Source organism: Rhinopithecus roxellana, chromosome 2, assembly GCF_007565055.1.
Source record: "Rhinopithecus roxellana isolate Shanxi Qingling chromosome 2, ASM756505v1, whole genome shotgun sequence".
NCBI lineage: Eukaryota > Metazoa > Chordata > Mammalia > Primates > Cercopithecidae > Rhinopithecus > Rhinopithecus roxellana.
The window spans coordinates 107720461-107792549 of NC_044550.1; the positions used below are offsets into that span (position 1 = coordinate 107720461).

General features: G+C 42.7%; 1 protein-coding gene across 3 annotated transcripts; it reads right to left on the reverse strand.

Moving 5' to 3' along the window:
* Nucleotides 1-14902: 14902 nt before the first annotated feature.
* Nucleotides 14903-39722, reverse strand: TLR3 (toll like receptor 3). 3 transcript variants are annotated; one of them, XM_030926191.1, is made up of 6 exons: nt 39557-39722; nt 31537-31759; nt 24069-24207; nt 21429-21620; nt 15897-17749; nt 14903-15355 (listed from the first exon to the last, which is right to left on the reverse strand). In XM_030926191.1, exons 2-6 carry the CDS (start codon nt 31560-31562, stop codon nt 15127-15129), a joined length of 2439 nt encoding a protein of 812 aa, XP_030782051.1. In that variant the 5' UTR covers nt 31563-31759; nt 39557-39722; the 3' UTR covers nt 14903-15126. The 3 variants fall into 3 exon arrangements, with proteins under 3 accessions (XP_030782051.1, XP_030782039.1, XP_010376284.1); XM_030926179.1 differs by having other exon boundaries at nt 23760-24207; XM_010377982.2 differs by lacking the exon at nt 31537-31759 and having other exon boundaries at nt 23760-24207.
* Nucleotides 39723-72089: the final 32367 nt, after the last annotated feature.

Consider the following 72089-nt stretch of genomic DNA (forward strand, 5'->3'; position numbering starts at 1 on the left):
ATTATATGTGAAAGGTAGAGCGTATGGGTGCGAGCATCTAAAGGGGTGTGGGGTCTGTGTTGAACAGAGTAAAAAATAAGATACTGCAGCCAGGCGAGGTGGCTCATACTGTAATCCCAGCACGGGGATTGGGAGGTGGGAGGATCGCTTGAGCCCAGGAGTTCCAGACCAGCCTGGGCAACAGTATAGGGAGACCCCATCTCTACAAATATTAAAAAAAAAAAAAAAAAAAAAAAAAAAAAAAAAAAAGCCGGGCGTAGTGGCGCATGCCTGTAGTCCCAGATACTCGGGAGGCTGAGTGATCGCTTGGACCTGGAGTGAGCCGTGATCGCACCACTGCATTCCAGCCTGGGCGGTAGAGTGAGACCCTGTGTCAAAAAAAAATAGTAATGAGATATTGACGGAGTTTGTCCCTTAATATTCAGGGGAGAATCTCAGGAGATACATTTCCTGATTTGGGGTAGGGAAAAGAGATGAATTAAGTCTGGCAGTGAATAAACTGACATTCATCCTTATATACTTGAATCTTTCGTAAGCTATCACACTGGAGTCTGAGCCACGGTAAACTTCCGTGGTAATGCTAAGTTTTGCGTTATTTGGAGGCAGTTAACCAGTCTTCTGCTCATGACGTCCGGTCATGTTCCCTTTTCTGCATCTAACTGCCACCAACAAACATGTACTGGGCACTTGTCTGCTTCAAGATTGCATTAAGCACAGACACGCAAAGAAAGAGCGGTTTTCTTCCCAGAGCATGGAATAATCCGCTTCACGTCATATGCCGAGTGTCGGGTGAGTGCCCTAGAAAACAAGCACAGGTGATGGCAGCCATCGTGGTCAACATTCGCTTGGGGACAGCAGAGCATTTGTATGCCTAAGGGAAGTAAGAGAAATGGGTGACTAGGGTCAGGTTTTAAAGGGCCTTGGATGTTCAAAGAGGGGAGAGCACGCAGTCGTCAGCGTGTGAAGCACCAGCACACAGTGGAGAATCAAAATGAGAGAAAGAGGGAATTAAGAACGGACATCTCTGAGAGCAGCAATGGTAACAAGAGGGAGAGGGCTGGGGGCAAACCAGGGAAGCAGTGCCAGCTCCGTCACAATGCAGAGACACCAGCAACAGGCTGCTGTTGAACCATGAACTTTTCTCATGCTCTCTTGTTCCTCTTATGCAGCAACTCACCAGGTAGCCTCGGAAGGTCTGGAGGTTCCATCCAAACACTGGACTGTTTTCATACAGCACTTACTGAGGACTGCAAAGCAGTTTCCCCCAGATTTTTTGTTTATCTTATAAGGCTCTTATTCTGATTCATGGAGTAGTTAAATCCTTATTATATCAGGTCACTTTCAATGCAAATAGAAGTCATTTCTAGAGTATGTGCTTTCAGTGAGTAAGCTGCTAGTCACTCCATTGAATCTGAATATATGTAACTTGAAATAACAGCCAGGGAGGGTCACTGTGAAGCAAAGCTTGAGTCAGCTCACCTAGATCCTTGGGGGTAGCACTTGTTTGCTGCCAGAACTCAGGATTCCTGATATTTCAGACTCAGAAATCTGATTGGCCCAGCACCTTCACAGCTGACCAGTGTCTCTCAGTGTGGAGCCCCACTAACCTGACTCATAAAGCACTGATGCCATGTTGCATCCTCTGCTCTTTCCCTGTAAGAGGAATCCCTTTAGGACCAAATTAATTCCAATGATTGTTAGGTGAGCGTGGAATCAAAGCAAAGGGAAGGAATCATATGGTTCACATACTGGGAGCATTAACCATTAGAGCCAAGCACCCTTCTCCTTCAGGAACAACGGTTCCTGAACAGTGGTGCATTCATGCCGCCTTCTTGGGCTCTCTGATTCTAGATCTTTCCATGTTTCCCTTAATAACCACTTCTGTGGACATACTTTTTTTTTTTTTAAGTATACAGACAGACGCTGTTAGTAAGGCTAGAGAGACTGGGTGCAGTGGCTCACGCCTGTAATCCCAGCACTTTGGGAGGCTGAGGCAGGCAGATCACTTGAAGTCAGGAGTTCAAGACCAGCCTGACCAACATGGAGAAACCCTGTCTCTACTAAAAATACAAAAATTAGCTGGGTGTGGTGCCGGGTGCCTGTTATCCCAGCTACTTAGGAGGCTGAGGCAGGAGAATCGCTTGAACCCAGGAGGCAGACATTGTGGTGAGCCAAGATCGCACCATTGCACTACAGCCTGGGCAACAAGAGCGAAACTTCGTCTCAAACAATAATAATAATAATATAAAAAATAAAGCTAGAGAACAGCTGCATACCCTTCCAGATCCCAGCCTTGAAAGCATTCTGTGTCTAAGGTGTGTTTGCTTGTGTCCCAGCTGTGGGTACATTTGAGTTGTGGGCCCCCAGAAGATGTGTTGAAGTCCCACCCCCAGTTCATGTGAATTTGATCTTATTTGGAAATAGGATCTTTACAGATGTAATCAAGTTAAGCTGAGGTCATTAGGATGGGCCCTTGTCCACTACGACAGGTATACTGTTAAGAAGAGGGAGATGTGGGCACAGACACACGGGGGAGCACCGTGACACAGGCAGAGGCTGGAGTGAAGTGGCTGCAAGCCGAAGGGTGCTACAGGCTGACGGCCACGACCAGACGCTAAGAAGACGCAGGGATGACTCCTCGCCTACAGGTCCCCGCAAACACCTCAGTTAGGACTTCCCATTTCCAGAATTGTGAGAAAAAAATTTTTGTTGTTTTAAGCCACCCAGCTTATGGCACTTTGTTATGGCAGTCCTAGGAAAGATCCATGATTGGGGTATTAATTAATTTTGGGTTACTTCAAGATCATAGTGTCTTGCTTGTACCTCTGTGAGAGTCTTTAGTGGGTAAATTCACTCTAAAAAGCTGGCTACAAATTGAAATGGTAATCGTAATTGTTTTAAATCTATAGGGAGAATGACAAGAATCATAAAAAGGAGATGGTGGTGGTGGGGAAGAAGTATCATCCTTGGTTACGGTAGTAGACGTAGCATTCTGACCAGCCAGCCCCATGAAGAAGGCACACTGAAGGAATAGTGGATCCTTTCCTTTGGAGGGCCTTCCTTTGAAAATGACCTATAATTGCAAACACAATAAGCCATTCTTAGCAAGCTGTCCACTCTTTTGTACCCATTGTTCATCCATCAACAGCCTTTCATAGACACAGCCAGGCTTCTCTGTTAATTACCAGCAGCATGTCATTCTCAGAACATGAGCCTCAGGTGATGTGGTCTGGCTCAAGCAGGATCAGGCAATGAAAGTAAATACAGTAAATAGTTAATCTTTCTTTCTACTGATTTTATATAGACTATTAGAAATGTCAGGGTAAGGCCTGGCGTGGTGGCTCATGCCTGTAATCCCAGCACTTTGGGAGGCTGAGGCGGGCAGATCACCTGAGGTTGGGAGCGCAAGACCAGCCTGACCAACATGGAGAAACCCCGTCTGTACTAAAAATACAAAATTAGTAGGGCGTGGTGGCACATGCCGGTAATCCCAGCTACTTGGGAGGCTGAGGCTGGAGAATTATTTGAACCTGGGAGGTGGAGGTTGCAGTGAGCCGAGATCATGCCATTGCACTCCAACCTGGGCAACAAGAGTGAAACTCCATCTCAAAAAAAAAAAAAAAGAAAAGAAATGTCAGAGTAGTGCTTTATGTAATAAAATAATTCTGCTTATATTGATTAACAATTTCATTAATTGTCTTCCTGATGTGTATAATAACGCTTGGCTACATCACGGAGAAAGTATTAGGAAATTACGACCATGTTGCTATAAAGAAAAGTGTTTTGGAAACCTGAGAGTTAAAACAACCTAAGTAATTTATCTGTTTAAGACGTTAAATCTCCTCACTTAGCATGACACCAGTATTTTACAAAGAAAAATACTGTCGATTTTTATTATAAAAATGTCAGACTTCTGAACAATGAGAAACATTTGTTGATTCAACAAACATTTACTAAGCACTACAGGGAGGCATTGCAGACTGGTGGACTGTGGGTCTGAACTGTGTAGGCTCATGGTCTGTTTTTGCCACTAAACAACACTAAGACTTCTCTCTGTTCTTTAGTTTCCTCGGCTATACTTATCTGAACGGTGCCTTGTAAGAGTTATATTAACTAATACATGTGAGGTCACTGGAACAGAGCATAGCACTTGGCAAATTCTCGGTAGATGTTAGTTTTTATTATCTGTGACCCCAGGTTACATTGAATAACTAGAGAAAAAGATCTAGAAGGAAATTATAGCTACATTTGCTTCCAAGTTTATTCCTTTTTGTATAATGTGAACAAAAATTTGTTTGCAACAAATATGTATTATTTGTTTTCAGTGATAAACACGATAAATGAAAGCCTCTGTAAAGCCTTGGGCAAATTTTCTTGCTATTTGATTGAGGGCTCTGGATTCTACTGAGGGAAAACTATTAAAATAACAATAAGAACAATTTTAAGCCTGATGTGGTGGCAGACACCTGTAATCCCAGCTACTCGGAGGCTGAGGCAGGAGAAGCTTGAACCCGGGAGGCGGAGGTTGCAGTGAGCCGAGATCACGCGTTGCACTCCAGCCTGGGGGACAGGAGTGAAACTGTCTCAAAAAATAAAGTAAAATAAAATAACAATAAGAACAATTTTAAACTGATCAAAAGGCAGTTTACATCACAGTGATTCTTGATAGACCATGACCCCATTCCCCGAGTACCGTAGCAGATACAGTGTAGTGGGAAGGCGGAGGACCAGACCACAGAGGCAGGTAAGGTACATTTAGCTGCAGGGAACAGGGAAATCCCTCACTGGCCTTAGCTTGAGCATTCAAGATGCTTAAGTAGCTCACAATTCACTTCCTCTGGGATTGCTGCGGTAAGTTACCAATGTCAGAGAGACTCAAGCTCACTCTCTTTTGTTCACGCAGTCAGGGTGTATGGCTTGTTTCCTGGTGTTTCCGAGGTATCACCCTCAGCAGCATACATCTTTCTTTAAATAGCTACATCTGGTCAGGTGCGGTGGCTCACGCCTGTAATCCCAGCACTTTGGGAGGCCGAGGTGGGCAGATCACGAGGTCAGGAATTCGAGACCAGTGTAGACAACATGGTGAAACCCCATCTCTACTAAAAATACAAAAATTAGCTGGGCGTGGTGGCACATGCCTGTAATCCCAGCTACTCAGGAGGCTGAGGCAGGAGAATTGCTTGAACTTGGGAAGTGGAGGTTGCAGTGAGCCGAGATCTCGCCATTGCACGCCTGGGTGACAGAGCATGAGTCTGTCTCAAAAATAAATAAATAGCTACATCCAAGGTAATAAGAACGTTCAGGTCACCCTCTCTCATTAAAGAACGAACTACTTTCCAGAAGCCTCTCCAACTGAGTCCCATTGGCTATAACCAGCTCAAAAGTCCACAGCTTAACTAATCATCAGAAAGAGACATAGACCGAGCAGGGTGGCTCACGCCTTAATCCCAGCACTTTGGGAGGCAGAGGCTGACAGATAGGTTGAGCCCAGGAGTTTGAGACCAGCTAAAATATTAAAAAATTAGCTGGGCATGGTGGCTTATGCCTGTCTTCTCAGCTATTCCAGAGGCTGAGGTGGGAGGATCACTTGAGTCCAAGAGGTCGAGGCTGCAGTGAGCTAAGATCATGTCACTGCACTCTTCCAGCCTGGGTAACAGAGTGAGACCCTGTCTGAAAAAAAAAAGCAAGAAAAGAAAAAGAGGAAGAGAAAGAGAAATAATGCTATTTTTCTAGGGCTAGAAGGGATCCCCTTTCCTTGAATATGTTGCCCCCTGAACAGAATCCACATCCCTAAACTAAGAAAGAGTGCGAGGTGTGGGTGTCTGTTGGGCAGGTAGCTGGCAGTGTCTGCTGTAGTTGGGAGCTCCAATGATGAGTCTGACTGTCCATTGTTAGTAGACTAAAAGGGCAGCTACTGATTTACAGCACCTCTATGCTCTGTTAATGTAATGCATGCACAGAGCACTCCGCCATTTCAAATGCTATCATTCACGAGACAGCAAGATTCCTTCTCAAAGCCAGCCTTTGAATTTCTGGATGACATGCCAACGTCATATCATAGAGTGCTTTGGTAAGAGGCTCATAAAACACAAGAATAACAGCTATGCACACAGACTTTAGACATACCCATTCCCCCAGAGTCTGTGTTTTCCTGCTAAGCATGCCTCTAGACTGGGGCATGATCCAAGGAGAGCAGAAGAGGAGGGAAAGGAGATTGAAGGTAGATAAAAAGAGAGATAAGAGGAAGAAGAGGAAGATGAAGGAGAGAGCGTGGAACTGGGGAGACTCTCCTTAAAGATTGGAGTGCGCCTTATGACACCTCCTGCAAGTTATTTGAAAGTCCAATACTCAAAATCCACTGTGCCAAGATTAACAAGAAGGTCAATTTTCTAACCACAGTCCTGAGCCATCCCTTAAATACACCCTTCCACTTTATACACTCTACCATTATGCTCAGAAATCACCAGGGGCTCCCTAAGGAGGGAGGGCGAGGCGAGGGGCAGCCGTTCCCTCCCCTCTCTTCTAAGCTGGGATCTGATATTAGGACCACATACTCTAAGGCCAGACCATGACATGTGAGCCAGCAGAGATGGATGACATGGCAGGAAGCTGCAGAATCACTAAGCTGCCAGGAGTGGGGCTGAACTGTGATTGGGGGAGTCTAGAGGGACCTTCTGTTTCTCACCACTAGGTACGTAAAAGGGTTTCTCTGAGGAAGGATGAGCTCACTGGACCCAGTGCTCATCCCAGTGGAAACTGCTTGATACCAAAACAACCTGAAGAACAGCTCTTTAAACCCCCTTGCTCTGAAGAAGGGCGATTTTCAGCAAAGTAGTAGACTGGAAAAGAGGCCCCAACTGAGAACTCCCTTCAAAGTCACATGGTGGCCGAGGCAAAGCCCCGCCTCCCACCTAGGATTTGTGCAGATCCTTGCACCGGCACGGTGGATCTCCAGGTTCCACACTTACAGGCACTCACTCTGTTCACAAGGTTACCTCCTTTCTATCCAAGGCCCTTCGCACAGGGTGAAGGCCTGGCGAACAATCATCCCAAGGCGTGTTTAGGAAGGCTTCTAGAAGTGGACACCGAATCTGACCCTGAAACTGCAAGATGTAGCCAAGGAAAGGAGAGAACAGAGCAGTGAAAACAGAACCCCACAAATGGATAGAAATTTGAAAGGGCGAGGCACACTTGGAGAACTGAGAGGATTTCTCCCTGTTGTCATAGAGAACTACAGTGTTGTTCAGAGTGTATCTGCTCAATAATCCTTTAATTATTCCATCAGCAAACGTTTTGTGAATTCCTACTGTGTGTGAGGCACTATGTAAGTATAAGGGAATGGTCACACATGAAGCAGGAAAAAAGAGAACAAGATCACACAAAAAAAACTTAGAATATAAACTAAGGTTTTAAGTGGGGACCTAGAACCCCGCATCATTCTTCCTGGAGTGCTGGCATGTTCTTGGAATAGGGATCGCAGAGCTGGAGGAGGCCAGAGGGAATGCCGGAGCATCCTGGTTCTCTTGTTTGTTTTCATTCCCAGAAAAAGAGCTACTGGAGATGAAATTAGTTGATGGTAAAAGTGTATTTCCACACAATCTCATGTGCCTATTCCCTTTCTATGCCTCCTGCCACAACTTCAATCTAACATTTCCTTTTCCAACAGCTTCTTCTTTGACAAATTACAATGTTCCAGTCACCCTTCTAGATAGTGGGGATACCAAGACGAGTAGGACAGGGCTCTCTGTGTTCAAAGTGCTGTCCTATTGCAAGGGCTCAGGACAGAGTCAGATACTATAACGGTGTCTGCCACACCGTATGCTGTTAGACTAAGGGCATGGATAAAGTATGATGGACACCTAAGTAATGAAGCGATTCATCCTGCAAGGCAGAAAGAGCAACGCTACGAAGGATGGATTCTCACAGAGTGGGCTCCGTCCAGCTGGAGAGGAGAGGAGAGGCTGCTGCTTGCAGAGGGAGGAGCACAGAGACACGACTGTGACAGGCGCGGGGACAGAGTGGTCACAGTCAGAGGTGATGGCACCAAGCATAGGAGACGTGGTAAAACAAAACCAAACAAAATCAAGCAAGGAGATAAACTCGACCCAGTTGCGAAAGGTCTTGAAGGCCACACCAGGTCAATATGTTAACGGTGGAGAGTGTCCAGGTTCTTGGCATCTTGAACAAAGAATTGGACAAAACACACAAAGCAAGGAAGGAATGAAGGGTTTTATTGAAAATGAAGGTACAGAGCTGGGTGCGGTGCCTCATGCCTGTAATCCCAGCACTTTGGGAGGCTGAGGTGGGTGGATCGCCTGAGGTCAGGAGTTCGCGACCAGCCTGGTCAACATAGTGAAACCCCATCTCTACTAAAAATACAAAAAATTAGCTGGGCCTGGTGGCGTGTGCCTGTAATCCCAGCTACTCAGGAGGCTGAGGCAGGAGAATCGCTTGAACCCGGGAGGCGGAGGTTGCAGTGAGCCGAGATTGCGCCACTGCACTGCAGCCTGGGAACAAGAGTGAAACTCCAGCTCAAAAAAAAAGAAAAGAAGAAAGAGAGAGAGAGAGATAGAGAGAGAGAGAGAGAGAGAGAGAGAGAGAGAGAGAGAGAAAGAAAGAAAGAAAGAAAGAAAGAAAGAAAGAAAGAAAGAAAGAAAGAAAGAAAGAAAGAAAGAAAGAAAGAAGGAAAGAAAGAAAGATCCCTCCACAGTGTGGGAGCAGGCCTGAGCATGGGAGCTCAAAGGCCCTATTCCATGATTTTGGGGAGTTTAAATACCCCCTAGAGGATTCCATTGGTTACTTGGGGTATGCCCTATGTAAATGGAGAATTTGAAGTAAAGTTACAAAGTCATTTACAGCATAGGTTCTGTGGAGAGGATATTTCCTGTCACAACAGAAGTCTGAATTGGGCTTATATTCCCTGCCTCCAGACCCTATTTTCCTGCCTCAATCTGAACTTGCCCTATGTAAATAGGGGCATCTCAAGAACCTCAGTCTGTTCCCAGTCGATCCCAGTATCTCACTCTTCCTAAAACCCAGCTCTTCAATCCATACTGCTTCTACTATAAAAGCATCTTTATGGCTCCTCATTTCCACTAACTCACTTCCTTGGTCTGGTATTTGAGCTTCCCCACCTCATGCAAGGCTGGTTCAACATTCGCAAATCAATAAATGTAATCCAGCATATAAACAGAACCAAAGACAAGAACCACATGATTATCTCAATAGATGCAGAAAAGGCTTTTGACAAAATTCAACAGCCCTTCATGCTAAAAATGCTCAATAAATTCGGTATTGATGGAACGTACCTCAAAATAATAAGAGCTATCTATGACAAACCCACAGCTAATATCATACTGAATGGGCAAAAACTGGAAAAATTCCCTTTGAAAACTGGCACAAGACAGGGATGCCCTCTCTCACCACTCCTATTCAACATAGTGTTGGAAGTTCTGGCTAGGGCAATCAGGCAAGAGAAAGAAATCAAGGGTATTCAGTTAGGAAAAGAAGAAGTCAAATTGTCCCTGTTTGCAGATGACATGATTGTATATTTAGAAAACCCCATCGTCTCAGCCCAAAATCTCCTTAAGCTGATAAGCAACTTCAGCAAAGTCTCAGGATACAAAATTAATGTGCAAAAATCACAAGCATTCTTATACACCAGTGACAGACAAGCAGAGAGCCAAATCAGGAATGAACTTCCATTCACAATTGCTTCAAAGAGAATCAAATACCTAGGAATCCAGCTTACAAGGGATGTAAAGGACCTCTTCAAGGAGAACTACAAACCACTGCTCAGTGAAATAAAAGAGGACACAAACAAATGGAAGAACATACCATGCTCATGGATAGGAAGAATCAATATCGTGAAAATGGCCATACTCCCCAAGGTTATTTATAGATTCAATGCCATCCCCATCAAGCTGCCAATGAGTTTCTTCACAGAATTGGAAAAAACTGCTTTAAAGTTCATATGGAACCAAAAAAGAGCCCGCATTGCCAAGACAATCCTAAGTCAAAAGGACAAAGCTGGAGGCATCACGCTACCTGACTTCAAACTATACTACAAGGCTACAGTAACCAAAACAGCATGGTACTGGTACCAAAACAGAGATATAGACCAATGGAACAGAACAGAGTCCTCAGAAATAATACCGCACATCTACAGCCATCTGATCTTTGACAAACCTGAGAGAAACAAGAAATGGGGAAAGGATTCCCTATTTAATAAATGGTGCTGGGAAAATTGGCTAGCCATAAGTAGAAAGCTGAAACTGGATCCTTTCCTTACTCCTTATACGAAGATTAATTCAAGATGGATTAGAGACTTAAATGTTAGACCTAATACCATAAAAACCCTAGAAGAAAATCTAGGTAGTACCATTCAGGACATAGGCATGGGCAAGGACTTCATGTCTAAAACACCAAAAGCAATGGCAGCAAAAGCAAAAATTGACAAATGGGATCTAATTAAAGAGCTTTTGCACAGCAAAAGAAACTACCATCAGAGTGAACAGGCAACCTACAGAATGGGAGAAAATTTTTGCAACCTACTCATCTGACAAAGGGCTAATATCCAGAATCTACAAAGAACTCAAGCAAATATACGAAAAAAAAAACAAACAACCCCATCAAAAAGTGGGGAAAGGATATGAACAGACATTTCTCAAAAGAAGATATTCATACAGCCAACAGACACATGAAAAAATGCTCATCATCACTCGCCATCAGAGAAATGCAAATCAAAACCACAATGAGATACCATCTCACACCAGTTAGAATGGCAATCATTAAGAAGTCAGGAAACAACAGGTGTTGGAGAGGATGTGGAGAAATAGGAACACTTTTACACTGTTGGTGGGATTGTAAACTAGTTCAACCATTATGGAAAACAGTATGGCAATTCCTCAAGGATCTAGAACTAGATGTACCATATGACCCAGCCATCCCACTACTGGGTATATACCCAAAGGATTATAAATTATTCTACTACAAAGACACATGTACACGTATGTTTATTGCGGCACTATTCACAATAGCAAAGACTTGGAATCAACCCAAATGTCCATCTGTGACAGACTGGATTAAGAAAATATGGCACATATACACCATGGAATACTATGCAGCAATAAAAAAGGATGAGTTTGCGTCCTTTGTAGGGACATGGATGCAGCTGGAAACCATCATTCTTAGCAAACTATCACAAGAACAGAAAACCAAACACCGCATGTTCTCACTCATAGGTGGGAACTGAACAATGAGATCACTTGGACTCGGGAAGGGGAACATCACGCACTGGGGCCTATCATGGGGAGGGGGGAGGGGGGAGGAGGGAGGGATTGCATTGGGGAGTTATACAAGATATAAATGATGAATTGATGGGTGCTGACGAGTTGATGGGTGCAGCACACCAACATGGCACAAGTATACATATGTAACAAACCTGCACGTTATGCACATGTACCCTAGAACTTAAAGTATAATAAAAAGCATCTTTATGGCTCCTCGTTTCCACTAACTCACTTCCTTGGTCTGGTATTTGAGCTTCCCCACCTCATGCGTTGGCCCATCCAAAATCTGGGGCATCCACATCTAGGGCCTGAAAAGGAGGGGAAGAAAGTGCTGCTGAAATTCTGGCTAAAGCCATTGACTAGCAGGAATGGAATTTAGCTGAAGCTTTAAAGAAATGAGTGCAGGGTGGGTTGAGTGGCTCACACCTGTAATCCCAGCACTTTGGGAGGCTGAGGTGGGAAGATCGCTTGAGGCCAGGAGTTCAAGACCAGCCTGGGCAATATAGTGAGGACTCATCTCTACTAAAAATCAAAAAAATTAGCCAGGTGTGGTGGTGTACACCTGTAGTCCTGGCTACTGGGGAGGCTGAGGTGGGAGGATCACTTGAGTCCAGGAGGTCAAGGTTGCAGTGAGCTGAGATCATGCCATTGCACTCCAGCCTGGGCAACAGAGCAAGATGCTATCTCAAAAAAAAAAGGGTAGTCCTGAATGTCGCCAGGATTGGAGAATTTTTATGTCTAGCTCAGGGAGTGTAAATGCACCAATCAGCACCCTGTCAAAATGGTCCAATCAGCTCTCTGTAAAATGGACCAATCAGCTCTCTGTGAAATGGACCAATCAGGAGGATGTGGGTGGGGTCCAATAAGGGAATAAAAGCAGGCTGCCTGCGCTAACCAGCGGCCAGTTAGTTGGGTTTTCTTCCACGCTGTGGAATCCTCGTTCTTTGGTTCCTAGTAAATTTTGTTGCTGCTCCTTTGGGTTGAGGCCACCTTTAAGAGCTGTCACACGGTGAAGGTGTGGGGCTCCACACTTGAAGTCAGCGACACCGTGAACCTACTAAAAGGAAGACCTTGCTAACACGTCTGAACATCTGAAGGAACAAACTCCAGACACACCATCTTTAAGAACCATAACACTCATCGTGAGGGTCCGCGGCTTCATTCTTAAAGTCAGCGAGACCGTCTCCACTCCCTGAAATCTCACCCACCGTGGAAGGGGTTGTTTCCCCTCTGTGGAGTCACCTCTGCCCAGGTCCATCTTTGAAATCCTTTTTCACCCAGGTTCTATTGCTATGGCAGGAAATACCCTTTTCGTTTGCATAGGGTGCACACCAAGTAAATAACTTTGTAACTTCACTTTAGCCTCTTCGTTTACATAGGGTATACACCAAGTAACCAGTAGAAGCCTCGAGAGAGTATTCTGTAACCCGGTTTTTGAGCTGTTTGCTCGGGCTGCTCCCACCCTGCGTGGTGTGCTTTTGTTTTCAGTAAATCTCTGCTTTTGTTGCCTCCTTCTTTGTGCATTTTGTCCAATTCTTTGTTCAAAGCAGCAAGAACTTGGACACCCTCTACCAGTAACATATCAATATATTAAATATAGATATTATATATTAAATAGCATTGATATGTGATATTAAGCAACTTGATATATTAACTAATTCACAATAATGATTTATTTAGAATATGAATAGTTGAGAATATTGATAACACACAAAGCATATAAGAAAAGCAGAAGCTGTGATTTTTATTTTATAATGCCAAAATAAAACAGGATTATCGCACAGTTAAAAAGCAAATCTTAACTAAAATGCTGAAAAGCAGTGTCTCAGCTGTCAGGTTGGCAAATAACATGAAAGTGACAATTAGTCCTCCACACATTCACAGTGTTGGCCGACTAGAGACTCTTCAGAACCCGCGGCACAGTGGATGTGTCTCATTCAAGGGTCATGGAAATCAGCCTTGAGAATAATGACTTATTGGGGGCCGGGCGCGGTGGCTCAAGCCTGTAATCCCAGCACTTTGGGAGGCCGAGACAGGTGGATCACGAGGTCAGGCGATCGAGACCATCCTGGCTAACACGGTGAAACCCCGTCTCTACTAAAAAATGCAAAAAAAAAAAAAAAAAAAAAAAAAAAAAAAAAAAAAAAATAGCCGAGCGAGGTGGCGGCGCCTGTAGTCCCAGCTACTCGGGAGGCTGAGGCAGGAGAATGGCGGGAACCCAGGAGGCGGAGCTTGCAGTGAGCTGAGATCCGGCCACTGCACTCCAGCCTGGGCGACAGAGCGAGACTCCGTCTCAAAAAAAAAAAAAAGAGAATAATGACTTATTTTAATCAAAGTTCCAAAATGTGACATCTCAAATGCTCCCTGAATTCAGCGGACAAATGAACATTTCAGGTATAGAAATTAATTCAGCCTTATAATTTCAGGTTTCTCTTTAAATAATGGAACTATAAATGTTTCAAAAAGCTATTCCAGTCTATTTCCAATAATCAGACTCTCTTTTATTGTAAAACTAAAAACTTTTTTGTTGTATTGTAAAACAAATGTAAAAAGGCTGGGCGTGGTGGCTCAGGCCTGTAATCCCAGCACTCTGGGAGGCCAAGGCGGGTGGATCACCTGAGGTCAGGTGTTCGAGACCAGCCTGGCCAACATGGCAAAACCCCATCTCTACTAAAAATACAAAAATTAGCCAGGCATGGTGGCATGTGCCTGTAGTCCCAGCTACTCGGGGCTGAGGCAGGAGAATCGCTTGAACCCTGGAGGTGGAGGTTGGGGTGGGCCAAGATTGGGCCACTGCACTCCAGCCCAGGCGACAGAGCCAGACTCCATCTCGAAAACAAACCAACAAATAAAAAACAAACAAAAAAATAAAAATAAAAATAGTCTTTCTGGCTAAGGACTACCTTATACATGGCATATTATTTTATGGTAAAATAATACATTCCTGTGAATATATTATACAGTGATCATCATCACTAATTATACAGGAATATCTAAGATGCTATTTATTATCATAATTTTCAAGATCAGGAGTCAAAGAATCCCAGTGAGCCCAAGTGATTTCGCCAATGCCATCTCCTGAGTCTGTAACCATGGGAGGAAGGTTCTGTTTCCACAAAGCCAGTTACTGATTAGCCTTCAGAAAGCAAGCCTGCCCACAATACTTATAGTAAGAGAATTGTTTCTACCCTCCCACAGCAGAAACTCGTATCCCAGGAAAATACAAGTTAATATTCATTCAAATAATCATCTCATTAATAAAAATGAATTGCAAATGTTTTCTGCCCTTGGGTATGCATATTAAAAAATATTTAACATTTAACAAAATCAACACTGAGACAAGTACTTACTAAAATACAAAGTTTTTCCATTGAAAAAATACTGTAATTAAACTTGTTAAAAACATGGGTATATATTTTACTCTTTTACAAAGGAAATAGCATTATACCCATTGAAACAATTATCTTTCTTCTAAGTGTATCTAAAAAACAAAAAGATCATCACAAACCCTCATATAACTCTAACTTTTCTTAAAATGAGGAATGTTTTAAAACTCCTTAAGTTGTCATAGGCTCAGTGGCCAATTGTATATTTATCAGTAGAGAATGTTCTTATGTGCTTCTATGTTTATTTTGGGTAAAATTTAGTCAGTCGTCAAAAATAGGCCTGAAATAAGGAGATACATTTTCCTAGAAGAGATATAATTGTGATAGAATATAATCACTTACAAATATGAATAAACAAATTATAACACCTTTATGGAAAACTTAAATTTGCCATGGAACTTTCTAAATAGAGAAAGTTTCTCCTTTGCTAATTGAATATTTAAATAAATTTAATGTACTGAGTTTTTGGATCCAAGTGCTACTTGCAGTTTATGATGAAAGGCACCTATCCGTTCTTTCTGAACTGGCCAGTTCAAGATGCAGCGAGATTTAAACATTCCTCTTCGCAAACAGAGTGCATGGTTCAGTTTATAATCTGGAATCTCCTCAAGGAAAATCAATATAATGGAATCCAGATTTTGTTCAATAGCTTGTTGAACGGCATGATGTACCTTGAATCTAAGTAAAGAAATGTATCAAAGAATTAATACACAGTTTTGAGCAGCCAGAAGCACCTACTATTTAAAATAGTCTGTAACAGAGTTTAAGCGGTTACTGAAACTCAGGGGTTTTTTTTCTTAATTTTATTTTTAAAATTCTTTGAGTTGTGAGTAATATTGGTAATATTTAAAAGTTTAATTGAAGCTGGGTGTGGTGGCTCACGTCTGGAATCCCAGAACTTTGGGAGGCAGGTGGGCAGATCACCTGAGGCCAGGAGTTCAAGACCAGCCTGGCCAACATGGTGAAACCTCATCTCTATTAAAACTACAAAAATTTGCCAGGCGTGGGGGCACGTGCTTGTAATCCCAGCTACACGAGAAGCTGAGGCAGGAGAATTACTTGAACCCGGGAGGTGGAGGCTGCAGTGACCTGAGATCACACCACTGCACTCCAGCCTGGGCAACAGAGTGGGACTCCATCTAAAAAAAATTTTAAAAATTTTTTTAAAAGTTTAATTGAACAGCAAGTACACACTTAAAATTTCACAATGTTTACCTACCTTTTGCATAATGGGTCTTTTAATAGATGGTGTGTTATAACAAAAATAATTTTTCTGCTTCTTTTGATGCTGTTAACAATTGCTTCCAGTTCAAAAACACCTGCCTCAAAGTCCCTTTCTTCCAGACAGAATTTGAGAGATTGGTCTTCCTTTTCCATTGAAGAGAAATGTTCCCAGACCCAATCCTTATCTTTATGGGCGTGAATTATATATGCTGCATATTCAAACTGTTCTGTCTGTCTGTCTATTTCTTTGAAACCAAGAACTCGATGTACTGAAACATTCCAGTAAAAAGATATCCTCCAGCCCTCAAAGTGGATGAGAAGTACAACAAAGATAAAAATCAACAGGATACTGGTACTGATCATGAAAAAGAGTTCAAAGGGGGCACTGTCTTTGCAGGATGATGTATCAAAAAGTCTCACTGGGAACCCATGATAGTGAGGTGGAGTGTTGCAAAGGTAGTGGCTTGACAGCTCAGGGATGTTGGCATGGGTCTTGTTAATCCAATTAACAAACCAGGCAATACTTTCACATGTGCAATCAAAGGGATTAAAGCGCATATCTAAGTTACTCAGGTTCCTGAAAGCTGGCCCAAAAACCTTCTTCTCAACTGATGTTATGAGATTCTTCTGAAGGTTCAATGACCTTAGAGACACCTGATTATCAAAGACAGATGCTGGAAGTGTGTTTAAATTATTCAATCCTAAATCGACAATCTTTAGTTCATATAAATCCTTGAAGACCTCAACTGGGATCTCGTCAAAGCCATTAGACTCCAAGTTAAGGATGTGGAGGTGAGACAGACCCTTTAGGAAATAAACAGGACCACCAGGGTTTGCGTGTTTCCAGAGCCGTGCTAAGTTGTTATGCTGCAAATCCAGAATTTCTAGTTTCTCAAGACCTTCCAACATGTCATCATTTATGTTGGCTATGTTGTTGTTGCTTAGATCCAGAATGGTCAAGTTACGAAGACGCTGGAATGGTGAAGGAGAGCTGTCCACATTTTTAAGGGCCACCCTTCGGAGCATCAGTCGTTGAAGGCTTGGGACCAAGGCAAAGGAGTTCTTAGTCAGTTGCAGATACTTGTTGTAGGAAAGATAGATTTCGAAAATATTTTCAAGCCCTCTCCATTCCTGGCCTGTGAGTTCTTGCCCAATTTCATTAAGGCCCAGGTCAAGTACTTCTAAGTGGCCCAACCAAGAGAAGGCACCACTCTCTATTTTTGAGATTTTATTCTTGGTTAGGTTGAGTATGTGTAAGGGAGAATGAGCAAGTGAGACAAATGTTTCATTTGTCAAAGTTTGCAAACTTGTAAAGGAGTTGGATAGACTTAAGTATTTCAGGTTTATCAATCCTGTGAACATATTGCTTTTTATGCCTGAAATATCATTATCTTCCATGTTAAGGTGCTCCAAACGTGTTAGCCACTGAAAAGAAAAATCATCAATCTTGGGAAGCGAAGCAAGGGAAATACTTTGTTTAGTAAAAGACCGTTTCAAATTCAGGTACCGCACATTGAAAAGCCCGTGCAAAGAGTGAGAGAACAAACGCTGTATATTATTATACTCCAGGAAGAAATATTCTAGATGTGGAAGCCAAACAAAGGAATCGTTACCAACCACATTTAAGTTGTTGTGGGAAAGATCGAGCATAGTGAGATTCGTCCACTTTAGTCCCAAGAAAGTTGTATTGCTGGTGGTGGACAGCTGGCTGTTACTCAGAGACAGATTCCGGATGCTTGTGTGTGCTAATTCCAAACATAGCTTCTCTGTGAGGCTGGGACCCAGCTGGACATTGTTCAGAAAGAGGCCCAATAATCTTCCAATTGCGTGGAAACACCCTGGAGAAAACTAAAGGTAGAAAAAAAGAGGTTAACAATCAAAAGCACAGACCCTGTAAGGCTGTTGAAAAGCTTAGATGCAGTTCTGTTGTTTTGTTTTTGTTTTTGTTTTTGTTTTTCCTGAGATGGAGTCTCACTCTGTCGCCCAGGCTCGAGTGCAGTGGTGCGATCTTAGCTCACTGCAGCCTCCGCCTCCCGAGTTCAAGCAATTCTCCTTCCTCAGCCTCCTGAGTTGCTGGCATTACAGGCGCCTGCCACCACGCCCAGCTAATTTTGTATTTTTAGTAGAGACGGGATTTCACCATGATGGCCAGGCTGGTCTGGAACTCCTGACCTCATGATCCACCCGCCTCGGCCTCCCAAAGTGCTGGGATTATAGGCATGAGCCACTGTGCCTGGCTCGATGCAGTTCTTTACTCCATCTCCACTCACCCTTCACCACATCCTGTGGGCAGAGCATTTCTCCCCCTTCCTCTAATGCACGAGTCCTTCCTTACTCGCAGCGCCCACCTCTTGCTGCAGCCTCTGACTCCCCTGGCCACTGGCTAGCTTTGCTCAGCATTCACAGCCTCAGCTTAGATGCCACCTTGTCAGGGAGCCTTCTCTGACCTTCCAGTCCAGGATCAATCTCCTGGTACTTTTTCTATATCACCATGAGAACAATTGCAATGAATAAACTGCTCATGAAGTCACTCCTGGGGCAGTTCCTGGTTCTGTCTTGGTGCCGCTGTTCTCAGTGAGCCTCATGCAGGGAAGGAGTGGATGGCTTTTATGATGAGGCGGTGGCGGCACCCTTTCCTTTCTGGAACTCCGAGCTCCAGCTCTCCCTCTCATCTTTCCAGCCAGATTTTCTCCTGACTTTATTTTACTGTTGTGTTTTTCCAACTCCCTTGTGCTCCGTCCCACACCCTTACCCGTGCCTTGGCTGTTCTGGGACTCACATCAGTGACAAGAGAACAGCAGGTGGGAGAGAAGGAATCCAGGGAGGATGGGGGCCAGTCCTGATGGTCAAAGTGCCAAGGGAGTAAAGGGCTCTGATTTCTTTTTCTTTTCTTTTCTTTTTTTTTTTTTTTCTGAGACAGAGTTTCGCTCTGTCCCCCAGGCTGCAGTGCAGTGGTGCGATCTCAGCTCCCTGCAACCCCCGCCTCCTGGGTTCAAGTGATTCTCCTGCCTCAGCCTCCTAAGTAGCTAAGATTAGAGGCGACTGCCATCACGCCTGGCTAATTTTTTTGTATTCTTAATAAAGACGGGATTTCACCATGTTGGCCAGGCTGGTCTCGAACTCCTGACCTCATGATCCACCCCCATTTCGACCTCCCAAAGTGCTGGGATTACAAGCGTGAGCCACCACACCCAGCCTGGAGGGGGCTCTGATTTGTAATGTGTCACTTGGGGGACAGTAGGGCTAATGGGAAAAAAGAGAAGTGTAGAAGAAAGGGTGCTTTATCATAAACAAATGAGTTAAAATGCAAAGCTGAAAATTATGAAATTAAGTATGATAAATCTACATGATAGCACTATTTTACAGGCAGTAAAATTTAGCTTTGAAATGATTCTTAATTGTATGGGAGATGTTCATGATATCATATTAAATCTAAAGAGCAGGAGACATCATGATCTTCGGAGGGCGATATAGCATAACTGTTAGGAGCAGGGCCTCCGGTCCCAGCGAGCCAGAAACCCAGCTCTGTCCCAGGTGGATCCTGTGGGGCCTGAGATATGTCACGTTAACTTTCTTCATCTCAGTTTCTTTTGTGAAAATGACAATTAAGAATAAGTTGATTAGGCCAGATGCGGTGGCTCACGCCTGTAATTCCAGCAGTTTGGGAGGCCGAGGCAGGCGGATCGCCTGAGGTCAGGAGTTCGAGACAGCCTGGCCAACACAGTGAAGCCCTGTCTCTACTAAAAATACAAAAATCAGCCGGGCGTGGTGGCGGGCACCTGTAATCCCAGCTACTCGGGAGGCTGAGACAGGAGAATAGCTTGAACCTGGGAGTTGGAGGTTGCAGTGAGTCCAGATCGTGCCACTGCACTCCAGCCTGGGCAACAAAGAGTAAAACTCAGTCTCAGCAAAGAAAAGAAAAGAAAAGAAAAGAAAGGAAAAGAAAAGAAAAGAAAAGAAAAGAAAAGAAAAGAAGAGTAAGTTGATTAAAAATACTATATACATAAAATATTTGTAAAAATTTATCACAGTACTTGACACACAGTTAAGTGCCTTAAGGATTTAAAAAAACAGTATGAATTTCAGTACAGTAAGAATTTAAGCTGTTGTTTTTCCTTATAATTATTTGGAGAAAAGCCAGGGATAAATGTACCCAAATGCTAACAGTGGTTGTTTCTGACTACGGGCATTTAAGTGATTTTTTTTTAAAATCACCCCTTATTATTATTGTTTCTCATTTATTGATATATTTAATGCCATTACTATAATAAATGTCTTAATCATAGAAAAAGCTGTTTAAAAAAATGAATAGCTTGCACAAAACATCTTAATATCTCAGGATAAATTTGTACGCCATTTATTTTTATGTCTGAAAATGAATAGAGTTGTAAGTAAGGATTTCTAGTAGTCTTGTAGCCTGGAACAAAATGAGTGTAAAATACAGACAACCTGTATATGAAAATGCAGAATCCTATTTAGGGAAAAGGAGTCAGTCGACAGGACCGAGAGAAAGCAAAAGAGCAGGTAAGTTATTTCTTTCTTCATGATCCAGGACACATAGCTCTCCTGTGCAAATAACTGACAATCTTCCTGTGCCCAGCTATCCCCAGGCCCCTGAGAGTTAACCCACTGCAACCTGGGTGCTGTCAGTGCTGCACAAAGCCCTCTTTAGCATAAACATAATCCTGTAAAATCCCAGCAAGCCTTTGTTTCTTTGCAATTAGCTTCCCTTGCTGAAATGCCCATTGCCTTCTCGCAATGTAGTTTCCTACTTCCACCGATAAACGTGCCTTTCTCCACCTACAACTGTCTTGGTAAATTTTTTTACCCCTGTGCCACCGGTCCAGATAGTTGTTGCTCCCCCGTGACAGAAAATGGTAAGCCTGGAGATCATGATTCCAAAAAGAGACAGTCCTGTCAGTTATTTAAGCTGACTTCATTGTAGGAAGGTTTTTATAACAACATAGTGCTGCTTATCATTTCCTGAGCCCTGCCTATGCCAGACACGGTCCTAAATTCTTTACCACACAGTCCTGTGAGGTAGAGTCATTATCACGCCGGAGGTAGAGCTAGGAGGCTGGAGAGGGAGAACTTGAATAACTTGCCTGATAACAGGATGGTTAAAAGACAAAGCCCAGAGACCAGGCCAGCGAATCCAACTGTGAACCTGGGGCTCTTGACCATCGCACTCTTTTATTAATAATTCTTTCAGAGAGTTTGCGTGACAGAGAGCACTATTTCCACTTTGCAAGTGAGGACACAGACTCAGAGAGGTTAAGGATGTTCCCAAGGTCATGGCACGGGGGTTCCACCCAGTACTGCAGGACTGCAGAGTCCCGTCTCCCAACCTCTCCTGGGGCTGCCTGAGCTCTCATGAGGGTGGTACCAATGCCCCCAAGCAGTAGGTGTGAAGGAATGCTGGAAGACAGACAAAGGCTAGAGAACATCAGATTCCTGTGTCTGTGATACAGATAGGGACTACCCACCTTCAAGACAGAATGCAAAATGATTTGACCTTACTTCTTACCTCTTTAATTTGATTCGATGACAACTCTAATTTTTTTAAAGATGAATTGGCAAGGATATCAAGTTCTTCACTTTTTAGCGCTTGGATTTTATTGTTTGATAATAAGAGCTCTTGGAGATTTTCCAGCTGAACCTGAGTCCCTAATTTTGTAGATGACAAGCCATTATGAGACAGATCTAACGTGATTAAATTCTGAAGGGAAAAAATCATAAGCACATGTTAGAGTCTTGATGTCAAAAACAGTTCTTTTAAATGTAAGTACATCTTAAAAATATTTCAACAACAAAATCAACACTTCTATTATTCTGTAGAATACTAACAGTAAGCATAATAAAAAATCTTTGCTCTGATTAATCTTTGTTATGTTATAATCTTTGTGATGGTTACCCTTGAAACCATTGTAGGAAGGATTTTATTTCTTACTTCAAGAATCATTTTATTTCTCTTACCAAAATAAGAAGGATTTAAGTTTATTTATGATATAAGGAACATTGCTAATTTATAAACTTATTTTTTGTTTTTTGTTTTTTTTTTTTTTGAGACGGAGTCTGGCTCTGTCGCCCAGGCTGGAGTGCAGTGGCCGGATCTCAGCTCACTGCAAGCTCCGCCTCCCGGGTTCACGCCATTCTCCTGCCTCAGCCTCCCGAGTAGCTGGGACCACAGGCGCCCGCCACCTCGCCCGGCTAGTTTTCTTTGTATTTTTTTAGTAGAGACGGGGTTTCACCGTGTTAACCAGGATGGTCTCGATCTCCTGACCTCGTGATCCGCCCGTCTCGGCCTCCCAAAGTGCTGGGATTACAGGCTTGAGCCACCGCGCCCGGCCTATAAACTTATTTTTCATAACCATTTAGTTATGATGCAACGATTTTCACGTGGCTTATCAAACACAGCGTCAGGCATTAACCTTGAAAATAAGTATCAGAAAAAAGAACCGAATGTTTTCTTAAAAAACATGAGTAGAATTTTGTCATCTATGGAATTTTAAACAGATTTTTATACTGAGAAAGATTCATAGTTATATAAATTTTGGATCATGACTAGTACAGAATATTAACTTTTGTTTGCTTTGTCGGTACTGTGGGATGTTTTATCACCCTTTGCTACTTTTGAATATGTACGCTTCAAATTCAGGCAAAAGGTAAGGAAAAGCTGATGATACCAGTTAAGGCAAAATCTAATGTAATCTCTATTAACGAGAAGCAGGTTTTTTAATTTAAGTCTTTACAAAAATAACATTTTACAATGACTTCTCTAGCAAGATTTTGAGGCCTTTGTATTCGAAGGTATTTCATCCACATTAGACTCTAAGAAGACCCAAGAGAAGATTTAAAATAGCCGGGGAGCAAATCACTTTATGTTTCACAGCATATTTACATTTGTAGACTATTCTTGCCATCTGAGGAAGAGCAATGCTCAATTTTTTACAAGGCCATAAAATGAAGTAACTTGAAAATCACTTTGGTTAAAGAAAAGTACTTAATAATTGCCTCAGATTTAGAAACAATAGCATGCGTTTTTTTTGTTTTCTTTTTTTTTTTTTTTTTTTTCTGGTGCTCTAAAGCATTGTAGGGTGAATATGGTTAACTGTGATTTATTGTATATTTTTTTAGATCTAGAAGAGGGTATTTTGAATGTTCATAACGCAAATGAGAAATATTTGAGATGATGGATATGATAATCACCCTGATTTAATCATTACACATTTTATACACATATTGAAAGATCTGCATTCTGTATCTCATAAACATGTGCAATTACTAAACATCAACTAAAAAGAAAAGAAAAAAAAAAAAAACTAAAATTCAAGCAAAGTGTTGAAAAGAAAAAGGTAGCCGTCATTGAAAAAGTGATACCACTATTGAACAAGTCATTGAAATAGCCATTGAGGAGATTTCTTAAACCAGGAGTAGGTAATTTTTAGTTGAACAATTCACTTGATCATTGTATCAATTTGTTAATTTTATTTAAGTCAGATTTGGACTCTAGACTTTTTTCATGACTTCACATACTAAACCAGCAGCATTGAAAGCTTAGTGTCCATGTTCTTATGGGATATTCTGATTCTTCTCTGTTCATTACTTGTACCTCTTGCATCTAAGTTCTGTTTCTAATGGGAAAAAGCGAGAGAGGCAAACATTGAAAATTAAGGATGAAATTGATTTAAGAGTATATTTTCTCTTTTGGAAGCATTTTCTATTATAATGGCAATATTTGTGGCAAATTGAATTAGATCAAATTTCTTCCTTTTTCTTACTTTGATGTTTAGATAGTAAGTCTAAGGATGGATAAGTGACTTAAAAACATTAGTAACAATAGACATTTTCATCTTACCTTCTGCTTTACAAAGGGATTATTTTTAATTTTCTGGATTGAGTTGGACATGAGATGGAGTTCCGTCAAATTCGTGCAGAAGGCAAAGGTTTTATCAGAAAGTTGAGATAGCTCATTGTGCTGGAGGTTCAAAACTTTTAACATGGGAAGTTTTTGGCACAATTCTGGCTCCAGTTTTGAGATGCTGTTAAATCCTACATCCAAGATAGTTAGTTGGCTATATCTTGTAAAATTGGCAGCTGGTAATCTTCTGAGTTGATTATGGGTAAGATTCAACACTGTTATGTTTGTGGGGAGGTCATCTGGTACCTGAGTCAACTTCAGGTGGCTGCAGTCAGCAACTTCATGGCTAACAGTGCATTTGTTGGTGGAGGATGCACACAGCATCCCAAAGGGCAAAAGTCCTCCCCAAAAGTAGATGTAAGGCAAAGTCTGTCTCATGATTCTGCTGTATAGAAGAAACATTAAAAAGTATGAGCAACATTAATAGCAGATGGCTTTCAAATGCATTGGTATATTCCTTGTAAAATATATCACCAAAATATGACTATGTATATTATTACTCATACTCTTATGCCCTACAGGTGCATATTATACAAGTAATACATCAAATAGAAACGTTTCAAACAGTACAGAAATGTAAAAAACAAAACATCCAAACTTCCTTCCCATCCTTCACCTTGATCCCAGTTGCAGCGGCAATGTCTCTCTTTTGATAGGTTCTCTCTGTAATTCTCATGATTACCTCCATAAACTTAATATTCTTGCCCTTCTGTTTCTTCATTTACTGATTTCACTATAAAGATAGGAATTTAATATATTTTTCCTTCATTCTCTTCACTTCTCTTTAGTTAATTTTGTTTGTTTGTTTTTGGTTTTGTTTTGTTTTGTTTTGTTTTTGAGATGGAGCCTCGCTCTGTCACCAGGCTGGAGTGCAATGGCGCAATCTCAGCTCACTGCAACCTCTGCCTCCCGGGTTCAAGCGATTCTCCTGCCTCAGCCTCCCGAGTAGCTGGGATTACAGGCGCCCGCCACCACTCCCGGCTAATTTTTGTATTTTTAGTAGAGACGAGGTTTTACCATGTTGGCCAGGATGCTCTCCATCTCTTGACTTCATGATCTGCCCACTTCAGCCTCCCAAAGTGCTGGGATTACAGGTGTGAGCCACTGTGCCCAGCCAGTTAATTTTTATTTTATTTAAAATAAATAAGTACATTTTTCTCCACATTTCTTCCATTCTTATATTACCTAAAACTGTCAGCTATAACATTGCTTGACATTGTCAAGATGTGAAATGTTAGCATGTTATCCTGAAACTGTGATTACATATGGGGTCCTTGGCCTACATCAATCCAGAAAATCTAAAGTCAGTAAATATCATTTACAATTTTAAAAATTGATTGTGTTTATTTATTCATTTTTAGAGACAGGGTCTCACTCTGTTGCCCAGGCTAGAGTACAGTGGTGCTATCACGGCTCACTGCAGCCTCCAACTCCTGGGCTCAAGGGCTCCTCCCACCGCAGCTTCCCAAATAGCTGGGACTACAGGCATGTACCACCACACCCAGCTAATTTTTTATTATTTTTTAAAATTTTATAGAGAGATAGGGTCTCACTATGTTGCCCAGGCTGGTCTCAAACTTTTGACATCAAGTGATCCTCTAGCATTGGCCTCCTAAAATGCTGGGATTACAGGCATGAACCAATGTGCCCAGCCTCAATCACAATTTTACAATCATATAAATAAATATTCACTGCAGATCACAATGTAACTGAAAAATTCTTATCACCTACTAATGTAGCCGTGGTAGTATCATAGTGCAATGCATTCCTCACATGTGTATAGTGATGCTGGTGTAAACAAACCTACTATACTACTAGTTATATAAAATATAGCACACACAACTATGTACAGTACATAGTAGTTGATAATGGTAATAAATGAATATGTTACTGATTTATGTATTTACTATACTTTTTATCATAATTTTAGAATGTACTCCTGCTTATTTTCTTTTTTAAGTTAACTGTAAAACAGCCTCAGGCAGGTCCTTCAGGAGGGATTCCAGAAGAAGGCGCTCTTCCCATAGGAGATGACAGGTCCCTGCATGCTGTGGCCCCTGAAGACCTTCCAGTGGGACGCGACATGGTGGAAGGCAGTGACATTGAAGATCCTGACTCTGAGCAGGCCTAGGCTAATGTGTGCGTTTCTGTCTTTGTTTTTAACAAAAACGTTTTAAAAGTTAAAAAAAAAAAAAAAAAGAAAATTAAAAACAGAAAAAAGCTTATAAAATAAGAATATAAAGAAAGAAAATACTTTTGTATAGGTGTACAATGTGTTTGTTTTAAAACAAGCATTATTACAAGAGTCAAAAGGTTTTGAAAAATTAAAACATTTATAAAGTAAAACAGTTATAGTAAGTTAATTATTATTGAAGAAAGTATAGTGTTTAAATAGGTTTAGTATAACCTCAGTGTACAGTGTTCATGACGTCTGCAGTGCTGCACAGCCACGTCCTAGGCCTTCACAGTCACTCACCACCCACTCACAGACCCACCCAGAGCCGCTGCCCGTCCTGCAAGCTCCATTTGTGCTAAGTGCCCTATGGCAGTGCCATTTGTAATCTTTCCTACCACATTTTCACTTACCTTTTTTATGTTTAGATACACAAGTACTTCCCATTGTGTTACAACTGCCTCCAGTATTCAGTGCAGTCACAGGCTGGCTGGCTGATTTTGCAGCCTGGGCGCCACAGGCCGTCCTATCTAGTTTTGTGTAAGCACTCCCTATTATGTTCCCACAAGGATGAAGTCCCCTAACAATGCATTTCTCAGAATGTATCTCCACAATTAAGCAACACATGACTCTGTTCTATTTTTTGGGGGTAAATTACTAGGATTGGAATGGCTGGGCCATTTGGTGAGGCCATTTGATTTTATGAGAAACTGCCAGATCTTTTGGGAAAGTATCGCACCACCAACTTCCCTGACAACATTTGGTGCCTATTTTTATTTAGTCTTTTTAGTCATTCTGGTGAGTATGTAGTGATAGCTAATTATGCTTGTAATTTGCATTTCCCTGCGGACTAATGATATTTAACAATTTTCATGTGCTTATTGTTCATTTATCTTCCCTTATATATTCAAATATTTTGTTCATCTATTCGATTGTTTCCTTTTTATTATTCTGTTGTAGGAATTTTTTGCATATCTCAGTATCAGTCCTTTGTCAGATTCCTATTTTGTAAATATTTATTCCCAGTGTGTGGGTTGCCTATTTATTTTCTTACTAATGTCTTCTTAATTATGATGAAGTCTAGCTTATCATTTTCTCTTTTATTTTTATTGTTTCTGTGTCTTCTCTAGAAACTTTTCCTACTCCCATTACTTAGATACTTTCCTCTAAAAAGCTTTATGGTGTTAGCTTTTATGTTAAGGTCTGTGATCTTCCCTAAATTAATTATTGTGTATGCATGAAGTAGGAGTCACAGTATTTTGTGTGTATACCCAGTCAGTCAGACCTTTATTTTTTTGAGATGGAGTCTCACTCTGTCACCCAGGTTGGAGTTCAGTGGCGCGATCTTGGCTCACTGCAGCCTCCACCTCCCAGGTTCAAGTGATTCTCCTGCCTCAACCTCCCGAGTAGCTGGAACTACAGGCACCCGCCACCATGCCCAGCTAATTTTTGTATTTTTAGTAGAGACGGGGTTTCACCATGTTGGCCAGGCTGATCTTGAACTCCTGACCTCAGGTGATCCACCTGCCTTGGCCTCCCAAAGTGCTGGAATTATAGGCGTGAGCCACGGTGCCTGGCCCAGTCAGGCCATTTTTTAAAGAGACTTTCTTTCCCCCACTGGATTGTTCTGTGCCTTCTTCCTTAGAAACTGAGTAAATGTTTTAAGTGACGGTCTATTTCTGGGCTGTCTACTCTCTTCCACTGAAACATTTGTCAGTTCTTAGGCCAATACCACATTGTTCAGATTACTTTAGCTTTATAACAAGTCTTAAAGTTCAAAGTGCAAAGCCTCCCATCTTGCTCTTCCTCTAGATCGCTTTTTCCGTGCTATGGTTGATGGAAATTATCCAATGTTGTGTATTCTTTATTATTAATTATTGCTTCTCACTAGAATGTGAAGCTGTAATAGTAGAGGACATAGTTCTTTTTCCATATGGTGTTGTCTGTGCCTAGAACAACGCCTGCCACTTTGTTGGCTCTGAAGAAGTAAATATATGTTGAATACATAGCTGATGTGGTTTGGCTCTGTGTCTCCACCCAAATCGCATGTAGAATTATAATCCCCAGTGTTGGAGGTGGGGGCTGGTGGGAGGTGACTGGCTCACAGGGCAGAGTTCTCACAGATGGTTTAGCACCACCCTCTCAGTACTGTTCTCCTGATAATGAGTGAGTGAATTCTTATGAGATTCGGTCCTTTAAAAGTGTGTGGTGGCCGGGCGCAGTGCTCACACCTGTAACCCCAGCACTTTGGGAGGCCAAGGCAGGCAGATCAGCTGAGACCAGGAGTTTGAGTCCAGCCTGGCCAACATGGTGTAACCCTGTCTCTACTAAAATACAAAAATTAGCTGGGCGTGGTGGCAGGCGCCTGTAATCCCAGCTACTGGGAAGGCTGAGTCAGGAGAATCGCTTGAACTACCGAGGCAGAGGTTGCAGTGAGCCGAGATCCCACCACATGGCACTCCAGCCTGGGCAAGGGAGCGAGACTCTGCCCCTGCTCCCCCCAAAATAATAAATAAATAAATAAATAAATAAATAAATAAATAAATAAAAGTGTGTGACGCCTTCTCCTTCTCTCTTCTTCCTGCTCTGGCCATGTGAAGGCTCCAGCTCCAGCTTTGCCTTCTGTGATGGGTAAAAGCTCTCTGAGGCTTCCCCAGAAGCAGAGGCTGCCATGCTGCCTGTACAGCTTACAGAACCATCAGCCAATTAAACCTCTTTCTTTATAAATGACGGGTCTCAGGTATTTCTGTAGAGCAATGTGAGAATGCGCTCATACGGTAGTTTTCCATGGGCATTTAATCAGCTCAGGAAAGCCACTCTTATCTCCATGCATTGTCACACTTTATTTTGGTGGGATGTGTACCCAATGTGATACTCTCTGGTGTGATCAAAACCTAATTTCAGATATTTTAAAAAATCAAATACACCCACAAACTATGGAGATGAAGCAATGGTAATGATATCTAAATAGATATTCCACAAGATCTAAAAGTCATGACACAAAAATTATTCCAGATAAGTTTCAGATAATAAAATCATCTTAGGTGACTAATCCTAGGAAAACAGAACTAATGAGAGTATTTAGAATTATTCTAATATACTTAAAAATAGTGATTTTACTAATATTCTAATTTAGTTCTCAGAAACAGAAAACAAAAAAAAAGCTGGCTTCCATAAACTAATATTCCCATCTCATGGCCTTTACAACTCTGGCACTAATCATTGTAGAGCTGTGCACATTCTTTATATCCACAGGCCATGAGGAATGCCACAGCCAGGCCAGCAAGGATGCAGGTGCATGAAGAATGCAGGGCTGGCAATGATGCCTCTTGAATGCCAGGGACCAGTTCCCCACCCCCACCCCCCTGATAGTCTCCCAAACCTCTCTTCCAGTTCCTCCAGAACTTCCTACCTCTACTTACCAACTCACAGGTAAAGTCCCTACGATACATTCTCCTTGCTTAGGAGAGAGGTACCCCTCTGGTAGGGCTCCGGCTAGAGGTCAGAATTGCTGAGGACTAATCCATTACAAAGCATATCCCTGAATGACTGAAGGACTTTCCCCATCTGAAGACATTTCATCAGTGGGCAAAGCTCACCTAATGCTAGGCAGGAGGAGTGAAAGAGGAACAAACTTGGAGAGAATCTTATGAAATTTCAGAATTGCAACCATGCACACAAAAATCCTAAAGCCTTCGTTTCCAAAGAAAAAATACCTTGATTAATAAAAACTTTTCATCAGTAACATGAACTGTTGCGGGAAGTCAGGGACCCCGAACGGGAGGACCAGCTGAAGCCGCGGCAGAAGAATATAAATTGTGAAGATTTCATGGACATTTATTAGTTCCCCAAATTAATACTTTTATAATTTCTTACACCTGTCTTTACTGTAATCTCTGAACATAAATTGTGAAGATTTCATGGACACTTATTACTTCCCCAATCAATATCCTTGTGTTTTCCTATGCCTGTCTTTACTTTAATCTCTTAATCCCGTCATCTTCTTCATAAACTGAGGAGGATGAATGTCACCTCAGGACCCTGTGATTGTATCAGCCGCACAAATTGTTTGTAGAGCACGTGTGTTTGAACAATATGAAATCTGAGCATCTTAAAAATAAAAGAACAGGATAACAGCGATGTTCAGGGAACAAGAGAGGTAACTTTGAACTGGCCGCCGGTGAGCCGGACGGAACAGAGCTATATTTCTCCTCTTTCATAAGTAAATAGGAGAAATATCACTGAATTCTTTTTCTCAGCAAGGAACATCCCTGAGAAAGAGAATGCACCCTGAAGGTAGGCCTATAGACGGCCCTTTTGGAAGCGTGTGCCGTCTTTTATGGTCGAAGCGGAAGGGATGCAATAAGCCCAGGTTTCCTGTAGCGCTCCCAGGCTGATTAGGATGAGGCAAATTCCCACCTAATAAATTTTGGTCAGACAGGTTATCTGCTCTCAAACCCTGTTTCCTGATAAGATGTTATCAAGACAATACATGCCCGAAACTTCATTAGCAATTTTAATTTCGCCTCATCCGGTGGTCCTGTGATCTCGCCCTGCCTCCATTTGCTTTGTGATATTTTATTACCTTGTGAAGTATGTGATCTCTGTGACCCACACCCTATTCGTGCGCTCCCTCCCTTTTGAAAATCGCTAATAAAAACTTGCTGGTTTTACCGCTCGGGGAATATCACGGATCCTGGTGACATGTGATGTCTGCCCCGGACACCCAGCTTTAAATTTCTCTCTCGTGTGCTCTTTCCCTTTATTTCTCAACCCAGCCGAGACACTTAGGAAACAGAAAAGCCCACGTTAAATATTGGAAGCAGGTTCTCCCGATATCTGGTGCCAATGTGGTCTTTCTTTTATCCTAAGTGCATGTGGGAACCTGACTCCCTTTGGCAGGTGCGGTGAGACGACATCGGCTTGGTTCACAGATACGTGTGTTCGACTCCCTGACGACTGGTGAGTAGTCTGTGTATGGTCCGGGTTAACTATGGGACACACGGAGTATAAAAATTATACCTATCTCTTCTATATTAAACTCTGGTTAAAACAAGGAATGATTTGGGTGCCCATGGAAAATATGGTCTCTCTATTCTGGGCGGTGGAAAAATACTGTCCTTGGTTTCCTAAAAAAGGAACCATATATGTAAAAGTATTGGATCTTTTTACAGCATTCCAGGACTTTGTCTCAACAGTGAATTGTGCTCCTGTCACTGCTTGGGATGACTGGGCCTTGGTGCCATCCCAATACCTCCTCAACTTTTCTCCCACACGGCCTTCGGTATCTGATCAGCCTCTCCATTCAGCTACTCCTCTTCCACCTAATGATGCTGAAAATTCAACGTCTAACTCTGGTGACTTTGGCTTAATGTTACCCCCTGATGATCTTCTTTTCACGAAGAGCCAGTACTTGCAACGCCCTTGGCCGTGACTCACACAGCCCAGGGCCATAGATATGCTAATTCGTCCCTCTTCAAACCTTTGCAGCATTTGCCTCTAGGTGTCACCTAATGGCTCCGGGACCAAACTACAATTTACCTGTAATTCTGCAGGCCTTCCCCCATCCACTTCAGCCCCTCACCCTCCTGTCGTTTCAGTTCCTCAACTGGTCACGTTGCCATCCCCTCAGGCTGCTTCTCTGTATCCTTCTCCACACATGGACGCCAGTAATCACCAGTATACTTCTGCTTCTTCTACTCCTTCAATTCCCCTTTCTCACACTCTCATTCTGGTCTGCGTTGATATGCGCCGCTCAATCTTACTTTAAAAAAAAAAAAAATTAAGGATGCTTGTACTCAGTACGGTCCTACTTCTCCTTATGTTAAAATGGTTTTGCAAACTTTTTGTACAGAGGTCACTTTGCTTCCTTTAGACTGGGACACTTTGACAAGCTGTTCTGACCCCATCTCAGCATTTACAATTTCGTACTTGGTGGTCAGAGGAGGCCTGTCTGCAGGCTCAGCTATATTGGACTAATGGCATTCTAGTTACTCAGGCTCAGCTCACAGGTTCCGATAGTTTCTCTGATACTTATGCCCAATTAGGCTTTGAAAAACTGTAGACTTTAACTCAATCAGTTTCTGAACAGTTACAGCTTAAAAATGTGGAACCCTCTCTTTCCCCCTGGAATTCTCTTGTGTTTCCAGTAAAAAAGAAATCAGGCAAGTGGCGGATGGTAACCGACTTAAGGGCCATTAACGCTGTAATGAAACCTATGGGGGCCATCCAACCTGGCTTCCCTGTCCCTGCTTCAATACCTAAACATTGGCCTCTCATAGTTACTGATCTTAAAGATTGGTTTTTTCATATTGCTTTACATGAATCGGATTGTGAAAAATTTGCTTTTACTGTACCATCTATCAACAGTCAGGAGCCTGCCGCTCGTTATCAATGGAAAGTACTTCCTCAGGGAATGCTGAATAGCCCCACAATCTGCCAGCTTTATGTTGGACAGGTGCTTTCACCGGTTCGAGCCCAATTTCCCCAGGCCTATATTCTTCATTATATTGATGACATTTTAATTGCTGCCCCCACTGATAAAGAATAAATTGACTGTTATCAAATTTTGAGCCGCCGTGTTACAGAGGCTGGATTACACACCGCCCAGGATAAAATTCAACAGACCACTCCTGTTCAATATTTAGAAATGATGGTCGAATAAACAACGCATCCAACCTCAACAAGTTCAAATTAGGAGAAATTCCTTAAAAACTTTAAATGACTTCCAAAAAATTTGGGGAACATTAATTATTTAAGACCTACTTTAGGCATTCCGACCTATGCACTGTTGAACTTGTTTTCTACTCTGCGGGGAGAGTCCCATCTCCGCAGTCCCCGGACTTTGACCCCTGAGGTTTCACTAGAACTGGAATCCATAGAGGAAAACCACCCAGTTATCTAGAGGACAGCCGTCTCAGCCTTTTCAGCTTCTGGTTTTCGCTTCATTACACTCCCCTACTGGACTAACAGTTCAACATAATGATTTAGTAGAGTGGTGTTTTCTTCCTCATTCTGTGTCAAAAACTTTGTCTGTCTATCTGGACCAAACTGCCATAATAATTGGCCAGGCTCAGTGTACAATACTTCAAATGTCTGTATTTGATCCGAATTTAATTGTAGTTCCTTTAAATCGGCTCAAAGTTCAGGCTGCCTTTCAACATTCAGCACTGTGGCAAATTCACTTGGCTGATTTTATTGGTGTTATTAACAATCATTATTCAAAAAACGAATTGTTTGATTTTATAAAAATGGCGTCTTGGGTGGTCCTTCGACTAACCAAAGATCAGCCCATTCCTGAGGCTGTTGCAGTGTTCACTGATGGCTCTAGCAATGGCAATGTCCTACAGACAAGCTTATTTCTACTTCTTATACTTCTGCTCAAAAGGCAGAGTTAATTGCTGTGATTACTGCCTTACAGGATTTCCCCAAATCTTTAAATATTGTCTCTAATTCTACTTAACATGGGAAAGAGGATGTGCTTGTGTTTCACCAGGAGATCGTCAAACAAAACCCACAGAGAAAAGACGTCTGTGTCAGAGACTGTCCTCAGACGTGGTGAGATCTGCGACGTCTGTGCCAGAGGCTGTCCTCAGACGTGGTGAGATCTGTGTCAGAGACTGCCCTCAGACATGGTGAGATCTGCCAGAGACTGCCCTCAGACGTGGTGAGATCTGCCAGAGACTGTCCTCAGACGTGGTGAGATCTGCCAGAGACTGCCCTCAGACGTGGTGAGATCTGCCAGAGGCTGCCCTCAGACGTGATGAGATCTGTGCCAGAGACTGCCCTCAGACGTGGTGAGATCTGTCAGAGACTGTCCTCAGATGTGGTGAGATCTGTGCCAGAGACTGCCCTCAGATGTGGTGAGATCTGTCAGAGACTGTCCTCAGACGTTGTGAGATCTGCCAGAGACTGTCCTCAGACGTGGTGAGATCTGTGCCAGAGACTGCCCTCAGACGTGGTGAGATCTGTCAGAGACTGTCCTCAGACGTGGTGAGATCTGCCAGAGACTGTCCTCAGACGTGGTGAGATCTGCCAGAGACTGCCCTCAGACGTGGTGAGATCTGTGCCAGAGACTGCCCTCAGACGTGGTGAGATCTGTCAGAGACTGTCCTCAGATGTGGTGAGATCTGTGCCAGAGACTGCCCTCAGATGTGGTGAGATCTGTCAGAGACTGTCCTCAGACGTTGTGAGATCTGCCAGAGACTGTCCTCAGACGTGGTGAGATCTGTGCCAGAGACTGCCCTCAGACGTGGTGAGATCTGTCAGAGACTGTCCTCAGACGTGTGAGATCTGCCAGAGACTGCCCTCAGACGTGGTGAGATCTGTGCCAGAGACTGCCCTCAGACGTGGTGAGATCTATCAGAGACTTCCCTCAGACGTGGTGAGATCTGCCAGAGACTGCCCTCAGACGCGGTGAGATCTGTCAGAGACTGCCCTCAGACGCGGTGAGATCTGTGTCAGAGACTGCCCTCAGACGCGGTGAGATCTGTGCCAGAGACTGTCCTCAGACGCGGTGAGATCTGTGCCAGAGACTGCCCTCAGACGTGGTGAGATCTGTGTCAGAGACTGCCCTCAGACGTGGTGAGATCTGTCAGAGACTGCCCTCAGACGTGGTGAGACCTGTGCCAACTTCTTAGAAGCTGGCACACAATCACAATGGGTCTAATTCTATCCTCCTGATGGCAATGGAGACTTATCTAACTAATCCCACTTCTAATTACCTTTCTTTTTCTCCTTACAAACCTAAAAATCTTACCATTTCTATTAGCCTAAAAATAATATCCCTCTGTTTTTCTCTTCCTCCTTCAGCACTCAATCTCACTTATAATGGGTTTTATTTAATGATTCTCCTCTTTATACTTTCTGTCTCACCAGTTTCCTCTCACACTGATTTACCTGCTACACATAATCATTCTTATTGGGCTTATGTGCCTTTTCCTCCACTTATTTGACCTCTCACCTGGATGGATGCTCCTGCGGAAATCTACACTAATGATAGCGTGTGGATGCCTGGAGCTACAGATGACCATTGGCCTGCTCAACCAGGAGAAGAAGGCACTGCTTTTAATGTTACCATGGGTTACAAATACCCCACTCTGTGCCTCGGACATGTACCCGGTTGTCTTCATCTAGAAACTCAAGTCTGGACCGCTTATCTTCCGGAGAGATCAGCTACAGAGGAACCAGGACATTTGGTCTCTGGCCTCTCCCTTTCTCCTTTAAAACAAATGAAAGGGGGGGTAATGGGAGATGCCCCATACTTTCAATACAAACCTGCAGAAAAACCATGTTCTAAAAATTTTGAGGGTCCATCTAAAACTTTAATTTGGGAAGATTGTGTTAACTCACATGCAGTAGTATTAAAAAATGACTCATATGGTTTAGTAATAGACTGGGCACCAAAGGGCTATTTAAAAAACCATTGCTCCTCTGGCAGAAAGGAACGCCTGGAGGCTACGTATTTTATTTCTTATTGGCGGAATGAGAATCATCGTTCTACTTTGCATAGGAGGTTCAGCTCATTCTTTCCCTTAAAATGGGAAGATAAAGGCATTACCCCACTGAGGCCTCGTATGATACTCCTCATTCTGAGCCCAGAATACCCAGAACTTTGGAAATTGGCTATTGCCATGTCTGGACTGCGCGAATGAGAAGGGGAAACTCTTCTGTCTGTTGTCCCCACTACTGCTCCAGTCTCTCAGTATCAGCGTAGATCCAGACATTCTGCTTTACTTACCTCCAACCTGTCTGTTCCCATACAGAGTTGTGTTAAGCCTCCTCACATGCTGTTAGTGGGAAATATAAAAATTTGGACGAACAATCAAACTGTCCAATGCATTAATTGTCATTTGTACACTTGTATTAACTCCCATTGTGACTCCAGGAAAAGTGTAATGTTAGTTCAAGCTCGAGAAGGAATCTGGATTCGAGTAACTTTGCCCAGACCTTGGGAATCCTCTCCCTCGATACATTTAATTAATGAAGTGTTACAGCGAATTCTAAAAAGATCTAAGAGATTTGTTTTCACTTTAATCGCTGTGATCATTATAGTCACTGCACTGGCCACCACTGCCGGAATGGCATTACGTCAATCTATTTAAACGGCTCATTTTGTTAATGATTGACAAGCCAATTCCACCCAAATGTGGAATTCTCAACAAGGCATTGATCAAAAATTGGCTAATCAAATTAATGATTTAAGACAGTCTGTTATTTGGCTTGGAGATCAGGTTGTGAGTCTCGAACATCGCATGCAAATGCAGTGCGACTGGAATACTTCTGATTTCTGTATCACCCCGTATTCCTTTAATGAGACTGATCATTCACAGGAAATGGTCAAGGACACCTTCTGGGAAGGGAAGATAATTTATCATTGGACATAACTAAATTAAAGAAACAAATTTTTGAAGGCTCTCAAGCTCACTTGTCCATTGTGCAGGGAGCTGAGGCCTTAGATCAGGTGGCGGAAAATCTTTATGGATTGAACCCCACGACTTGGATCAAGTCTACTGGGGGCTCTATTGTGGTGAAGTTTGGAATTACGTTTCTCTGTTTAAGTGACTTGTTTTTAGTGTGCCGGGCCAGTCAAAGAATCCGTGTCAAAATCGAGAGAACGAACAAGCCTTCATCGCCAAGGCACATTTATATAAAAAGAAAGGGAGAGATGTTGTGGGAAGTCAGGGACCCCGAACGGAGGGACCGGCTGAAGTCACGGCAGAAGAGTATAAATTGTGAAGATTTCATGGACATTTTTAGTTCCCCAAATTAATAATTTTATAATTTCTTACACCTGTCTTTACTGTAATCTCTGAACATAAATTGTGAAGATTTCATGGACACTTATCACTTCCCCAGTCAATACCCCTGTGTTTTCCTATGCCTGTCTTTACTTTAATCTCTTAATCCTGTCATTCTCCTCTTCATAAACTGAGGAGAATGAATGTCACCTCAGGACCCTGTGATTGTATCAGCCGCACAAATTGTTTGTAGAGCACGTGTGTTTGAACAATATGAAATCTGGGCATCTTAAAAAAAAATAGAACAGGATAACAGCAAACAAGAGACGGTAACAAGAACTGGCCGCTGGTGAGCTGGACAGAACAGAGCTATATTTCTCCTCTTTCATAAGCAAATAGGAGAAATACCGCTGAATTCTTTTTCTCAGCAAGGAACATCCCTGAGAAAGAGAATGCGCCCTGAGGGTAGGCCTATAAAGGGCTCCTTTGGACGCGTGTGCCGTCTTTTATGGTCGAAGCGGAAGGGATGAAATAAGCCCCGGTCTCCTGTAGAGCTCCCAGGCTGATTAGGATGAGGAAATTCCCACCTAGTACATTTTGGTCAGACAAGTTATCTGCTCTCAAACCCTGTTTCCTCATAAGATGTTATCAACGACAATGCGTGCCCGAAACTTCATTAGCAATTTTAATTTTGTCCCATCCTGTGGTCCTGTGATCTCGCCCTGCCTCCGTTTGCTTTGTGATATTTTATTACCTTGTGAAGTATGTGATCTCTGTGACCCACACCCTATTCATGCACTCCCTCCCCTTTTGAAAATCGCTAATGAAAGCTTGCTGGTTTTACGGCTCAGGGAGCATCACGGATCCTGCCGACATTTGATGTCTCCCCTGGACACCCAGCTTTAAATTTCTCTCTTGTGCTCTTTCCCTTTATTTCTCAACCCAGCCGAGACACTTGGGAAATAGAAAAGAACCCAGATTAAACATCAGGAGAAGGTTCTCCCAATAATGAACCACTGGAAAACAATAGAGATAAGCTTTCCAAACATTTAGAGAAAATTATTTTGAATTTAAAATTTCATATCCAGGCAAGGGGGATAGTGGCTCATCCCTGTAATCCCAGCACTTCAGAAGGTATAGGCGGAAGGATACTTGAGACCAGGAGTTCAAGACCAGCCTGGGCAACATAGTGAGACCCCATATCTACCAAAAAAAAATTAGAAATTAGCCAAGTGTGGTGGCACAAGCCTGTAGTTCCAGCTACTTTGGACGCTGAGGCAGGAGGATTGCTTGAGCCCAGGGGGTTAAGGCTGCAATGAATCATGATCACACCACTGCACTCCAGCCTGGGCAACAGAGCAAGACCCTCTCTCTAAAAAACAAGAAAATTACCTTTGGCCAGGCCAGGAAAATTACCTGTGGCTCATGCCTGTAATCCCATCACTTTAGGAAGCTGAGCTGGAGGATCCCTTGAGCCCAGGAGTTTGGGACCAGCCTGGGCAACATAGGGAAACCTCATCTCTACCAAAAATCTTTTAAAAATTAGCTGGGCATAGTGATCCACACCTGTGGTCCCAGCTACTCGGGACACTGAGGTGTGAGAATTGCTTGAGCCAGGGAGGTCAAGGCTGCAGTAAGCCACAATCATGCCACTGTACTTTAGCCTGGGCAACACAGCAAGACCTTGTCTCTAAGTCAATAAATGAAATGAAATGAAATAAAATTTCACATCCACCTGAATAACTAAAGAAAAAGGTATGAGTATTTTGAGATATGCTAAAATGCAGTAAGTTTATAGCCATATGATCTGTATGAAAATGTTATTCTAGGACATGCTTCAGTAAAACAAGCAAAAATGCAGTTAAAGGATGAAATGAGAGTGAAGAAAAAGTTGCTGTTGAATGAGATCTAACAGAAATAAAGAAAATGAAGAAGCAATTAAAAAGAGACTCACTTGGCCTTAGACTTTTGGAAATATTTTGTAAGACCACATGGAATTCACATTCTTTGTCCAAGTGAGAGACAATGTTGCCTAATGGTTAGGACATGGGGTCTGGAGCCAGACTACCTGGAGTTAACCACTATTCATAGTTTGATTTGTAAACTTTGCAACCTTTGTATTAGGTTAATACATAGGCACGCCCCTGTGCAGACACATACCAGCACATAATCATCTGTAAACCTGGGAGTCAACTTGCTGAAGCCAACTCCATTTTCACCCGAGTACCCACAATTGCCAATGCCAGTTTCTGATCTTCCTGTACACCTGAACATCTTTCCACTTCCCAACTTCTTCCATTATCCTTCATTAGGTGAAAGAAAGCCATTTACTTACTCCTAGGCACACCTGAATGTTCTCTCCTATCCAAGACATTGTCATACAATGCCAGCTCTTGTTTCCCCTCCTGCCAATAAAACTAACAAAAGGGGACGCGCTCTTTTAACCTCTTGGAGTTTTGTTTTTTTAAGGTAAAGATGTGATTTGTTAAAAAGGTGTTGCAAAATGATTTCCATAGCTTCCCTAATGTGTTTTTTCCAGGTACAGAATGCTACAGAGGAAAAAAATTAAATACTGCATAAATATATGATCAAATTAACCAGATATTGGTGCTTTTACTTGTATTCAGAGTTATACCCTTCTCCCAAGCCCATGTCACCTCCTGATTCTTCCACTTTCCTTCCTGAATGATTCTGACTGGATTTCAAGCACCAGATCAAAGAAAGACCAAAGAAGGTTAAAACTACACACATTCTACTAACGAACTCTACTCAGCAAGAGAGACCCTGCCCAGTAAGAACGTGAAATGAACACCTTCACTTACCTGGATGACTGCTGGCCATTCCTTTTTTCTTTAGTCCAAATCCAGACATTTCATCAGGGAAGTGTGTGGCAAATAGGCGGCACTCTCGAAAGTGAAAGTAAAGCTTGAAGAAAATGCTTTTATGTTTGGTGCGTTCCAAGAAGGGCAAAGGGAGAAAACAAAAACAATCTCCAACACCCCAGAGACGTGTTTCAAACCGCTTCTGAGAAACATCTTGTTTTTATTTTATTTTAACTTTTTTAAAGCTGAGATCCTTGGATTTCATTAAAAGGGTCACAGATTTAGCAACAGCTGAAGTCAAAAGTGGGGACCTCACCATTTGATGTGGACGGGTCTGGACCTCTACAAGTTAATGAATAACAGTGAATCCCTCGATTTTCTGCTTGACTCATGCAAAGCTGTCAGAATTGGGTAGTGTATGGTCACAGGGACAGAAAAAGAAAATTCCCTAATCAAAGCTAAAGTACTTTCACTTCCTCTGTCTGGGTTTTATCTCTTTGCAACGCTGTAAAATAACACTGGCAGAAATTAACCTCTTGATCCAGGAAGAAACTGAGTTTCACAGCAAAGAAAGAGCCGATCATGGCAAAGCCGAGAGGCAGTCTCACTCCTGCTGATCCACTTTTCAGTGGTCAGACGCATTAGGGAACAAATCAGTATGCCCAGTAAAGTTCAGATTAACTAAGCATTTCGTTCTTAATTCGCTTTAATGACTCCAACTAGTTAAGTGAATGTGCTTGTTAAGAAATGAACTCACTTTTTTTCGTTACAGATGTACTATGATATATTATAACTATATTGTCATACAGTGAAATATCACAAGTGGAGGGAACTGTAGACCACCTAGTCTCACTCCCTTGTCTGAGAAATCAGGAAAACGAAACCTAGAGAGGTGAGTGACTTGCCTAAGGACACGCCACAAACCACCATACGTTTCTATCACACAAGTCATAAAACAACTGGACGTCTGGGACATGACATTAGCTTGAACTGATTGCAGAACTGATGGCAAGAAACAAGCGTGCATCATGGGGAAGAGTACCCTCTCATGGGCTCCACCTTTTTTTTTTTTTTGAGATGGAGTCTCACTCTGTCGCCCAGGCTGGAGTGAGTGGAGGGATCTCAGCTCACTGCAAGCTCTGCCTCCCGGGTTCCCGCCATTCTCCTGCCTCAGCCTCACGAGTAGCTGGGACCACAGGTGCCCGCCACCTCACCTGACTAGTTTTTTTGTATTTTTTAGTAGAGAAGGAGTTTCACCATGTTAGCCAGGATGGTCTCGATCTCCTGACCTCGTGATCCACCCGTCTCCGCCTCCCAAAGTGCTGGGATTACAGGCTTGAGCCACCACGCCCGGCCGGGCTCCAGCTTTAGCTAGACCGCATTACAGTTACTGGGCTCATGGCTACATGTCTCTGATTCTCATTTGTGACATCTGAAACATAGTACCACAAGCAAACAGATGTCCTGAGTAAGTGACTGTCCCTCACATCTATCCATGGGGATGTCAGGAAACTTTACTAATATTCAAAAGATTTCTTCTCTGTGAGCGCCTTGAGGACAGGCTGAGGTTTATTCTGTGTGTTATAGCTCCCCAGCTACCCTCTGATGTAGACTGTTCCTTTGGCCTTCAATGGAAGAGACTCCTCCTCAGAATTCAAACCCTTGTGTGGTCTTCTCCCATGCTGACTCTGGGCTTGGCCATTTGACTAGCTTTGGCCAATGGGATATTAGCAAGCATGCAGCAAGGTCTCATTGCCAAACACGATTGCCAAGGCTTGAGAAGCAAGCAAATAAATGACAGTTGTTGTTTTAAGTTTTAAAAAATTGGAATGGTGTCGTATGCATTATTAGCGAAATAAAACACATCGTCTCAACAATCCTTCATACCTATCCCTTATGCCTTATGACTCCTTATACAGATTAAATTTCCCACGATACTGGTTGACTAACAAATGGCTCTCAATAAGTAAATCGTACTGATGGTCTCCTAATGCAGTAGTTTTGGCTTAATATCTGTTCATATTCAGATATTATTAGTCCTTAATTCTTGCTAGTTTCTAAATACCACACAGATTGTTTTCTCTGCACTGTACATTTCTTAACTACATGCATTAACTTATTTAGCTATGATAGTGGTTGGAGCTGTAGTGAAAAACCTCATTTTCCTCTTTTTAAAAGAATTAAGGCTGCAGGCAGTGGATCGTGTCTGTAATCCCAGCACTTTGGGAGATCGCTTGAGCCTCGGAGCTCAAGACCAGCCCGGGCAACATGGCAAAACTTCATCTCTACAAAAATTACAAAAATTAGCTGGGTGTAGTGGTGCATGCCTGTAGTCTCAGCTACTTGGGAGACTGAGGTGGGAGGATCACTTCAGCCCAGGTGAATTCAAGGTTTGCATTGAGTCATGAGCGTCCCACCACACTCCAGCCTGGGTAACAGAGTGAGACCCTGTCTCAAAAAGAGAGAGAGATAATTAAATAAAAATAACATATGCCCATAAATGTAAAATAACAAATTTAGTAAACACTGATATTTCATAGCATTACAGGTCAGCCAATCTCAGAATAAAGGGAAGCTGTATATTCCCAGCAGAATTGAGATCTATGGAATTCTAGAAGCCAAAGTCCCTTAAATTTATTCACATTCCAAAAACTCGAAGTTCCCTCCTTCCATTTGAGGGGCCATTTTAATGAGAATTTAGTAAGATAATAGACACAAAATTTCTGGGAGAATGACTTGACAAAACACAGCAAGTTACAGAGACTGAAGTGGCAAGCCAGATATAATTAGCAACTTACCACTCACACGCTGAACTACACAGCCACTGTTCTTCTCTGCCCGCTCCTAATAACATTTCTTAATAAAAGCAACCATTTTTGTTTATTTATTTTTTCCTGAGACAGAGTCTCGCTCTGTCACCCTGGCTGGTGTGCAATGGTGTGATCTCGGCTCACTGCAACCTCCGCCTCCTGGTTTCAAGTAATTCTCCTGCCTCAGCCTCCTGAGTAGCTGGGATTACAGGCACGTGCCATGATGCCTGGCTAATTTTTTGTATTTTTAGTAGAGATGGGGTTTCACTGTGTTAGCCAGGTTGGTCTCGATCTCCTGACATCATGATCCACCCACCTCGGCCTCCCAAAGTTCTGGGATTACAGGAGTGACCCACCATGCCCGGCCAATTACAACCATTTTAACTATAGGCAAAGATAGTGTATAGTCTGTAGGCAGTCTAGTCAATTCATTATGAGATTTATAAAGGAAAGTTTATTATTTTAATTATCATCATTATCAGCACCTACAATACTGAGGCTTTATGGGATCATCTTTACAATCTCCTGAATGGATGAATTTAGACATAAGAGTTGCATCAACGCAGCTTCTAACCACAAATATAGAGAATTGAAACTGTGGGGTCAACAGAAGACTCTCCTCTCAATGCATCTATGTGAAAAGGCGAATTAGTACTGAACAACACAGTAATTACACTTTGCCAGGCTCTGTGAGGGCCAAATATAGAGAGAACTAATTGCTCAGTAATACTTAACATTTGTGCCAGCAATGAAGATCCAACTGTCAGTGAGCTGTTGGGTATTTGAGGCAATATCACGCATAGGTTTAATTTAAACTGGCTCTTCGAGTCTCAGAAGTAAACCTTTATTCACGGTGTTAAAGTACATTAAAATGGAGAGCAGGCCAGAGGAATCCATGAACATACCAAACCAGCAAGGACTCATGAGCAACCTCAGTCTGGCTTGATCTGCAAATGTAAGCGACAGATGCAAACATGATAACTTGAGCACTCTATCTTGTAAATGCCTATATTAAAGAAAAACATAAGCGCAACCAATCAGAAGCAACCAACAAACGTAATTATATAACTAAGGACTTTCCAGTGAGATAGACCAAACAAGGTAGCTGTATAACTGCAAACATTCAAGTGCTGTCTTTGCTCTACTTCTATTTCTGTCCTGAAAAAGCCTTCTCTCGTGTTCCATTGGTGGAGTTCTTCAACCACTTCTGGTTCATGAATCATGGCTGATTCAGAACCCCTGTAAAATTGCATTGTGCCTCAGTTTACTTTTTTATTTGTATAGATTTATGGGAGTACAAGGGCCATTTTGTTCCATGCATAGATTGCATAGTGATGGAGTCAGGGTCTTTAGGGTATTCATCAACCAAATAACATACATTATAACATTAGTATCAGTTTACTTTTTAACAATAGGAACAAAGGAGATTGGACCAACCAATGTTCTCTGAGTTGGCAGGAAGCCAAAGTGAGACTAGACATTTTCATCATTCAAACTTCTCATGGGTATGTAATGTGATTAATATATTATGAACCTAAAACAATGGTTAAATTCCCCGAGAGCACCAGACAGACAGTCACTGTGAACTGCGCTCAACTGGTCCCTTCACAGTCACCTTTCGGAAAGGACATGGTTCTGAGCTGTATTGGCTGAAATTCTAGGGAGCATTTCTTTTCTTTTTGAACCCTTTCTCTAAAGTGAAGATACAGTTCCTTTTCCCAGTGTCACTTCCATTTCTGCTCACTGAGCTTTGGCTGGTTTGAACTAGGCTCAAAGACCCCAGCAACAACTTTAACAAAAGAGAAAATAACAAATGTCCCTCTTCCTACTCTCACTCATGTCTGCTGAGTGGTATTGAACTTGAACTTCCCCTCTGAAAAAGAAACCAATGTTTGCCACACAGAGCTTCTGGTTTAACCTAAACTTTTTTTTTTTTTTTTTAAGGTGGAGTCTTGCTCCGTCATCCAGGCTGGAGTGCAGTGGCGCGATCTCAGCTCACTGCAAACTCTGCCTCCCAGGTTCAAGCAATTCTCATGCCTTAGCCTTCTGAGTAGCTGGGACTACAGGTGCCCACCACCATGCCTAGCTAATTTTTGTATATTTAGTAGAGATGGGGTCTCACCATGTTAGCCAGGATGGTCTCAATCTCCTGACCTCGTGATCCACTCGCCTCGGCCTCCCAAAGTGCTGGGATTACAGGTGTGAGCTACTGCACTGGGCCTAACCTAAACTTTTACTTATTTATTTTATTGCATTGTTTGTAATTTAACAAGGTAGTTGAAAAGTGATACTTTTTTTAATTTCATGATATATGCACTGTTTTATTCCTTCATTTTAAACCACTCTATCAACGTATGGTTAATATACAAAAAGCTGTACATATTTAATATATACAACTTGAGAAGCTTGGAGACAAGTATACTTCCATGAAACCATCACCACAATCCTTACCATAAGCCTGTCCATCACCTTCAGAAATTTCCCTTTAATCTCTTTATTATTATTTTTGTGGTCTGACCAGAATTTTCCAGGCTGGAATTTCCTAATCCTAGCAAGCCTGGGGGCTTGGGGTACTGCAGGAGACTAGGGCATGTTTCATCCCTATTTTCATCTATTTACATCTGCATAAGGCAGACACCCCCAGAGCGGCCATTTCAGAGGCCTCCTCTGGGAACGCGTTCTTTTCCCAGGGCTGTTAATTATTAATATTCCTTACTGGGGAAAGAATTCAGCGATATTTATCTTACCCATTTTCAGAAATAAGAGAAATATGGCTCTGTTCCGCCTGGCCCACAGACAGTCAGACTTTTAAGGTTATCTCCCTTGTTCCCTGAAAATCACTGTTACCCTGCTCTTAAGGTGCCAGATTTTATATTGTTCAAATACACACACTCTACAAACAATTTGTGCAGTTAACACAATCATCACAGGGTCCTGAGGCGACATTCATCCTCAGCTTACGAAGATGATGGGATTAAGAGATTAAAGTAAAGAAAGCCATAGGAAATCACAAGAGTATTGATTGGGGAAGGGATAAATGTCCATGAAATCTTCATAATTTATGTTCTTCTGCCACGGCTCCAGCCAGTCCCTCCGTTCAGGATCCCTGACTTCCCGCAACACTAATGGAACAGACTGGAGAGCCTATAAATAAACCCATGCATAGATGGTCAAGTGTTCTTTGACAGGACTGCCAAGAACACACCACAGAGGACAGGATGATCTCTCCAGTAAATGGTGTTTGGAAAGCTCAGCATCCATATGCAAAAGAATAAAATGGAACCCTGTCTCACACCATACACAAAAAATCCACTCAAAGTAGTTCAAATACCTAATCATAAAACATGAAACTGTGAAAGTCTTAGAAGAAACACAGAGGAAATAGCTTTCTGACATTGGCCTTTGCCAATGATTTTTTTGGATGTGACACCAAGAACCCAGGCAGGCAACACAAGCAAATATAGAAAGTAGGTAATGTCTTGTTGTCTCTTATAAATCTATGAAATGAAATGGATTTGGGTGAATGGGGTCTCTCCTTTATTAACAGTGTTATGACATGGCTGTTCAATCCCTAGGCCCTGAATTTGATATGTATTAAAATCAAAAGTAAAATTTTAGACACAAGTTCACTATCCTCCTCCATTTAAAATATCCTAATTAAATCCAAGAGGCATCTAATAAATGGAAACACAAATGTCTGACAAAACTTCCACGTGATCACAGAAGGAAGTCTCAAGTATCAAAAGCAAGCCATAACTTACCATAATCAGATGGAATGGGTTATTGGTGAGAGTTTATGATCATGCAAATTGATCTCCATTTTATAATGCAAATTTTAAATCAACAGGTGAAATTAAAAGAAAGCCCAGAGTCGGAAGGGATGCTGTTGCTTTTGAACATGACTCCTGCTTTTCACCTAAGAGTAACCTCTGTCTGTATCATGGGATGGTCTTATAATAAGAATATGAGGGCTGGTGCCTAAAAAGTCACAAGTAAAAGTGGAAAGAAGTGGGGAGAGGGAAGCCTTACTATCATAAATATTTGTTGATAAAATAGGTAAATCTAACAAAATTCAAAATAAAAAATCCTCTACTATAGAGTTTATAGCATGTATAGAATGCCTAGTCTTATTCTTTATCTAGAAATAGGACTGTTTAAGAGGTGAGGGTACACTTTAAAGTCATCAAAAAGAGTAGCATTGCTTTTTCTTTAAATTACCTGTTTATGTCATTTACTTGATTTTTAAATTTTTATTATGGATTTATAAGAGGTTTTGTGGACATTACTGAAATTAGCTTTGGTCTAAGTGTGTTGCTGATTTTGCTTGATATTGTTTGCTTTTGGTTTTTCAAAGTGATAGTCTTAACTAGTCAAAACTTCCTCAAAGGATTGACATCAACAAAATGGTAGACTAGGAAGCTTCAATTCCTCGTTTCCCCATGGAACCATCATAAAATGACCAGAAAGCTGCTGAACAAATCTTACAGTAGCTGTGGAAAACAAAGGTCTACAGCAACCACGTAAATACCTAATAAAAAATTCACCTTAAAAATGTAGGAAATTGTATGGTATTTTTCTTTACCCCTGCCCCACTCCATCCTTGGCTCAGCATGGTCTTGTTCTAGAGGAGGCAGCAGCCCAGCTTCTGCTTATCTCTTTTTGCCTCTCTGCAAAAGCTGAGAGAGATGGTTGTTTATTCAAGTATTCAAGTGCCAACAAAAATTCATAGGGTATACAAAGAAGTAGTAAAACCTGGTCTAATCAAAGGAAAATGTAAATCTCCATGTAATATCCCTAGAGAGCATGTACATTGGACCTACTAGACAAAGACTTTAAAATAGCTATCTTGAATATGCTCAAAGATCTATAGAGAAACACAAAGAACCAAAGAAAATGAGCACAACAATAAACAGACAAAATAAGAATGTCAGCAGAGACCGGGGAAGTGGTTCATGCCTATAATCCCAGCACTTTGGCAGGCCAAGGCGGGCAGATCACTTAAGGTCAGGACTTTGATACCATCCTGGCCAAAATGGTGAAACCCCATCTCTACTAAAAATACAAAAATTAGCTGGGCGTGGTGGTGTGTGCCTGTAATCCCAGCTACTTGGAAGGCTGAGGCAGGAGAATCACTTGAACCCAGGAGGGGGAGGTTGCAGTGAGCCGAGATTGCGCCACTGCACTCCAGCCCAGGGTGACAGAGCAAAACTCTGTCTCAAAAAAAAAAAAAAAAAAAATTTTCAGCAGAGAAGTTAAAATTATACATATAAATTATGAAGCTGAAAAATACAACTGAATTGAAAAATTTACTAGAGGGATTTCAACTGCAGATTTCAGCAAGCAGAAGAAAGAATCACTAAATGTAAAGGCAATACAATTAAAATTATTGAGTCTGAGGAGCAAAACAGGAAAGAAAAAAAAGAATAAACAAAAGGGAATAGAGCCTCATGGCCTTATGAAACACTGACAAGTAGGCCACTATACGCATTATGGGAGTTTCAGAAAAAGAAGAGAGACAGAAAGGGGCAAGGAGGTTATGTGAAGAAACATGGTCCCAAATTTTACAAATGTGATGAAGTACATGAGTCTAAAAATCCAAGAAGCTCAATGAACTTTAGGTAAGATGAACATAAAGAGACTCACACTGAGGCACATGATAATTGAAATAAAAGTCTGAGACATACATAATCTTGAAAGCAGCAAGAGAGAAGTTACTTATGACATACAAAAAAATCCTCAGTAAAATTATTGGTGGATTTGTTAGTAAAAACCTTTGAGGCCAGAATGCAGTGAGGTGATATATTTAAAGTGCTAAGAAAAAAAAAATCTGTTAATCAAGAATTCTATATCTGGCGAAACTGTCTTTCAAAAATGAGGGAGAAATTAAGACATTCCTAGATAAAGAAAAGTGGAGGGAGTTCATTATCACTAGATCTGCCCTACAAGACATGCTAAAGACTAGGAATCCTTTAGATTAAAATAAAATGATTCTAGACAGTAACTTAAAGCCAAATAAAGATATAAAGATCTTTAGTAAGCCTAGACATATGGTTAAAAAAAAGTTTTATTATAATTTTGGTTTGTAACTTCACTTTTTTCTTTTCTAGAGAATTTAAAAGATAAATGCATAAAAATAACTATAAATCTATGTTAGTTGAGTACATGATGTATAAAGGTGCAATCTGGACATAAATAGCATAAAGTCACAGGAGGTGGAGATATTTAAAAGTCCACTTGTGTGCAATTAAAGTTAAATTGGTATCAATTCAAATTAAATTGGTATAACTTTAAAATGTTGCATGCAATTCCCATGATAACCACAAAGAAATTGCCGATAATATATACAAATAATTCTAACCAGAAATAAAAAAGAGGCATTAAAATTGATTTTATTTTTAAAAAATGTATTATAAGACTACTGTAAAAAACTGTATACCAACAAATTGGATAATATAGGTGCAATGGCCAAATCCTCAGAAACATGCAACCTACCAAGACTGAATCACGACGCTGTAGAAAATCTGAATAGACCTATTATCAGTAAGAAGTTTGAATCAGTAACCAAAACATTCCAAACAACAGCAAGATCTCTGACCTATACGGCTTACTGACGAATTCTACCACACGTTTAAAAAATTAGCACCAATCTTTCTCAAACTCTTCCAAAAAATGGGAGACGAAGGAACACTTCTAACTTATTGATGAGACCAGCATCACCCTACTACCAAAGCCAAAGTCACTACAAGAAAAGAAAATTGCAGGCCAGGATCCCTTACAAATACTGATATACATATCTTTAACAAAATGCTAGCAGCATATTTAACAGATTATGCAACATGACCAAGTGGGATTTATTCCTGGAATGCATTGATGGTTCAACATACAAGGTTAATCAATGTAATATTCCACATTAACAGAATGAAAAAGAAAATCACATGATCGGTCCCACATGGTGGCTCATGCCTGTAATCCCAGTACATTGAGAGGCCGACTTGGGTGGATCACCTGAGGTAAGGTGTTTGAGACTAGCCTGACCAACATGGTAAAACCCCATTTCTGCTAAAAAATACAAAAATTAGCCTGATGTGGTGGGCGCCTGTAGTCCCAGCTACTTGGGAGGCCGAGGCAGGAGACTCGCTTGAACTGGGGAGGTGAAGGTTTCAGTGAGCTGAGATCATGCCACTGCACTCCAGCCTGGGCAACAGAGCAAGACTCTGCCTCAAAAAAAAAAAAAAATAATAATAATAATAATAAATAAAAACAAAAACACATGATCAGCTCATTTGATGCAGAAAAAGCATTTGCTCCTGTTAAAAACCCTTTTGTGATAGAAATACTCAACTCTTTCATATGATTTAAAGATTGTTTTGATGACAGAGTAAAATACAACAACTCCCAGGTAGGTGAAAAGCAGAATTATTTGTTACTTACAGTTCCAAATAGAGAAGGCTTCTAGGCAGGGCCATGCAGGGAACTGAGCCTAGGCCAGGGTAACAGCAACCTGGAGCTGTGGGAAGAAGCTTACGTGTGGCAAGCTGGGTGGAGCTGGCTAGATTCTGTGGGTTTCCTGTGGGTTGGCTATTTGAATACTTTCAGAGGGCTCTGGGAGATAGGGGCTGTCCCTTGTGCTATGGTAACTGGCCCTAAGGTGATTCAGGTGGGTGTGTAGTGGCTTGCAGCGTGACAGCCCTGTAAGGGAAGTGGTTCAGTTGTGGACTTAATCACCTCCTCGATGAGGGGAGATGACCAGCCTCTGATCAGCTTCTCACTACTGGGTCAGGACAGATTTTTAAAAAGCTGTATTACAATTGATTCCTTGATGCCCTGTTCTCAGTTTTAAGCTTAGTTTTTTTTTTTGTTTTGTTTTGTATTGTTGTTGTAGTTGTTGTTTTTGGTGGGTGTGTTGGGGGAAGTACTTGAGTAGCTCAAATAGTACAAGAGATTTCCAGAGAGTAGGGCATAAGTTGTCTTAAACAGCATAGAAAACAATTTCTTATGAGAGTCAAAAACAGAAAAACAAGGAAAAGTATAAGGAGTCCCTGAAGGACGGTTCATAACCAAGTTCCCTATTCATAATTGTCAAGAACGCAGACCTGAAATCCCCAGGGTCTCCAACAATATCTTCATGGAGTTGTAACGTATGTTCAAAATATGAGTTATACTTTTATGAACGTAATACCTCAGTGTATTTCTTGGGTCAAGATAGCAGGTCTAGCAGTTATGTGAGGGGAGAATATTAATCACTTAGTAAGAGGTATGTAAAGAATAATGGCAATTGTAACCAAACGAAACGAGTGGCTGTGGTGGTCATGGTCAAAGACTCAGGACAGGAGGTGGTGGTGGATAGATTGAGGTGGATGGTGGGAGGTGGATAGCTGGAGGTGTATGGCTGGAGGTGAATATCTGGGTTTGAATGGCTGGAGGTGGATGGCTGGAGGTGAATATCTGCAGGTGGATGGCTGGAGGTGGATGGGTGAAGGTGGATAGCTGGTGGTGGATGGGTGGTGGTGAATGGCTGGGGGTGGATATCTGGAGGTGGATATCTGGAGGTGGATGGCTGGAGGTGGATAGGTGGAGGTGGATGGCTGGAGGTGGATATCTGGAGGTGGATGGCTGGAGGTGGATAGCTGGGGGTAGATGGCAGAAGGAGATGAACAGCGGGACGTTCTCTCCTCTGTGGGTCAGCGAGTGAACTGATATGAGGAAGGTCCTCCTGAGGGAAGCAAACATTTTCATTAATATTTAGAACAGCACAAATAGTGGTGACCATGATATGATTTGCCTTTAGACATGGGAGTGTACAGGTGTATGCTTTGGCAGAGAGTAAGGTGCATAGTAGGATCAAGGAGTAGGCAAATGGCAAGCTCAGGAAGTGTAATAGATTCTCTAATATCAAAGGAAGAAAAGCAATAAACAGACTGTGTCCAATTTGTCAGAGCCTTAAGAAAGGCAGCCTGCGGGCATCACTGAGGCAGTAGTTTCAGCATCTGGGTTGCACTTGTCTTCGACGTAGGGAGCAGTATCATCCTTAGGGGCAAGCTAGGGTGGTGTCTCATTTGTGGAACTAGACTGTCCTTCCCAAGTGGATACCCATTTGGGTTAATGTGAGTCATGTTTTTGTGACCCTGTCGTACTGTAACAAGGCTGAGCTGCTGGTAGAATTTGAGGGCATTGTTGGGCCTGGGAGCTTGACTTGTAAAAAAAAAAAGAAAAAAATCCCAAAGCAACAATAATAACAACAACAAACCAAGTAAGTGTTGGTAAGGATGTGGATCAATTGAAACCCTTGTATGTTGCTGACAGGAATGTAAAATGGAGAAGGCACTGTGAAAAATAATATGTTGGGTCCTCAAAAAAATTAAACATAGAATGACTATGTAATCCTACAATTCCACTTCTAGGAGTATGCCCACGAGACTCAACAGCAGAGACTTGAACAGGTACGTGCACACCAATGTTCATAGCAGCATTACTGGCAATACAGAAAGGGGGAGACATGGCCATCGGTGGGTAGATGCATAAGCAGAATGTGGCATATACCTAGGGTGGAATGTTACTCAGCCTGAAAAGGGAATGCAATTCTGATATTTCATTCACTACAGCATGGATGAGACTTGAAAATATGCTGAATGCAATAAGCCACACTCAAAAGGATAGATATTGTATGATTCCATTTGATTAGAATAGTCAAATTTATAGAGACAAAAGATAGAATAATGGTTACTGGGGACTCGGAAGCAGAAGGTAGCAGGGAGTTACCGTTTATTGGGCACAGAGTTCAGTTTAGGGTAAGAAAACAGTTCTGAAGATACGTAGCGTTGCACCATCTGGAGACGGATGGTGCCACAATATGGATGCGATTAATGCCACTGAATTGTACACTTAAAAACGGTTAAAGGGGGCCGGGCGCGGTGGCTCACGCCTGTAATCCCAGCACTTTGGGAGGCCGAGGCGGGTGAATCATGAGGTCAGGAGATCGAGACCATCCTGGTTAACACGGTGAAACCCCGTCTCTACTAAAAATACAAAACTTAGCCGGGCGAGGTGGCGGCGCCTGTAGTCCCAGCTACTTCCCAGGCTGAGGCAGGAGAATGGCGGGAACCCGGGAGGCGGAGCTTGCAGTGAGCCCAGATCGCGCCACTGCACTCCAGCCTGGGTGACAGAGCGAGACTCCGTCTCAAAAAAAAAAAAAAAAAAAAAAACACAACCAGACAGGCAGTACCTCTGAGTACAAACAAATGTACAATAGCTGTCAGCATGTTAAGAGCTGCATTCCATAAGCAATGTAGTGTTTCTCAAGGAGTATCCATAGGCACAGGCTGGGAAACGCACCTGATTTTGTCTGTAAAATCCCCATCTGGTGGCACTCAGACACCGTGACACTCAGGTAGCTGCACATCCCAGGACATGCCACCAACACATTCAAAAGGGAGGCTGGCCAAAGAGATACCGTTGACGCGGACTTCATATCAAGGTTTTAAGAGACTTAAAAAATGTATGTTTTTTAAAATAAGCGTATGCTTTTAATGTTATGATACTTATTGTTGGATTTTCCTGGAAAATGTTACACAGATTAACAAATTTCATTCGTAATGTATGTTACTCCACCGAATAGTTCTTGAGAATAGCTGCTTTAATGTATTCTCAAGGATAAACTTTGAGAGTTTGATAAATGGAAAAGAATATCTTATTGTTTGTTGGTTTTAAATCATTGCAGCTGAACATTTTTATGTTTTTAATTTTTATTATATAACTTTAATTTTTAATGTTATTTTTGTTCATTTGTATTTTCTTTTCACTGAAGGGCCTGCTTCTGTCATTTGTCTTGTTTTTCTACTATTTTTATGTATATATTTTTTATTTGTAAGAAGTTTTTGAATATTAAAAAAGTTAGTCTTTTGTCATACAGGCTACTGTTTTTGTCTGGATTGTTGTATTTTTTTTTTGTGAGACAGAATGTCACCCTGTCACCCCGTCACCCCGGCTTTATTTTATTTTATTTATTTTATTTGAGTTGAGTTGAGTTTAGTTTAAGATAAGCTCTTGCTCTAGCACCCAGACTGGAGTGCAGTTGTGGGATCTCATCTCACTGCAGCCTTGACCTCTGAGGCTGAAGATTCTCCCACCTCAGCCTCCTGAGTAGCCTGGACTACGGGCACATGCCACCAGCCTAACTATTTTTTTTTTTTTTTTTTTCATAGATTTCACAGTGTCTCCCAGGCTGGTTTCAAACTCCTGGGCTCAAGTGATCCACCTGCCTCAGACTCCCAAAGTGCTGGGATAACAGGCATGAGCCACTGTGCCCGGCCAGGTTTGTTGTGTTTTGTGTCAGAACACACACAACATTTATCAATCAGGTTTTCCACCTTATTTCAGTGTGGTTTGTGGCACCCCAAAACAATTTCAAGAGTAACATCAAAGATCACTAATCACAGATCACCATAACAGATGTAATAATAATACAACATAAAATAATGTATACTAAAATACTGTGACATATAACAGATTTAATAAACAATAATATATAATAATGAAATAATAAAAAGTTTGAAATATGATGAGAATTAGCAAAGTGTGGTACAGAGATATGAAGTGAGCATGAGCTGTTAAAAAGGAATGGTGCCAGCAGATTTGCTTGACACAGAATTGCCACAAACCTTCAATCCGTAAAAAGTGCAATATCTGCAAAGCACAGTAAAATGAAGCACAGTAAAAGTGTGCCTGTATTAGTATTGTTATTTTAAGATTGTGTCTACTGCAAAGAATGTGGGGTAAAGCAAATAAGTAATTAGTGGATATCCCAATTCTATCATACCTTGTATTCTTGTAAACCAGCATCTTCCTGTGGAAGAAAGAAAATACAGATTTAGGCCGGGCGCGGTGGCTCAAGCCTGTAATCCCAGCACTTTGGGAGGCCGAGACGGGTGGATCACAAGGTCAGGAGATCGAGACCATCCTGGCTAACACGGTGAAACCCCGTTTCTACTAAAAAAAAAAAATACAAAAAACTAGCCGGGCGAGGTGGCGGCGCCTATAGTCCCAGCTACTCGGGAGGCTGAGGCAGGAGAATGGTGTGAACCCGAAAGGCGGAGCTTGCAGTGAGCTGAGATCCGGCCACTGCACTCCAGTTTGGGCGACAGAGCGAGACTCCGTCTCAAAAAAAAAAAAAAAAAAAAAGAAAATACAGATTTAATACGGAAGCGTTAGGTAAAACTATGCAGTTCTGAATGCAGTTCTGAATTTGGATCGTAAGTACTAGTATAGGCTGGGCGCGGTGGCTCACACCTGTAATCCCAGCACATTGGGAGGCCAAGGCGGGCAGATCACAAGGTTAAGAGATCGAGAGCATCCTGGCTAACAGGGTGAAACCCCGTCTCTACTAAAAATACAAAAATTAGCCGGACGTGGTGGCACATGCCTGTAGTCCTAGCTACTCAGGAGGCTGAGGCAGGAAAATTGCTTGAACCAGGGAGGCAGACGTTGCAATGAGCCGAGATCACGCCACTGCACTCCAGCCTGGGCAACAGAGTGGGACTGTCTCCAAAAAAAAAAAAAAAAAAGAAAGAAAAAAGAAATACTAGTGTAGGCTGGGTGAGGTGGCTCACACCTGTAATCCCAGGACTTTGGGAGGCTGAGGCGAGTGGATCACCTGGGGTCAGGTGTTTGAGACCAGCCTGGTCAACATGGTGAAACCCGTCTCTACTAAAAATACAAAAATTAGCCGGTCCTGGCGGGCGCCTGTAATCCCAGCTACTCTGGGAAGGTAAGGCAAGAGAATCACTTGAAGCCGGGAGGTGGAGGTTGCAAAGAGCCAAGATCTCACCACTGTACTCCAGCCTGGGCAACTAGAGAGCGAGACTCCATCTGGAAAAAAACAAAACAAAAAAAGAAATAGCAGTATAAATTCTGTCTAGAGACAGAAGGAATGATTATTCTTAGTCCCAGATTGTGATTTTTATATACTATTTCCCAGCAAAAGAAACCAGGTTTCTAAGAGAAATGAATAATTTCAGGTCTGGGGGAGGAAATGTACAAAATGAGCCTGAGACACTTTATTCTTATTCTTATAGCAAGGAAGAGATCAAAGATTACTAGGATAGTGACATTTATATAAAAACTCTTTTCTCCTCGCAGTATTTTAGCCACTAGTTTTTGTTTTAAAGAACGGCTTTATATGTAGTGAAATGTAGTAAATGAATGAATTCTGGGAAGTGTATCAATTTCCAACAGGTATAAAAAAGCCCCTGACAGATATGCCTGTGCTCGTCCATGCTTCCAGCATCTCAGCTCTCCTGACACTCCATCAACTAGTTCAGACCAATCAGCAGTTACTGAGTTGAAATGGCCTCTTTCCCCCAAATTCTTATTCTCTTTCGAGATACAGATGACAGGTTTTCTTCAACCTTCATACAGTGCTGGAAAACAATATTCTAAAGTGAACGTTGTGGTCTCAGAATGATTCTCAATGGTGCGTTAGAGAGCTGTATATTTGCCTTACTGGTCATCAGCTAAAATTGTTCATTCCACACTTTTTTGTTGTTGTTGTTGTTGTTTTGAGATGGAGTGTCACTCTTGTTGCCCAGGCTGGAGTACAGTGGCGCAATCTCGGCTCACCACAACATCCGCCTCCCGGGTTCAAGCAATTCTCCTGCCTCGGCTTCCCGAGTAGCTGGGATTACAGGCATGCGCCACCACACCCGGCTAATTTTGTATTTTTTGTAGAGACGGGGTTTCTCCATGTTGGTCAGGCTGGTCTCAAACTCCCAACCTCAGGTGATCTGCCTGCCTCGGCCTCCCAAAGTGCTGGGGTTACAAGTGTGAGCCATTGCGCCTGTCCTCCACGCACATTTTCAATGTAACTACTGTTATGGCATCGTTTCATTGGAAATACATATTGTAAGCCTTAAAAACTAATTTACAACTTAACTCTGGTCATACAATTCACTTGCCCATATTTGGGGACACCGGTGGTTTCAAATTCTACCACAAGACATACACCTGGGATCATTTACAACTGACAAGTAAGTTCTGATGATAATTATGATTTGTTAATATTTTCAAAATAAAAGTTATGGGTTGAAAGGCAAAAATAAGTGTAATCATTGCATGCAAATGTATTTGAATAGACTGTGGGGATATTCCTCAGACGCTGTGGAGAGCAATTTGCAGTCACACCTGGTCATCTTCTGCCGCTCGGGGAAGCAGGCTGCAGGGAAGACAGGAGGAGGAGGAGAGGACACCCAGTGGGTGGGACTTTGCTGATATTGCATTCCCACCTCCTCCACCACCCCCGCATCTGGCTTCTCCAGAATCTGTTGGCTAATGGACTGATAACTCCCAAGACACCAGCGTGTAATAGAGGGCACTCCTCCCAGGCTGCACCATCTTTTGGTTGCAGAAAGTGAGGAATATGTTTGCATTGATAATACATTATTATTGCGATCATACTTTTAGCCATACAAACCTAGGTCTTTAAGTCAGTGGTGACAAGGCTGTTGTCTCTGTGTGGAAAGCCTCAGGCCAATGAGGTCAAGACAGAGTGATGGCAGCAGTGGAGAAGACAGATGGCATATTGTCCCTTATTTCCGTGTAGTAGGACCTAAGAGTGGTAGAGAAGGAGCTGTTCTTGGCCTCTGTCTCCAAATGGAAGAGTGAACTTTTCAATGCTTTTGCCATCTTTTTTTTTTTTTTTTTTTGAGACAGTCTTGCCCTGTTGCCCAGGCTGGAGTGCAGTGGCGTGATCTCGGCTCACTGCAACCTCCGCCTCCCAGGTTCAAGCGATTCTCCTGCCTCAGCCTCTCCAGTAGCTGGGACTACAGGCATGTGACACCACACCTGGCTAATTTTTGTATTTTTAGTAGAGACGGGGTTTCACCATATTGGCCAGGCTGGTCTTGAACTCCCGACGTCGTGATCCATCTGCTTCGGCCTCCCAAAGTGCTGGGATTACAGGCGTGAGCCACTGCACCTGGCCGCTTTTGCTATCTTTCCCATGAGTTTACCAAACGTGGAAGTAGTAAAGTAGTGTCTACCTCTGACATGGCATGGGGTAGACATTCATATGCATGTACAGCCAAATATTCCCATTCAGCATACTGTACATAATGCGGGATGAAGAAAATAAATAATTACTGAATATTCTAATTCTATCATCTTCAGTATCCTTGAAAACTAGCATCTTGTGGAAGAAATAACATACAGATGTACATGGAAGAGTTATTAAAATATGTCGTTCTGAACTTTGGGAATGTTAGTATGAATTCTGTGTGCATGTGTATGTGCATATACGTATATTTCACAGGTGGCAGGTACCATCATAGATGTGTGCAATGTTTATGGTTTTCAGTGAAATATTGAAAAATAACCTGCTTCTCAGAATAAATGCAGCAATCAACTTCACGATCCCTTTTTAAAAACCTCACCTTTATTTTAAACTTTGAGTTTGGTCCTTCAAATGCTATTAATGACATTCTAAGTTACATATCCAATTACAAACAAATTGACTTTCTTTCAGAACATTCACTGAGATTCTTTGTATTCACCATTTTCCAACAGTTCAAGCATATAGAAGAGCTGAAAAAATTGTATAGGGAACACCCACATACCACTACTTAGCTTCTACAATTAATGTTTATTGCTTCTCGGCCTTTTGGCTAAGATTAAGTGTACAATTAACATTTTACTGTATTTGCTTTACCACATAATCATCCATCTATCCATCCCTCTCTTAATCCATCTTGTTGTTTGATGCATTTGAAAGTAAATTTCAGATATCGAATATACTTCACTGCTAGTCTTCACAAGGCACATTGTTAACTAGAGTTTGATATTTGTTTAAAGTGTTTTTTAGATAATATTTACATGCAATGAAAATGCATAAATCTTAAGTTTTCACTTGATCAACGTGGATAAGCGAACACATCATTAAGATACAGAACGCAGCCTGGGCAACATGGCAAAACCCTGTCTCTACAAAAAGATATAAAAATTAGCTGGGTGTGGTTGTGTGCGCCTGTGGTCCCAGCTACTTGGGAGACTGAGGCAGGAGGATCACTTGAGCCCAGGAGGTTGAGGCTGCAGTGAACTGTAACCACACCACTGCATTCCAGCGTGGACAACAGAGTGAGACACTGTCGCGAAAAAAAAAAAAAAAAAAAGATAATAGAAACGTTATTGCTTTGGTCCCAGGAAGTTCTCTCTCACTCATTCCCTGCCAGTATTTGGCAGACACCTTCTCCCAGAAGCAACTACTGTTCTGATATCCTTTTTACCACAGATAAGTTTTTGCCTATTTCTAGAATTTCCAATAGATAGAATAATATATTATGTGGCTTCTTTCACTCAGCATAATTTTTTTTTTTTTTTTTTAGACAGAGTATCCCTTTGTTGCCCAGGCCAGAGTGCAATGGTGTAATCTCGGCTCACTGCAATCTCTGCCTCCTGGGTTCGAGCGATTCTCCTGTCCCAGCTTTCCGAGTAGGTAGGATTACAGGTGCCTGTCACCACGCCCAGCTAATTTTTGTATTTTTTGTAGAGACGGGGTTTCACCATGTTGGCCAAGCTGGTCTTGAACTCCTGACCTCGTGATCCGCCCACCTCGGCCTCCCATAGTGCTGGGATTACAGGCGTGAGCCACCGCGCCCGGCTCCACTCACCATAACGTTTTTGAGAGTCATCCATGCTACTGTTTGTATTAGCAGTTTCTTTCTTTCTATTGCTGTGTAGCATTCCATTGTGTAATTCTATAGTTATTCATTCTCCTGTCAATGATCACCTGTCTTATTTCTAGGTTTTGTGTATTGTAAGTAAGGTTGTTGTGAACATTCCTGGGAAAGTCTTTTTGTCACATAGGTTTTCCTTTTCTTAGGTAAACAGCTAGGATTGGAATTGCTGGTAGGAACGTCTTTAGTTTTATAAGAGAATGCCAGGCCTTTTGCTAAGTAATCATGTACTTTCTTACTCCCATTAAACACGGAGGAGCCTTCCAATCGCTCTACATCTTTGCCCATGCTTGCTATTGTCGGTCTTTAGAGTTTTAGCCATTCTGATCAATCGTGATGTGGTTTTAATTTACATTTCCTTGATGGCTAATATTGAGCATATTTCCATGTGATCATTGGTATATCTTTCTTTGTGAAATATCTTCAAATCCTTTCTTCCTTTTAAAAATTGGGTTACTTTCTTTTTTCTCTCTGGCTGGCTTGCGTGGTGTCTGCAGCTCGTGCTCTGCCCTGAGAGGGACTCGGTGTCTCTGGTCTCTCTCACAGCCGTCCCATCGGGGGCACTTCAAGAAGCCATCTTGGGCCAGGCGCAGTGGCTCACACCTGTAATCCCAGCACTTTGGGAGGCTGAGGCGGGCAGATCACGAGGTTAAGAGATTGAGACCATCCTGGGCAGTGTGGTGAAACCCAGGCTCTACTTAAAAAATACAAAAATTGGGCCTGGTGTGGTGGCTCACTCCTGTAATCTCAGCACTTTGGGAGGTCAAGGCGGGCGGATCACGAGGTCAGGAGTTCGAGACCATCCTGGCTAACACGGTGAAACCCCATCAGTACTAAAAATACAAAAATTAGCTGGGCGTGACAGTGGGCGCCTATAGTCCTAGCTACTCAGGAGGCTGAGGCAGGAAAATCGCTGGAACCCGGGAGGCAGGGGTTGCAGTGAGATGAGATTGCACCACTGCACTCCAGCCTGGGCAACAGAGCGAGACTCTGTCTCAAAAACAAACAAACAAACAAACAAACAAAAACAAACCCCGAAAACATCTTGACTTCAGCTGGCGGCACAGTGAAGCACCACTATACCAAAAGGAATGCTCCCGGGAAGCTGGCCACTGCACTGCCTCTCCTCTTGCACTTTTAGCTTTTGGACATGCAAATTATATCCACCTGCATCCCCCAACTCCCCCCATATGAACTCTGGAGCATTAAGGGCATAAACTTTTGTTTTCGTGCTGACTTGATATTACTAATTCATTAGTAAATTGATAATAACTTCAGCTATAAATTCCAAAAGAAGTAGACTAACATAATTAACATTTCCCCACCTTAGAGTTCTGGTAGCAAGCTTAACTACTGTGGCAACAAAACACACGCTAGCCCTAAATTAAACTATTCTGGGATACGTTGGAGAGCTGACAAATGCCACATTGGCCACCCTCTTCATGCCCATTTATTTTAAAAGGGTGTTTGTTTTTGTCTCAGACTGAAGCGTTGGACGACCCAGAACACGATCAATGGCTTGGCGTTTGCACAGAACAGCAGCATTCTTCTCGGCGGCAGCCCCGCAGCAACTTGAGTTTAAAGAGTGCTCGTGGAAAAGCCAAATACAACTCAAGAGAACGTTTCCCCCAACGTCTGGTTTATGTTTTGGGAAGCTCTTGACATACACTAGCAGGAACCACAGCTTCTTAAGAACCAGCTCAATAGCTAAGGAAGGAGAGGGCTCGGCACCTCTCCCGTTGGTGCTGAGGCTGCAGTTTGGCTGTTGCTTCACCAAGTCATGGGGCCGAGGTTTCTGCAGGAAAGACTGGTTGGCAGGGAGCTGCTTCTCGCGCGGTCCCTGTGCCGGTGGCGCTTGGTCCTCTGCGTCCTGGCATCTGGAAATGCTGTATGAAGTCACACTTCGCTTCCTTTGCCTCAGGATTCCAGTGTGTTCCAAGTTTTAAATGACCATTTCAGCCAGGTTGTACTTTTTGCAACATTAAATGGTTACTTGTGGATAGATGACGCTCTTTTAATGAAAATGTTAGGAAATAGATCAAAGGTTGCAAACCAAAAGAGGTCCTGTGGCTTTTAGGTTTACGGTTGGTCACAAATTTAAAGCATTTCTGACAGAAAGAGGCAGCATTACACAGCAATGAAAAGCAGTGTTTTGTAATCAGAAAGACTGAGGTTCACACCATAGTTCTGCCTCTTAGTGACTATGTGTGACCTTGCGCAAGGTTACTAAGCTCCTTAAGCCCCAGGTTTCATATCTGAATAATGGTCGTATCTACCTTACAGGACTATTGTGATGATTAAATAGAAAAATGTGCATCTACTTCTAGCATGTAGTAAATGCTGAGTGATCATTATAATTAGTAACTTTCAGTGATAATTTTACTTTCCTATTTAATACATTTGATCAATATGCTTCTTATGATCAAATAGCCCTATGACAGTGTATTTTACTTAATGATTCATTTATTTTCGCCAGATATAATTCCATGATTTAGTATCCTTCCTTCTCTCTCTCCTTTTCTTCCTTCCTCTGAGAATTGTACATCAGCTTCTAAGTCCATGACGTAATTGTCAATGATCTCATGTTGCTGTTAAAGTTAACCTCTAGAAGGTTACATTCTTGGCCATGTTAGTTCTCATTGTACTAAGAATAAAGTTTTTTTGTTTTTGTTTTTGAAACAGGGTCTTGCTTTGTTGCCCAGCCTGGAGTGCAATGGTGTGAGCATGGCTCACTGCAGCCTCGACCTCCTGGGCTCAAGGGATGCTCCTGGCTCAGCCTCCCTGAGTAGCTGGGATGCACCACCACACCTGGCTCATTATTTTTATTTTTTATTTTTATAGAGATATGGTCTCACTATGCGTAGGGTGGTCTTGAACTCCTGGGCTTAAGGGATCCTCCCATCTCAGCCTTTCAAAGTTCTGGGATTACAGGTGTGAGCCACTGCACCCTGCTAGAGTGCTGGTCTATATCTGAACTTCTAGACAATAATAGGATCATAATTGCTGCCTTGCCCTAGATTTAGGGATTATCTTACTATTGAGAAGATTCATTTGGTGCTAGGAATGCATAATCTTCTGCTTTGAAACACTTCTCACGGTTATGTAACAGGAGAGGCTAATCTTGCTGTGTTCCTCACTCAATTTCTGATTATGTAAGGCTGCCTCGGCTCCTCAGGGCTGAGACGTCAAGCAGTGTGTCATTTCAAGACACAACACTAGATGGCGCAAAGAGCTCACCTTTTCCCATTTAAGTCTCGACATTACTGGCAAAGCACAATTTCATTTTATAATTAGGTGATTACATGAGTTAATTAGAGATGCAAAGAATTAAACACTTGAGTTTTCTCTTTGCTCCTTCCCTTCCTCCTCGCTGTCCTCTCATTTGTTCCTTCAGCATGCCTTGAGATTTGGGCTCTCTTGGAGGGGTAGAAAAGTCAGAGCTTTTTCTGCTGCTGGAACAGGTGTAGGTAAAGGATCCACAGAGCTGATTTTCCTTCATCTATGGAAACAACAGGGAATAGCGTAGGTGTGTGCCTTCCATCGACTTTTGGGCTGCCTATCTTCCAGGTTCTAGAAAAGCTGTACTGGGCTTGTGGCCGTCTCTGCCCTGGTCCTTCCCATCCCCTGGCTGGGAAGCTCAGCAGAATGCCCACGGGTCTGGATTCCAGGTGCTGCTTCCATCTGTCATTCCCACCTGCCCTGCAGTATCGCGCCTGCTCCCAACAGCTCCATCTCTGCTATCTACATCCTCCCTAGAGGGGCACACCTGTGCATCAGCTCCCTCGTGTGTGCAATCAACAAATTGAGTCAGGTTATCTCTAGAATTACTTTCCCAGTCTAAAGAGCTTATAATTCTTAGAACCAGTTTGTCCCTTTGTTCTTTTTGGGGTCCTAATTAGGGAAAAGGAGTCAGGCTGGTAGGACCAAGGGAAAGCAAAAAGAGAACGCACATAAGCTATATAAGCTTTGCCTTTCTTCATGGTCCAGGACTAGTCCTCCTGTGAATATAACTCAATCGTCCTCTACCCAGCTTCTCACCAGGCACGGCCAAGTGAGCTCCCTGCAACCCTGGTGTTATCAGTACCGCTCGTAGCCCTCTTCAGCACCCAGCAGAGGCACGGTTCTATAAAATCCCCAGCCCAGCAAGACTTTGTTTCCTGGCAGTCAGCTCCTCTTCTGCTGGCCTACCTGTTGCCTTCTTGCAACATATTTTTATACTTTCTTTATTAAACCTGCCTCTCTTTACCTACAACTATCTTGATAAATTCTTACCCCCATGCCATTGGCCCAGATAGTCACCACTCACCCTTGACATTCTTTTCCCTTCTGTTCCCTGTATTTCATGTCCCACAGCAACCTTCCACACTTTATTCTAAATAAGCACTCGTTTGGTCAGTGACTAGGTTAGAAGTGAATGAATGACCAGCTTCTCTGACCTCATCTGCCTACCTTCAACATTTCCTTTCCTGTCCTCTTCCCCACCCTGCCCCCAATATGTCCTTTTCTTCATCATTTCACTGTCCTTCCCAGCAACTGAATTTAGGGTCCTCATTCCAGCTCCTCCCGCTCCACTCCCGCCTGCACGCCTCGCTGCTGTCCTCTGCTGTCCTCTGCTTGCTTCTCTGCTGTGTCATTGCAGTTGCTAGAGTTTTGTGTTTTGCTTGCCACTTCAGTCTCTGGCTCATCTGCATTATATTCCTGCTCACCACAGTAGAATGACTGAGATGTTGATCCAAGTGGCAGATTTGCATTCACCTCAGCTCTGGTGTTAGGTTGTTCTTGCCTTGCTATAAGAAAATACCTGAGACTGGGTAATTTATAAGAAAAGAGGTTGAATTGGCTTATGGTTCTGCAGACTGTACAGGAAGCATGGTGCTGTCATCTGCTTGTCTTCTGAGCCGCCTCAGGGAGCTTTTACTCACTGGTGGAAGACAGAGAGGGAGCAGGTGGGTCCCATAGCCAGAGCAGGAGCAAGAGAGAGAGTGGGGAGGAGGTGCCACACACTGAACCAATCTCTCTGGAACTCACTATCACAAGCACAGCACCCAGCCATGAGGGATCCACCCCCATGACCCAAACACCTCCCACCAGACCCCACCTCCAACCCTGGAGATTACAATTCAGCCTGAGATTTGAGATTTGGAGGAGACAATGTCCAAACTGTATCAGCTCACAAATGAGATCTGAATCTGAGTAGTAAGTTTATGACAACCAAGGTGAATTGGTCATGGAAATAGGAGTATCAGAAACAAGTTAGCTTTTTTTTGTTTTGTTTTTCGAGACGGAGTCTTACTCTGTCACCTAGGCTGGAGTGCAATGGTGCGATCTCGGCTCACTGAAACCTCTGTCTTCCGGGTTCAAGTGATTCTCCTGCATCAACTTCCCAAGTAGCTGGAACTACAGGGGTGCCACCACACCTGGCTAATTTTTGTATTTTTAGTAGAGTGGGGTTTCACCATGTTGGCCAGGCTGGTCACGAACTCCTGACCTCAAGTGATCTGCCCTCCTCAGCCTCCCAAAATGCTGGGATTACAGGCGTGAGCCACCATGCCTGGCCACAAGTTAGCTTTAATTCTTCGGAAGACAATCCATGGTCAATGGTCTCAGATGCTTATAAAATGCTGAGAGTTGATGCTGCTGCTGGAGCCCACCTTGCCAATTCCCAGCCTTTACCTGTTGATAACTGATGGTCTGCAGAGCGGGGCGCACTGCTCAACCTGTTCCTTATTTCTTATATTAAAGGTCAGTAGCACATTTCCCTATCATGTACCTGACCCAATGCAATAGCTATTGAATACATACAAAAGCATAAAGACTCTATATTTGAAAATAAGAATGAGCCTTTGATAAGTAATTGTATACTTATGAATTATTTATCAAAAATTTGCTGTATGTAAAAATAACACTTTTTTTAACTCTCCACAATGTTTTATAAAAATTTAATTTTAATTGTAATAACACAGATGGATGGATGTTTAGGTGCGAATTAGAAAAAATAATTAGAAATTTTTTTCAAAGTATCCTCGTATGTCTTAGGAAAACTTTCCCTACTCGAGGGCTGGGGAGGGAGGGAAGACCCAGCAAGGGGATTGGGAACCCATGCGTGCCTCAGGCTTGATCTGTATCCTGAGGGATTGGTAATCAATGAGTGTATCAGGTGCGACCTGTACCCTGAGGGACTGGGAATTAGTGCATGCATCAGGCATTATCTGTACCTTGAGTAAATAATAACCTTTGTATGTATGTAGCAATCTACATATATAGATGCTCTTTTCACAAATGAAACAACATTTGTTTTTTAAAAATGACAAGTGTTTTTATTTTCTTTGTCTGTTCAAGTGAAAGCAATTTCCTCCGCTTTTTTCACCACTTGTTCATGTTCTTTAGAGAGTGCAAAAGCTGGGCCAGGCATGGTGGCTCACACCTGTAATCCCAGCACTTTGGGAGGCCGAGGCCAGCGGATCACTTGAGGTTGCGAGTTCGAGACCAGCCTGGCCAACACAGTGACACCCCATCTCTACCGAAAATACAAAAAATTAGCTGGGCATGGTGGTGGGCGTCTGTAATCACAGCTACTTGGGAGGCTGAGATGGGAGAATCACTTGAACCTGGTGGGTGGAGGTTGCAGTGAGCTGAGATCACACCACTGCACTCCAGCCTGGGTGATGGAGACTCTGTCTCAAAAAAAAAAAAAAAAAAGAGAGAGAGAGAGAGCGAGAGAGAGCCTTTGTTTTTAGATAATTGGCCCAGTTTCCCTCAGAGTGTGTTAATCACATTTTTGAATTTCCTGTTCTTATTTCCTTAAGTACCTTCCAGTCTTTAGAGTAGTCTGCAAGTCACAGCACAGAAGTCAGTCAAAAAAAAATGAAGATTCTTCTAACAGCTAACAGAACCCTGGGAGTTCTGACGAGAGAAACCAGAAGTTGCCCGCGGCTCTTCCCAGGTGAAGCCATTTCAGATCACTGCTGAAAAACAGTCAAGATACTGAACTGACCTGAACTTGACGGGATTGATTATAATCTTTACCAAGATTGATAAAATGCTCTGCTCCTCCATGGGAGGCCAGGGAAACATTGATGTGCCCAATATCTTTTCTTTTTTTTCACTGCCTCAGAGCCTTGCAACAATGGCATGAAGAACAAACAGAAAGGCTCCTTTTGAGAAAGGACATTGTAAACCAAAAATAAAATTCTAAGCCCTTCAACCAACTGAATGGACCCCTCCTCTTGGCCAAGGGCATTCCAAAGTTAACCTGATAAAGGAGGCCCTGATGGGAAGGGGTGTTTAGATGCGCTTCGTTATGCCCTCCTCCCTTTGGCAACCAGCCCAGCTGACCAGCATTAACATTAAAACCGAAACCTTAAGGCCGACAAAACACACACTTTCTAGCAATAAGATACCAACATGACAGAGAGTAGGGCCTGAAAGAAATGGAAGTATTTCTCCCCAAAATAAATTTCTTTGACATATTTTGGAATGGTCCTGTAAAGCCGTCTCTTGTGGAGAAAATCTATATTCTGTAGAGAACCCCTTTCCCTTTCCACATCTTTTCCCTGATCCAGGAGAGAATTAACTAAGAGTCTGGCACCTTTTTAAGTCTGATAACAAACACTTACAATCTGTTCTCTCTGAAGCCTGCCACCTGGAGGCCTCATCCGGATAAGAAGAAGCTTGGTCTCCACAACCGCTTGTCTTAACCCAGACACTCCTTTCTACTGGTTCCGGCTCTTTAGATAATAACTGACGTCTTTCAACCAATTGCCAATCAGAAAATCTTTGAATCCACTTCTTCTCCCCCTGCCAATGCGAGTTGTTCTGCCTTTCTGGACCGAACCAGCGTGAACCTTACTCGTACTGACTGATGTCTCATGTCTCCCTAAAATGCACAAAACCGAGCTGCAGCCCGACCATCTTAGGCACATGTCCTGAGGACCTAGTGAGACTGTTCCTGGGGCCGTGGTCACTCATATTTGGCTCAGAATAACTCTCTTCAAACATTTTATAGTGTTTGACTCTTTTTGTTGATGACAAGATTGTCACTACGGTCTCAGTGTCATTTCACAATCTCCTTTTGCCTCCTACAGTGCCATCCCATCAATAAAATAGACATGCAGACGCTGGCGAAGTTTAACCGTGGCTGGGTAGCAAACTCACTCACCTCACAGTCTCATGGATTAAATACATGTGACTTCTCAATTTCTCTACTAGTGATCACATCTCACTCCTGAGCCTGAACCTGCCAGTGTTAGGAATGGGGCAGGACTGTGAATCAAGATGTTGTTCAACCCAATTTATTAATTTAAAATCTCTTCTTCAGTAAACGGTCAGTTTCCTCAATGCTTGGTTGCCCACATTGCCTCTCTCCCCTCTTTCCACCGCCTCTCAGCACAAAGGGAACAGAACTACAGTTTGCTCCCCTCCCATCCATTGCATCCTCCTCCTGCTCTCAGCAGCGGGGGTCTCCTGGCCATGCCCTCCAGCTACAAAGGCAACCCGCCTCCCATCCTGGACCAATCGTGTGATCACAGACGTCTAGGCTGGGTTCCACCTATGTTTAAGAGATCCATAACATTCTCTCTTCTCTCTCTGTTCCTCACTTTTGCTCACTCCTATTCTTTCACTTTTGCTTGCTCTCCTCCTCTCTCCAAAGTCGAGCCTATGGTCTTACTGTCTTGCTGCAGACAGCAACAAAAATCAGGTTTGATTGTCCAAGCACAGAACTGTAAACTGGAAGAGCAGGAAGTCACTTTTCCCTTGCAGGGGAGGGAAGACGTACCCCCTGCCCTCTGAAGGTTAGATAACTGATTCTACGAAATAAGCAGACAGTAGGCAGATGAGTAGGAGAAAAGGCAAACACATGTATTATATGCACAGGGGCAGCCCAGGGAAGAAAAGTGAGTACCCAAACCCAGGAAGATCTAGAAGCCCACATACCCTCTTCCCAGGGAAGAAAAGTGAGATCTCAAAACCCAGTGAGGTCTGGAAGCCCACACACCCACTTCCCGGGGAAAGAGGGGAGGGGCAGGAAGCTTGGGGCGAGTGAATGGCCTGGGTGAAGGTGATTGGGTGATGCCTGTGACTGAGTCTGCCTGGATGTCCTGTGGACCCCAAGTCTCTCCTGGATAATCCTCCCGGGTTGATGAGATTCCCAGGGAGGAGATGCGTGACAGTTGAGTTTCTATTGGAGAGTTGGGTTTTTAGACAGATAGGGAGGTTCAGAGAAAGCCCCTGGCTGCATTTGCTGCTCCTCCAGTGCCCTCCATTCGAAGCAATCAGTATATTTTGCAGTCGCATTTCCTGAACCCTTTTACTCTTGGAGCACTGAAACCCACAGCTTCAGTGACTGGGACACCCAGAGCATGAAGATGTACGGGAAATGGAAATACACCTTAAAATACATTTCAAAAGACACTGTGCTCATTATGAACCATCTACACTATGAAGGGAGAGGAGCATAAGGAGCTCTCTTTTTCCTCCCCTTCCTCCTTCATGAATAGCCTCATATTTCATTAAAAAATGTCTGAGATGTGAGTTTATCCAAATGACACAGCTGTAGGAGGGGAGGTCATTAGGGAGAAGTTCTGTGGAAAAAAGGAAAATGAAAGCTGATTATTACCCATAAATTAGAGTAATTTTCTTAATTTGCTGTCCATTTGCTTGCTTGTTCATTGCTGGCATGCCTTATGAAATATGAAAATCTGACCATTAGTCACTTGGAAGGAGCATGTCTCCTCGCCAAGTCCAGGTCTCTCTGCGGCACCAGGGGATTTACTGTTCTCCCTGTGTCGCCAGAAAAGAGCTGAGCGGCCTTGTCTTTGTTCCCCACTGGCAGCCTGAGATGCAGCCTGCACCAGCCTCCTGCTGTGACCTTTGGGCGGGGACTGGGAGATAGTGTCTTCATGACTGACCGCGTGTCAATCCCTTCCTGGCAAAGGAAGAGGGAGGGCGCACAGGGGCTCTGGAGCCAAGGGAGGGGAGACACCAATAGAACAAGCAAGTCGAACACACACAGCACTATATTCTTCTTGTGCTAAACCCAAGAAAAATCTCCCAGCTCTCACAATGTTTCTTGCTAATCTCCCTTTCTGGCTATTATTCAGCTACTGTGAATCCTTCTCAAGCTTCCAGCTTCCTTTTAGCTGTAGAAAGAGAATGAAAAAAATGTACCCTAAGACCTTGGATTCTTTTTTTCTTCCTTTTCTGTTTCCAGTGAATCTGTTTGAAGAGCAGCTGGCGCGGGCTGTGGGAGTGTGTGCCAGCGCTAATGGAGACGCAGGAACAACGCTGCAGGCGTCCAGGCACCGTCAAACATGGGCTTGCTGCAGACGTGCACTCCCAGGAGGGTGACCTGCCAGTGACATAGGTTTCAGAGGTGCAGAGGGGGTTTGGAACATTGGAACTATTTCCCCTCTTCTTTATTTTTTTTTGGAGGGTCACACACATTGTAATCATTCCATGATCAAAATTGCTGCTTCCAAACTAGTTAACTAGAGCAGACATCATCTCATCCCTCCCCGCATTTCCTTTTGGGAAGTTGAGTATAAACATGTCTGTACATCTAAGTATTTACTTTTCCATAGAAAGGGCAGTCTTGCTTTTGTTTTGTTCTTACCCAGTTCTTAAAGGGCCTGATCATACTTATTCAGCAATATGTGTCAAGTGTCAACCATATACTAAACACTGTGGTTTAGAGTGAGGATACCCCAAGGACGAGGTGGACGAAGCACAAAACGTGCGTGTTACTGGCAAAACCAAACCCTGTAAAACAGCTGAAGAGGTTTATTCTGCACCAATATGAGTGGCCATGACTCAAGGAACAGTCTCAAGGGGTCCTGACAGAGTCTGTCTGAGGAGGTCGGGTTATGGCTGGTTTTATAGATTTTAGGGAGAAAGAAGTTACAGGCAAAGACATAAGTCAATGTGTGTACAGCGTACATTGGTTCTGCCTGGAAAGGTTGGCTATCTCAAAGTTGAGAAGTGGGGGGCTTATGAGTCACAGGTAGATTCAAAGATTTTCTGATTGGCAACTGGTTGAAACAGTTAAACTTTGTCTAAAGGCTTGAAGTTGGTAGAAAGAAATGCTTGAGTTCAGACAAGGGGGGTTGTGGGAGCCAAGGTCCTTGTTATGTAGATGAAGTTTCCAGGTAGCAGCTTTCAGAGAGAATAGATGCTGAATGTCTCTTTTCAGACCTTAACAGGTATCAGACTCTTTGTTTTTTTTCTTTTTTTGAGACGGAGTCTCGCTCTGTCACCCAGGCTGGAGCTCAGTGGTGCAATCTCGGCTCACTGCAAGCTCCGCCTCCCGGGCTCCCGCCATTCTCCTGCCTCAGCCTCCTGAGTAACTGGGACTATAGGCACCTGCCACCACACCCAGCTAATTTTTTGTATTTTTAGTAGAGACAAGGTTTCACCATGTTGGCCAGGATAGTCTCGATCTCCTGACCTTGTGATCCACCTGCCTCAGCCTCCCAAAGTGCTGGGATGACAGGCATGAGCCATCATGCCAGGCCAGGTGTCAGACTCTTAGTTAATCTCTCCTAGATCTGGAAAGGCCAGGCTGCATGAATGAAGATTCTCTGCAGATGCGAACTTCCTCCATGAAAGATGCCTTTGCAGGGCCATTTCAAAATACGTCAATGAAATGTATTCTAAGTTAAAATACATTTGATTTCCTTCAGAGAGTGCTATTTGTCATACGATGCTGTACCAGAGTCAGACTGGAATTTGTTATCTTATTGCCATGGAGACTGATTTGTCAGCGTTATGATCTCTGTCTTCATGTTAATGTTGGTCAGTTGTGCCTAAACTCCAAAGGGAGGGGGCATAGTGAGGTGTGTCTGACATCCCTTCTCACCATGGTGGGGAATTCAGTTTTTCAGGCTTCTCTGGTGTATCAGTTTGTTTTGCATTGCTCTAAAGGGATACCTGAGACTAGATAATTTATAAGGAAAGTTTACTTTGGCTTACAGTTCTGTAGGCTGTACAGGAAGTGTGTTGCCAGTATCTGCTTCTTGTGAGGCTTCAGGAAGCTTCCAATCATAGTGGAAGACTCAGGGGGAGCCAGCGTATCACAAGGCAAGAGAGGGAGCAGGAGAAAGAGCGGGGAGGCGAAAGTGCTTTTGGAAAGATGATGGCAGTGAGAGAAATCCGACGCAGGTGACTCCATATTGCTTCCGACCTCCAGGCTGCCCTTGGTCATTCCTGGGTGTAGGCCAAGCTAACCTTGGGACAACTTTAGTTTATAGTTTAACCTTAAGACAAGGATGATAATAGCCCTTCCCAAAACTGAACCACCTTTCTAGAACCAATCAAAGACCTCATGGTGAGGATTGTGGGAGGGGCCTGAACCTGCTAAGAGACAGGAGTTGTTCCTACAATCCCTTACTACTCAGGGGTCATGTGGCCAGGGGTCACAAGATTTGAGAGCTTCTTGATTGCTCCTATAGATGACATCACTACTGTAGAATCTAAGATGGGTTTTTTGAGATGTGTTTCAGACAGACCCCACCTGGACTCCTGACTCACCTGATCCTGCGGCCCCACCCAGCAGCTGACTCAGAGGATGTGGCTTGTTTCTACACCCTATGATTTCACCCCCAACCAGTCATTCCCTAACGCCCCACTCACCAAATTGTTGTGAGGACTCTGACCTCTGAGCCTTCAGAGAGACCAGTTTCAACGATAGCTCCAGTTCTCCTGTGTGGGTCGGCTTCGTGTCACTTAAACTCTTTCTCTACTGCAACGCCGTGGTCTCCATGGATTGATTTTGTCTGTGTGGCCGGCAAGAAGAACCTGTCAGGCAATCACCGAGGTGCCAGGTTATTTTAGACAACCAGCTCTCCTATGAACTGATACTGCAAGAACCCACTCATTACCATGAGGATGGCACCAAGCCATTCATGAGGAATCCACCCATGACCCAAACACCTCTCACCAGGCCCCACCTCCAACATTGGGGATCACATCAACATGAGATCTGGAGGGGACACATCCAAACTGTAT

Coding starts and splice junctions, on each gene's coding strand:
- TLR3 (XM_030926179.1), bottom strand. CDS start 31,562: ATGGGGGAAGGCCTGCAGAATTACAG. Junction 24,208..31,536: donor GAAGGCCTGCAGAATTACAG/GTAAATTGTAGT, acceptor TCTTCTATACAG/CAGAATCATGAGACAGACTT. Junction 15,356..15,896: donor AAAGACCCATTATGCAAAAG/GTAGGTAAACAT, acceptor TTCTTTACTTAG/ATTCAAGGTACATCATGCCG.